General features: G+C 45.7%; 1 protein-coding gene across 2 annotated transcripts; it reads right to left on the bottom strand.

The window, feature by feature from the left end:
* Window positions 1-14010: 14010 nt before the first annotated feature.
* Window positions 14011-70070, bottom strand: LOC309543535 (erythroblast NAD(P)(+)--arginine ADP-ribosyltransferase-like). Of its 2 annotated transcripts, none has more exons than XM_082276008.1 (5): window positions 69976-70070; window positions 65862-65952; window positions 22513-23253; window positions 15824-15862; window positions 14011-14132 (listed from the first exon to the last, which is right to left on the bottom strand). In XM_082276008.1, exons 1-5 carry the CDS (start codon window positions 69976-69978, stop codon window positions 14047-14049), a joined length of 960 nt encoding a protein of 319 aa, XP_082132134.1. In that variant the 5' UTR covers window positions 69979-70070; the 3' UTR covers window positions 14011-14046. The 2 variants fall into 2 exon arrangements, with proteins under 2 accessions (XP_082132134.1, XP_082132133.1); XM_082276007.1 differs by having other exon boundaries at window positions 22513-23257; window positions 65866-65952.
* Window positions 70071-72089: the final 2019 nt, after the last annotated feature.

Genomic DNA, 72089 nt, shown 5'->3' with positions numbered 1-72089 from the left:
GATCTTCATGTATGAATACATAAGGGGGGATATGATCTTCATGTATGAATACATAAGGGGGGATATGATCACCATGTATAAATACATAAGGGGGGATATGATCTTCATGTATGAATACATAAGGGGGGATATGATCACCATGTATAAATACATAAGGGGGGATATGATCTCCATGTATAAATACATAAGGGGGGATATGATCACCATGTATAAATACATAAGGGGGGGATATGATCACCATGTATGAATACATAAGGGGGGATATGATCACCATGTATAAATACATAAGGGGGGATATGATCAACATGTATAAATACATAAGGGGGGATATGATCAACATGTATAAATACATAAGGGGGGATATGATCACCATGTATAAATACATAAGGGGGGATATGATCAACATGTATAAATACATAAGGGGGGGATATGATCTCCATGTATAAATACATAAGGGGGGATATGATCACCATGTATAAATACATAAGGGGGGGATATGATCTCCATGTATGAATACATAAGGGGGGATATGATCACCATGTATAAATACATAAGGGGGGATATGATCACCATGTATAAATACATAAGGGGGGATATGATCACCATGTATAAATACATAAGGGGGGGATATGATCTCCATGTATGAATACATAAGGGGGGATATGATCACCATGTATAAATACATAAGGGGGGATATGATCAACATGTATAAATACATAAGGGGTCCATATAGTGAACTTGGTGTTGAGTTGTTCACTTTAAGGTCAACACAGAGGACAAGGGGGCACTCTTTTCGTCTAGAGGAAAACTGATTTTCTCCACCACTACTCACATCAGAGGACACTGTCCAGGCCTCCCATGTTCTCTACCACCTCGCCTGGGACTTCAGTCCTGCAAAAGGCCTTACAGATCAGCTCTGCAAGAGACTGCCATCCCCCAAGCATGCCAGGCCAAATGCCCTCAACAAGGGGGGTTGGGTCCTTTTGGGCAGGGGGAGCTCTGCCCCCCCACCCCAAAGCACCTTTGGCCTCTTCCCGACAACCTTGGGTGGTGGTTTTGGGCCTCTGCGTGCAGGGGGTATATAGAAATTCTGAAGCCCCCTTTAACAAGGGGGCCCCTCCCTATGTGAATGAGTAGGAGGTTACAGTAGTTATGGTTATGAGTAGTAGATACATTTTACCCCTACTCATTCACCAAAAAAACTGTTAAACTAAATAAAAACACTAGGCGAGTTTTTGACAAATCATTTATTTAAAAAAAAAAAAAAAAAAACAATGTTCCCCGATGTAAATCCATCATCAATGCACCGCCGGACCCAAAAGAGAAAAAAAAGCTTGACGAAGGCTGTCCACTCAATGCCTCCTCCACTGGGTGACAGTTCTTAAATAGGTAAGGGGCGGAGCCACCTTGTGATGTTACCTGGTGGTCCCACCCTCTTGTGACAACACCAACCAATGCATGCTGGGTCATTGATGTCACAAGGGGGCGGTGCCATCAGGTGATGTTGCCAGGTGGCTCTGACCCTTACCTATATAAGAGCTGTAAAATGGCGGAGCCTGCAGTAGGCAGTTAGCCTTAGTTGATGGTGGAGCATTTTAAAAAAAAATGTTCCGGGTTCGGATGTGGGGTGGGGGGGGGGCGGTGTGATTGACGATGGATCTACATCGGGGGAACATTGATTTTTTATTTTTCATAAACGAAATGTCTAAAACTATCTCAGTGCTTTTATTACTTTTTGACACTTTTTTGGTAAATAGGTAGGGGTACCCCCAGTCATTCACATAGGAGGGGCACAGAATCTGAGGGCCCCCTTGTTTGAGGGGGCTTCCAGATTCTAATATGCCCCCTGCCTGCAGACCCAAACAACCACTGCCCAGCAGGCCTTGTCCCCATCAACATGGCATCTGGCCTGGTATTGTTCAGGAGAATGGGCGCTCGCTTGCCACACCCCCCCCCCTCCTTTTCTAGCCTGCCAGGCTGCATGCTCGGATATGGGCCTGGTATGGATGGGGGGAGGGGCGGCACGCCATTTTTTTTCAGATTTTCCTGTTGCCAGTAATGCTATTGTATTTCCGGCAATTTAAATGTAATTTGTTTTTTTTCTTCTTCTTATCATTATTATACAGGATTTATATAGTGCGGACAGTTTATGCAGCAGCTTCTATACATGGTACAAATGCGCCACTTTACAGGCAGACTAACGGGACCGCTCAGGCACTATATTTAAAGGAATTTTTCATTTTTTTTTCACTTTAAGCATCATTAAAATTACTGCTCCTTTAAAAATTATGTTTTTTTTGCATTGATGCATGGCCCCCTAGGGCAGTACTTGAACCCCCATACCCTTATTAATGCCAAAAACTTGCATATAAGCCTTCAAAATTGAGACTTTTGATTTTTCATGTTCAGGTCCCATAGACTTTAATGGGGTTTGATGTCCGGGTTAGAACTTTTGCTATGTTCGGGAGTTCTGGTGCGAAAAGAACCAGGGGGTGTTCGGCCCATCTCTATTTAGGATAACTATTAGGTATCAAGATCTATGTCAAATGTTTTGATTTTTATTGGATATCAGGACATATGAGGTGTAAAAATGTAATTCCTGGACTGGACTGTAAAAAAAAAAAAAAGTATATGCATTAGAATTGTCTTGGTGGAGAATCTACTTGACGGGCCAGAGATCCGGTATTTTCACCTGAAGAGATTCCGGTAACCTTTTCAGAATTTCTAAGTAACAATTGTAGTGCCCTCTAGTGGTAGAAGTGCAGACAGGTTTTGTTGTTGTGTAGGTAAACTTATGCAGGCTTGGCTGGCAACCAAACCTTTCTCTATTTGTTTCCTGGCTTGGGCAGAAGTCCAGGGAGAGCTGGATGATTCACAGGCAGCATCACTGAGACCTTCCCCCTATTTCTAGAATGTGCTGGAAACTTCTAGAAAAATGGGAGGGGAAGTAAGGTGCCTGGAGTATACTAAGAGCCCCAGAGATGTATAGTAAGTAAGTAGAACTACTTCACTACTGTACTTAAGTACGGAAAGGCGGTATCTGTACTTTCCTAGAGTAGAATTTTTTTCTCCTACTTCCACTTTTACTTCACTACATTTTTTCGATGATTTCAATACTTCTACTCTGATATTTTTTTTTTGTGCTGCATAGTTACTCGTTACAATTATAAAAATTACCACTGCCAGAACAGTAGATGGCAGGTTTCATGAAGCTCAAAACATTGTGTATTATCAGCGCATAGGAAAATAAATGCTACTGTATGTATAAATAAAAGCTGCATTTGAAATAATAAAAAACAATATGATGTTCAAACTTTTGACTTCTTTCTTTAATAACTACATAACACAGTACTTGTACTTTTACTTTCAGTACTTAAGTAGCAAAATTTAAAAAAAAAAACTACTTGCAATACTTAAGTACAAAAAATGTTGAATACTTTAGTACTTCTACTCAAGTCACTTTTTGATAGAGCACTTCCACTTCTACTCAAGTCACTTTTTGATCGAGCACTTGTACTTTTACGCAAGTATGGGTTTCGAGTACTTTATACAACTCTGAAGAGCCCTGACCAATTCCCAATTTGGGTTGGCAGGGGGCACGTCCCCTCAAATACTCAGGGTCAGCCCAGCTGGGGAGGAGTTGTGTTCAGGTGGAAGCTGGAGAGGGAAGGTTAGACTGTTGGTGGCATTTGAGGGAGCTCCCCAGTCTTGAGGGGTGGGTGACCTTGGGCCTGGGCTCGGGTGCGGACAGAAACCCTCCTAGAACACACAGAGGTGTCCTGGACAGGAGGCACGGGAGCAAGGAGAGGACAGCGGGAAAACATTGCCGGGCGAGTCTCCAGGAGGAACAGCCATGACGGCTGGTGAGTGACACACAGTCAGGAGGACTGTGGAGGCAAGCCTGAGAGGACTGGGATGGAGCAGTCTGGGATGGGTGCAGAGCCAGTCAGGAGGACTGGGAGGCATGCCTGAGAGGACTGGGATGGAGCAGTCTGGGATGGGTGCAGAGCCAGTCCGGAGGACTGTATTGGCATGGACAGTGGAAAGGGGCAACTGCAACCAGAAGGGCTGGCATTTCCTAAAGACGTGGTACTGGGAGCAGTAGCTATATGTGGGACAACTAGCACTAGGGACTACCAATTTTTGCTAACCCTAAGGCCCCCAGTCTTTGCCTGCAAAGGGCATTTGCTTTTGGTCAGACTGAGTCAGTGTCAGATCCTCATATCAGTGCTAGCTGGTCCTGGGAGTGATAGTCTGTAAACAAGTGTATGTGCTGGAGGAGAAGAGAAGAGGTTGTATATACCGGTGGTGTATATAGTTCAGTCCCTACACATTTCTGCAATCAAGTAGGCATCCCATAAGTACCCAATCCCCATCCAAGTTCAATTCCCCTAAATAAACTAAAACAAACAAACAAAGCTGCTTCTTGTCTCTGAGTGACTGGAAATGTGTGTGCCTGGCTAAGGTACCCTTAATAATTTATTTCCTTCCAAATATGCCTCCCACCTTTTTTACTAGGTGGTACGCATACACCTTTAAGACAGATGATGTCATCGCTGAGCGCCGCAGAGCGGCTATTTCAACCGCCGGCGTTCTCACTCACATCGTTCGTTCAACCTGCCTTGTGTATCCACATGCTTTCAAGCCTGTCTTGCTGTCAGAACCTCCAGCTGGTTGCTTCTACCTGGAGCAGACCGGAACCTCGGTACTGATCCCTGTATCTCGCTACCGGATCTTCCCCTCTCTACTGGACCCCTCTACTACTAACATTTACTAGTGATAAGTACCCCACAGGGGAATCTTCCATAACCTACTTACACTATCTATCATCTGCACTGTTGCATAGATTGCTAGCTCTTGAGCCTTCTACCATCTACTATCTGCACTGTTACATAGATTGCTAGCTCTTGAGTCTACTACCATCTATCATCTGCACTGCTACATAGATTGCTAGTTCTTGAGTCTACTACCATCTATCCTTCCACTGGGTTAGTCTATCCTGTAATTGTCATCTGCTGTCCTTACCACCTGTCACCATACTCGATTACTAACCTATCTGCATTCTACCTAATACCATCTAGTACTCTCCTGAACAAACCTATCAAGTGATTACCATCCTTGTCACTGTCCCTTCAGCACATCACCTTCATACTATCATATACATTCCACCACTCCAGGAACATCTTATTGAGTGTGTGTATATCTGTATGTTGAAGCTGACAGGCCCACAGTGATGAGTCTGGAGAGTTGGATCTGGTTATTCAACACATCTCTACATGACTACTGAGTGGAGATTTTGCAGCTGCATATCCAGCCTACCACAAAAACGCAGGAGCGTTACAGATTGAACGAACCAGAAAAAAAAAATGGATTCAGCAGAATTACCCACTCAAGTGACACAATTAACACAACAAGTAAATGCGTTAATACTTGCTCTTACTGAAGTAAAAGAAGAGAATCAGACTCTGACGCAGCAGGTAACCCGTCTCTCACGGCTTACTACTGTTCAGCCCCCTGAACCTAAAATAAACCCTCCCCTAGTGTTTACAGGTGATCGGAAGAAATTTAGTGAATTCAAAAACGACTACGAGAAAGAAGGGCTGAAAAGATGGGAATGCCATTGTCTAGTCCTTCTCAGATTGCGGCCGTTGACCCTACTCCCATGGAGGTAGGAACTATACGCCCACCTTTATCAACTACTGAACGAAACCTCCCATCTTATGGAAAGATCCTGTCTGTGGTGTCAGATGAGATTGCACCACTATGCTATCAGGATCTGTCCGAAGTATTCCTTGAGAAAAATGCTCAAGTGTTGCCTCCCCATAGGGATTACGATTGCACTATCAATCTACTCCCTAACAGCAAATTACCTTTCGGTCATGTTTATCCCCTTTCACAGGATGAACTTTCGCATTCTCTCAAGGAATACTTGGATGAGAATTTGAAAAAAGGGTTCATCAGACCCTCTACTTCTTCCACAGCTGCAGGACTTTTCTTTGTCCGCAATAAGGATTCCAGTCTCAGGCCTATTATCGATTATAGGCAATTAAACACGATTACGATAAAGGATCGCTATCCTTTGCCGCTCATCCCTGAACTCATTGAACAAGTGCATGGGGCTACTTACTTCTCTAAATTAGACCTGAAAGGGGCATACAACCTAATCCGAATCCGTGACGGAGATGAGTGGAAAACAGCATTCAGAACCAGATACGGATTATTCGAATATCTTGTGATGCCATTCGGGTTGTGTAATGCTCCCGCAGCCTTCCAAAGGTTCATAAACGACATCTTTAGAGACTTACTTGATGTCTGTGTCGTAGTATACCTGGACGATATACTTATCTATTCGCGATCTATGCCTGAACATATAAAACATGTAAGACTTGTGTTATCCAGATTACTCGCACACAATCTATACGTGAAATTAAAAAAATGCCTATTTCATAAGGAAGAAATATTATTCCTAGGATACATCATATCCAAAACTGGAATTAAGATGGATATGAGCAAGATATCCTGTATTCTGGATTGGCCTATACCAACAACTCGTAAGGCATTACAGCGATTCCTTGGATTCTCCAACTTCTATAGGAAGTTCATCAAGAACTTTTCCGCTATTGTGAGACCTCTCACACAACTGACAAGTATAAAGAAACCATTCAAATGGTCAGAAGAAGCGAATCAAGCTTTCTGCTTGTTAAAATCAAGCTTTACCTCTGCTCCCATACTACGCCATCCAGACCCATCCCTCCAATATATTCTGGAGGTAGATGCGTCAAATATGGCAGTAGGAGCAGTTCTCTCCCAACGACCAACAAATACTTCACCACTCCACCCAGTTGCTTTCTTTTCAAAATCACTAAGCAGCCCAGAGGTGAATTATCCAGTAGGTGAAAAGGAGTTGCTTGCCATAAAACTGGCACTGGAGAATTGGCGACATCTACTTGAGGGTACCCGGTTACCAATACTCATATATACAGATCATAAAAACCTCCAATACCTCCAGACTAACAAAACTCTCTCCCACCGGCAGGTACGATGGTCATTATTCTTCCTAAGATTCAACTTCCTAGTGACCTACACGCCTGCAGACAAAAATAAAAAAGCGGATGCGCTATCACGATTAATCGAAGATAACTGCGCCGAAATCCCTTCCATTCCCATAATACCCTATGAACGTATTATTGGTGTTGTCCGTTCCTTGAAGGAAGAGATTTTGCACAGTATAGGACTGGATTCACCTCCACCACAACTAAGTACTGATGCAGAAGGCTTCCTCTATTATAACGACAAACTCTACATACCCCCTACTATGCGCACCAAGATCTTGGAGTTGTCACATGATGTGCCCATGGCAGGACATATGGGTATGACGAAAACCCTTAATTTGCTTACCAGGCAGTTTTGATGGCCTGATATGAAGACGTCTGTACAAAAATTTGTTTCTTCATGTGACATCTGTGCAGGGTCCAAGATTGACACTACAAAACCATCTGGTCTACTCTGCAGTCTACCAATACCCCAGGTTCCATGGGAAGTTGTGTCCTTAGACTTTATAGTAGAACTACCACCTTCTAAGGGATTTAATACCATTCTAGTGTCAGTGGACCACTTGACAAAGATGGCACATTTCATTGCTATCCGTAGACTACCTTCGTCTAAACAAACAGCGGAACTACTGATGAAACATGTGTTCAAGTTGCATGGAATTCCAAAGACTCTTTTGTCCGACCGTGGATCACAGTTCATCTCCAAATTTTGGCAAGCACTTTGTCAAATATTACGGATTGAGCGAAAGCTCACTTCTCCCTACCACCCTCAGACCAACGGACAGACTGAAAGAGTCAACCAGTGCATTGAACAATATCTACGTTGCTATACATCATACCTACAGGATGATTGGGTGGACCTCCTCCCTCTGGCGGAATTTGCTTACAACAATGCAACCCACAGTACTACTAAGCAAAGTCCGTTCTACTTGAATTATGGGTTTCATCCCACTCTTCTTCCACCACGCATCCTGCCATCAAGTAACCCAGTAGCCTCGGATTATCTTACCCAAATAAAAGACTCTCTGGGTTTACTCAATACCACTATATCACACGCTCATAGTCAACAAAAAAGGTACTACGACCTTCGTAGAAGACCTTCTCCTCAGTATGCTATTGGGGACCTTGTTTGGCTATCAACAAGAAACTTAAGATTAAAGATCCCTAGCAAAAAACTTGGACCTCTATTTTTGGGACCCTTCCCAATTAAGAAACTTATTGGAAAAGCTGCAGTACAGCTCACCTTACCAGCAGATCTTAAGATCCATCCCATCTTCCATGTGTCGCTACTGAAGCCCCATGTTCCTAGCCAAGGAATAAGGCCTACCATCTTGCTTCCACCTCCAATACAAGTTGAAGGCGGAGAAGAATATGAGATCAAAGAGATTTTGGATTCTCGCATCCATAGAGGAAGACTCCAGTATCTCATAAGATGGAAGAACTATGGACCCCAAGACGACACCTGGCTAGATACCTCTGATATTCATGCACCTAGGCTTATACGAAGGTTTCACTCGAAATACCCAGAGAAACCAGTGCTATAGGCCTTCCGGAGCCGGCCTTAAGGGGGGGGGGAAACTGTAAGATTCTGGTACCTCTGGTACCCTTAATAATTTATTTCCTTCCAAATATGCGTCCCACCTTTTTTACTAGGTGGTGCGCATACACCTTTAAGACAGATGATGTCATCGCTGAGCGCCCCAGAACGGCTATTTCAACCGCCGGCGTTCTCACTCACATCGTTCGTTCAACCTGCCTTGTGTATCCACATGCTTTCAAGCCTGTCTTGCTGTCAGAACCTCCAGCTGGTTGCTTCTACCTGGAGCAGACCGGAACCTCGCTACTGATCCCTGTATCTCGCTACCGGATCTTCCCCTCTCTACTGGACCCCTCTACTACTAACATTTACTAGTGATAAGTACCCCACAGGGGAATCTTCCATAACCTACTTACACTATCTATCATCTGCACTGTTGCATAGATTGCTAGCTCTTGAGCCTACTACCATCTACTATCTGCACTGTTACATAGATTGCTAGCTCTTGAGCCTACTACCATCTATCATCTGCACTGCTACATAGATTGCTAGTTCTTGAGTCTACTACCATCTATCCTTGCACTGGGTTAGTCTATCCTGTAATTGTCATTTGCTGTCCTTACCACCTGTCACCATACTCAATTACTAACCTATCTGCACTCTACCTAATACCATCTAGTACTCTCCTGAACAAACCTATCAAGTACTTACCATCTCTATCACTGTTCACACCTGTCCCTTCAGCACAACATCTTCATACTGTCATATACATTCCACCACTCCAGGAACATCTTATTGAGTGTGTATATATCTGTATGTTGAAGCTGACAGGCCCACAGTGATGAGTCTGGAGAGTTGGATCTGGTTATTCAACACATCTCTACATGACTACTGAGTGGAGATTTTGCAGCTGCATATCCAGCCTACCACAAAAATGCAGGAGCGTTACACTGTGCAGGTGGGAGACGACCACATTCACCAGCGGCCCCTACGGGGGTAGCGCTACACAATGTTGGTGGACCATTGTACCATTTTCTATGAACTCGCAGTGAACTATCACTTTGTGATAAAAAAACACACCAGCATGAGCATATGAGGTACTGCACCCCGCATGTCCACCAGCATGAGCATATGAGGTATTGCACCCCGCATGTCCACCAGCATGAGCATATGAGGTATTGCACCCCGCATGTCCACCAGCATGAGCATATGAGGTACTGCACCCCGCATGTCCACCAGCATGAGCATATGAGGTATTGCACCCCGCATGTCCACCAGCATGAGCATATGAGGTATTGCACCCCGCATGTCCACCAGCATGAGCATATGAGGTACTGCACCCCGCATGTCCACCAGCATGAGCATATGAGGTACTGCACCCCGCATGTCCACCAGCATGAGCATATGAGGTACTGCACCCCGCATGTCCACCAGCGTGAGCATATGAGGTATTGCACCCCGCATGTCCACCAGCATGAGCATATGAGGTATTGCACCCCGCATGTCCACCAGCATGAGCATATGAGGTACTGCACCCCGCATGTCCACCAGCGTGAGCATATGAGGTATTGCACCCCGCATGTCCACCAGCATGAGCATATGAGGTACTGCACCCCGCATGTCTACCAGCATGAGCATATGAGGTATTGCACCCCGCATGTCCACCAGCATGAGCATATGAGGTATTGCACCCCGCATGTCCACCAGCATGAGCATATGAGGTATTGCACCCCGCATGTCCACCAGCATGAGCACATGAGGTACTGCACCCCGCATGGCCACCAGCATGAGCATATAAGGTACTGCAAACCGCATGTCCACCAGCATGAGCATATGAGGTATTGCACCCGCATGTCCACCAGCATGAGCATATGAGGTATTGCACCCGCATGTCCACCAGCATGAGGATATGAGGTATTGCACCCCGCATGTCCACCAGCATGAGCATATGAGGTATTGCACCCCGCATGTCCACCAGCATGAGCATATGAGGTATTGCACCCCGCATGTCCACCAGCATGAGCATATGAGGTACTGCACTACGCATGTCCACCAGCATGAACATATGAGGTACTGCACCCCGCATGTCCACCAGCATGAGCATATGAGGTATTGCACCCCGCATGTCCACCAGCATGAGCATATAAGGTACTGCACCCCGCATGTCCACCAGCATGAGCATATGAGGTATTGCACCCCGCATGTCCACCAGCATGAGCATATGAGGTATTGCACCCGCATGTCCACCAGCATGAGCATATGAGGTATTGCACCCCGCATGTCCACCAGCATGAGCATATGAGGTACTGCACCCCGCATGTCCACCAGCATGAGCATATGAGGTATTGCACCCCGCATGTCCACCAGCATGAGCATATGAGGTACTGCACCCCGCATGTCCACCAGCGTGAGCATATGAGGTATTGCACCCCGCATGTCCACCAGCATGAGCATATGAGGTACTGCACCCCGCATGTCTACCAGCATGAGCATATGAGGTATTGCACCCCGCATGTCCACCAGCATGAGCATATGAGGTATTGCACCCCGCATGTCCACCAGCATGAGCATATGAGGTATTACACCCCGCATGTCCACCAGCATGAGCATATGAGGTATTGCACCCCGCATGTCCACCAGCATGAGCATATGAGGTACTGCACCCCGCATGTCCACCAGCATGAGCATATGAGGTATTGCACCCCGCATGTCCACCAGCATGAGCATATGAGGTATTGCACCCCGCATGTCCACCAGCATGAGCATATGAGGTATTGCACCCCGCATGTCCACCAGCATGAGCATATGAGGTATTGCACCCCACATGTCCACCAGCATGAGCATATGAGGTATTGCACCCCGCATGTCCACCAGCATGAGCATATGAGGTATTGCACCCCGCATGTCCACCAGCATGAGCATATGAGGTATTGCACCCCACATGTCCACCAGCATGAGCATATGAGGTAATGCACCCCGCATGTCCACCAGCATGAGCATATGAGGTATTGCACCCCGCATGTCCACCAGCATGAGCATATGAGGTATTGCACCCCGCATGTCCACCAGCATGAGCATATGAGGTACTGCACCCCGCATGTCCACCAGCATGAGCATATGAGGTATTGCACCCCGCATGTCCACCAGCATGAGCATATGAGGTATTGCACCCCGCATGTCCACCAGCATGAGCATATGAGGTATTGCACCCCGCATGTCCACCAGCATGAGCATATGAGGTATTGCACCCCACATGTCCACCAGCATGAGCATATGAGGTATTGCACCCCGCATGTCCACCAGCATGAGCATATGAGGTATTGCACCCCGCATGTCCACCAGCATGAGCATATGAGGTATTGCACCCCACATGTCCACCAGCATGAGCATATGAGGTAATGCACCCCGCATGTCCACCAGCATGAGCATATGAGGTATTGCACCCTGCATGTCCACCAGCATGAGCATATGAGGTACTGCACCCCGCATGTCCACCAGCATGAGCATATGAGGTACTGCACCCCGCATGTCCACCAGCATGAGCATATGAGGTACTGCACCCCGCATGTCCACCAGCATGAGCATATGAGGTACTGCACCCCGCATGTCCACCAGCATGAGCATATGAGGTACTGCACCCCGCATGTCCACCAGCATGAGCATATGAGGTATTGCACCCCGCATGTCCACCAGCATGAGCATATAAGGTACTGCACCCCGCATGTCCACCAGCATGAGCATATGAGGTATTGCACCCCGCATCTCCACATTCCGTCCTTTGCATTTTTGGTTGCCCACTTTATGGTTCAACATGGACATCTTCCCACCCCTCCCTGAACCATCTATGCCATTCAAAAACATGTAATTACTTCATGGAATGTTCACCATAAGCCTTCTGTAACAAAACCAACTCGAACTTTTGCCAATTTTAACCCAAAATTTGATGATAATCCATTGCTTCAGATTCCGGTCATCCCACCAACCGCGCAACACACACGTTATTTCTTCTACTACCCTGTAAAGGCCGAGTCCACTGGTCTGCGACCCCGGAGAGTGCGAGTTAAATCTCAGAAAATGCTCAAGTGTGGATGGCTGTGAGACTCCCCACCATAGTGCTACGCCATGGACATTCCAGGAATTACATTGTCACACCTCAGATGTCAGAATGCTTAATAATTGTCAGGATGTATATCAGATGTCGGGATGTATATCAGATGTTGGGATGTATATCAGATGTCGGGATGTATATCAGATGTCGGGATGTATATCAGATGTCGGGATGTATATAAGATGTTAGGATGTATATCAGATGTCGGGATGTATATCAGATGTCAGGATGTATATAAGATGTCGGGATGTATATCAGATGTCGGGATGTATATCAGATGTCGGGATGTATATCAGATGTTGGGATGTATATAAGATGTCGGGATGTATATCAGATGTCGGGATGTATATCAGATGTCAGGATGTATATCAGATGTCGGGATGTATATCAGATGTCGGGATGTATATCAGATGTCGGGATGTATATAAGATGTTGGGATGTATATCAGATGTCGGGATGTATATCAGATGTCGGGATGTATATCAGATGTCGGGATGTATATCAGATGTTGGGATGTATATCAGATGTCGGGATGTATATCAGATGTCGGGATGTATATCAGATGTCGGGATGTATATCAGATGTTGGGATGTATATCAGATGTCGGGATGTATATAAGATGTTGGGATGTATATCAGATGTTGGGATGTATATCAGATGTCGGGATGTATATAAGATGTCGGGATGTATATCAGATGTTGGGATGTATATCAGATGTCGGGATGTATATCAGATGTTGGGATGTATATCAGATGTCGGGATGTATATAAGATGTCGGGATGTATATCAGATGTCGGGATGTATATCAGATGTCGGGATGTATATCAGATGTCGGGATGTATATCAGATGTCGGGATGTATATAAGATGTTGGGATGTATATCAGATGTTGGGATGTATATCAGATGTCGGGATGTATATAAGATGTCGGGATGTATATCAGATGTTGGGATGTATATCAGATGTCGGGATGTATATCAGATGTTGGGATGTATATCAGATGTCGGGATGTATATAAGATGTCGGGATGTATATCAGATGTCGGGATGTATATCAGATGTCGGGATGTATATCAGATGTCGGGATCTATGAAAAGTCTCCACACACCGGATACATTTGTGTATTTCTGGGTCTATAAACCAAAGATGGTGACTGTCCTGAAAGTTGCTCCAACGTTTATTTCCTGGCGGTTTTCTTCCGATTCGTCATGAAATAAACTTTAATGTTTTATGTTCTGCAGACAAATCTATCACACGGGATAACCAAACCATAAATGCCAAATGATTGAATAAGGCTATGTTACTGGAACGACTCAGGTTCCTTCTCCATGGACTTTGTAGAGTCATTGTCTTATACCAGTCCCGGGATTTGTGACAGTACAGCAATCCCACTCATCAGAAGAATATCATGGATCTTCTTCATCCTGACATCGGTGGCTGGAGGAATAAAAGAGAAGTAAATCAGTTTGAATGCTGGACACCTCTGAGAAGACAAAGGGAAGGAAGGGGTAGAAATATTCAGTTGGGGACTGACGCTGGGTCCTGTTCTTTTTCATCTATTTTCAGTATCTCACAAAAGTAAGTACACCCCTCACATTTTTGTAAGTATTTTATTCTATCTTTTCATGTGACAACACTGAAGAAATCAGACTTTGCTACAATGTAAAGTAGTGAGTGTACAGCTTGTATAACAGTGTAAATTTGCTAGACAAGCAGACTAAGGACATGGATTACTGGAACCATCTCCTGTGATCTGACGAGACCAAGATAAACTTATTTGGTGTCAGATGGTGTCAGGCGTGTGTGTCGGCAATCAGGTGAGGAGTACAAAGACAAGTGTGTCTTCCTACAGTCAGGCATGGTGGTGGGAGTGTCATGGTCTGGGGCTGCACTGGGGAGATACAGTTTATTGAGGGAACCATGAATGCCAACATGTACTGTGACATACTGAAGCAGAGCATGATCCCCTCCCTTCAGAGACTGGGGGGCAGGGCAGTATTCCAACATAATGACCCCAAACACCTCCAAGATGACCACTGCCTTGCTGAAGAAGCTGAGGGTAAAGGTGATGGACTGGCCAAGCATGTCTCCAAACCTAAACCCTATTGAGCATCCGTGGGGGATCCTCAAATGGAAGTTGGAGGAGGTCAAGGTCTCTAACATCCACCAGCTCTGTGATGTCATCATGGGGGAGGGGAAGAGGACTCCAGTGGCAACCTGTGAAGCTCTGGTGAACTCCATGCCCAAGAGGGTTAAGGCAGTGCTGGAAAATAATGGCGGCCACACAAAATATTGACACTTTGGGCCCAATTTGGACATTTTTCACTTAGGGGTGTACTCACTTTTGTTGCCAGCGGTTTAGACATTATTGGCTGTGCCTGTGTGTTGAGTTATTTGGAGGGGACAGTAAATTTACACTGTTATACAAGCTGTACACTCACTACTTTACATTGTAGCAAAGTCTCATTTCTTCAGTGTTGTCACATGAAAAGATAGAATAACATGTGACGGGTGTACTTACTTTTCTGAGATACTGTATTAATGGTTTTGTATATTAGATAAAAATTTTACTATTTCTGACGATGTAGAATTTTTGAAAGATAACAGAATATGACATACAGTAATAGAAAGGGTCGTTAATTTAGCTGCACGTTGTCTCAAGTAGAACATTTATGCCCTATAGGAGGAAAAGCATCCCCTCTTTCTATGTCCACTGCTCTTCACTCCTCCACTGATAACTCCAAGACTTCTCTAAGACCCCGTCCTCTGGAATCTTTATCCCTGTCCTGTTTCTTCCAAAATTCTAAATTTTATACAGTTTTTTAAAATTTCCTATCCGTCCCACTCCCCATATTGACCCCATTTGACCACCTCCATACGTCTCCCTTACCTTTCATTACAAATGTTTCCTCACATCTTAGAATGGAAGTCCTCCTCTCCACCTAGGTCATATTTTGTGTCATTTTGTGGGTAAATGTGTTAAAATAATGATAATATCAATAGGCAGGAAATGTGATAGATGTCACTGGATGTATGGTATCAGATGGAAAATTCTGCTCTTAGAAGGGACGGATATCGTGGTCAGCGCATCGTCCGGTCACAAAGTTTTCTCTGAGCAGTTTTCTTACCTGAATTGAAGGGACACCATCTTGATTTACACTTTTTCTCTGAAAAAGACACAATGACACACTAGTACAATGTGGCAGAAAAATACCTTATGGTACAACAGATCTTCTTCCAAATAAGAATACCTATTTATTTGATACAACAAAGGACTTTCTTATGGTTACTGGGTGGTTTACAAGTGAATATCTAAAGCTAACAGCTTTTTTTAATGGAGTGGGGAAAGGTGAGATTCACTGTGGGCTTTCTTTTACCCTCTCTATTTTTCCTGAGGACCATTGTCAAATGATAGAAAGTGATGAGAAAACCAACATTTTTGTTGTCTTTGGAACAAGAGATAGGTGGAACTCTTCCAATGAGAACACTTGTTTTGGTAACGACTGTTTACAAAGATTTTCCACCTCTAGAGAGATTTCCTCTGACTTCATGTTTTATCTCTGATAGCAAAAACCTGACATACTTTAAACAAAGCTAAAAAAAATTCTGGCTCTAGATATTCTCCAAACTCTTAATTTTTCTTTGATAGCTTCACTCATTCTGTGGTTGGAAGGACCCTGGCTTAACCTCAAGAGCTATATATCAGGTAAACATTAGGAATGACAGTTGAGTTGGTCACATCTAGGGGGAGTACAACTGGGGGAGTTGTAAGCTTAATAATAGCATGCAATGCCAAGCTGCGGTTTCCTTCTTGTACAAGAGAGGTATGGACTCCAGAGAGAGAGAGACATCATCTGCACAAATCATTAGTACGACCTCATCTGGAATATGCAGTTCAGTTTTGGGCTCCATTTCTCAAAAAGGATATCAGGAAACTAGAGAAAGTCCAGAGAAGGGCAACCAAACTGATAAAGAGGCATGGAGGAGCTCAGCTAGGAGAAGAGATTAGAGGAACTTAATTAATTTATTCTTTCTGGAGAAGAGGAGATCCAGGGGGGATATGATCACCATGTATAAATACACTGCTCAAAAAAATTAAAGGAACGCCTTTTAATAAGAGTAGAGCATCAAGTCAATTAAACTCCCGGGATATTGCTCTGGTCAGTTAAGTAGCAGAGGGGGTTGTTAATCAGTTTCAGCTGCTTTGGTGTTAATAGTTACATAGTTACATAGTTAGTAAGGTTGAAAAAAGACATCAGTCCATCCAGTTCAACCTATGATGCGTGTGTGTGTTTGCTTTTAACCGTACATTGTATACCCCTGTATGTTGTGGTCTTTAAGGTGTCCATCTACTAGTTTTTTGAAACTATCGATGCTCCCTGCTGATACGACTGCTTGTGGAAGAGAATTCCACATCCTTACCGCTCTTACAGTGAAGAACCCCTTACGCACTTTAAGGTTAAACCGCCTTTCCTCTAGTTTTAGTGAGTGGCCACGTGTCTTATTGTATCTCCTTTCTCTGAATAGTTTGTTCCTTATGCTCGGGTCACCAGTACAGTATTTGTACATTGATATCATATCCCCCCTCAATCGTCTCTTCTCCAGAGAGAATAGGTTCAGTGCTTGTAGTCTTTCCTCATAGCTGATGTCCTCCATTCCCCTAATTATTTTTGTTGCCCTTCTCTGGACTTTCTCCAGTTCCAGCACATCCTTCCTGAGGACCGGTGCCCAGAACTGGACAGCATACTCCAGATGTGGCCAGACCAGAGTCTAGTAGAGTGGAAGAATAATCTCTTTATTTCTGGAGTGAATCCCCTTTTTTATACAACCCAGTATTCTGTTGGCTTTGCTTGCGGCGGCTTGGCATTGCATGCCACTGCCAAGCTTGTTGTCTACCAGTACCCCCAAGTCCTTTTCCATCCTAGACTCACCCAGAGGTTTCCCCCCCTAGTGAGTAGCTTGCTTTCTGGTTTCTGGCCCCCAAGTGCATTACTTTACATTTTTCAACATTAAACCTCATCTGCCATGTAATGGCCCACCCCGTTGTTTTGTTCAGGTCTGCTTGCAAGGTTTCCACATCCTGCATAGAAGATATTGGCATGCCTAGTTTAGTATCATCTGCAAATACTGAGATTGTACTCGATATCCCCTCCTCTAGATCATTTATGAACAAATTAAACAGGATTGGTCCCAGGACAGAACCCTGGGGGACCCCACTTTCCACACCCACCCAATCCGAGTACTCCCCGTTAATCACCACCCTCTGTACTCTCCCCTGGAGCCAGTTCTCTATCCAGGTACTCACCTTATGGTCCATACCTACCTTCCTTAGTTTGTACAGTAATCGTTTGTGGGGAACGGTGTCAAAGGCCTTTGCAAAGTCCAGATACACCACATCCACAGGCTTACCTTTATCTAGGTGGCTGCTCACTTCATCGTAGAAGGTTAATAGATTGGTTTGGCAAGAACGATTTTTCATGAATCCATGCTGATTACTACTTATAATACCGTTTTTATTACTAAAGTCTTGTATGTGGTCCCTTAACATCCCCTCCAAAATTTTGCAGACTACAGATGTTAGGCTGACCGGCCTATAGTTACCCGGGATATATCTCGGCCCCTTCTTAAATATTGGTACCACGTTGGCTTTTTTCCAATCAGCCGGCACCATACCCGTCTGTAAACTATCCTTAAAGATCAAGAATAATGGTCTGGCAATCACCTGGCTGAGCTCATTAAGAACCCTCGGGTGCAAGCCATCCGGTCCCGGGGATTTATTTATGTTAAGTTTCTCTAGTTTAGCTCTAAGTCTATCTTCTGTTAACCATGGCGGCACTTCCTGAGGTGTATTATCGGCCTTACAAGCTGGGTTCGTGTAGCCCCCCGATTCTTTTGTGAAGACTGAAGAAAAGAAATTATTTAACACTTCCGCCTTTTCTCTGTCCTCAGTGGCCATATTTCCTTTATCATCTTTTATGGGGCCAATGTGTTCTGGCCTCGCTTTCTTACTGTTTATATACTTAAAGAACTTCTTGGGGTTCTTTTTACTCTCCTCCGCTATATGTCTCTCGTGTTCTATTTTAGCCGCCCTGATTTCATCTTTACATTTCTTATTACACTCTTTGTAGTGCTTAAATGCTGCCAATGACCCCTCAGTCTTGTATTTTTTGAAGGCCTTTTCTTTAGCACTAATATACATTTTTATGTTGGAGTTTAGCCATCCAGGGTTTAGTTTTGCTCTTTTAAATGTATTTCCCTTTGGAATGCACTGGCCAATCCCCCTGTATAGTATGCTCTTGAAGCACTCCCATTTTTCCTCCGTGTTCTTTGTTCCCAGGGTTCTATCCCAATTGATATTTTCTAGCAGCGAGCGCAGTTTAGGGAAATTGGCTCTTTTGAAATTCAGTGTCCTTATATTACCCCTCTGCTTCCTATTACTGTAATTAATACTGAAACTTATTGACCTATGGTCACTGTTTCCTAAGTTGTCCCGTATTTCTATATCCGTGATCAGGTCTGTATCGTTGGTAATCAGTAATTCAAGTACCGCATTGTTTCTTGTCGGTGCATTCACCATCTGACCCATAAAATTGTCCTGCAAAACATTTAGGAACTGCCGAGCCTTGGCTGAGTGCGCGGTTCCTTCTGCCCAGTCTATATCTGGATAATTAAAGTCCCCCATTATAATGACATTTCCCATCCTTGCTGCCAATCCTATCTGTAAAAGGAGGGCCGCCTCACCCTCCTCCCTCTGGTTGGGGGGCCTATAGCATACGCCCAATATTAACTTCCCCGCCGTGCCATCCCTTTGAAGCTCTACCCATAGGGATTCTGCCTCATCCATAGCTCCATTATTAATATCATCCCTCATATTTACCTGTATGCTGTTCTTAATATACAGACATACCCCTCCCCCTTTTTTACCCTCTCTATCTCTGCGATAAAGGGAATACCCCTGAATGGTCGCCATCCAATCATGAGAGCTGTCAAACCAAGTCTCAGTTATCCCCACAAAATCGAAGTCCTCCTCAAACATCAGCAGCTCCAGTTCTCCCATCTTGTTGGCCAGGCTTCTGGCATTGGTATACAAACCTCGTAATTTTGATCGGATACATTTATCCTCATTTGATGTTTTTAGGCTGCTCTCTTGATTTTTCCCCATACCCACCCTGGGTATAGGAGCTCCGAACACCCTACCGCTAATGCCCCCATTTCTGCCCTCTGAAACTTGCTTTCCACTGGCTAATTCTACATCTGTACCCTCCCCCCCATTCCCTAGTTTAATGAAATTAAGAACAGGTGCACTTGTCTTTAGTAAGGATGGGCTGCACCTTAATGGGGATGGTACAGCTCTTATGGGGAGAAAGATGGCCACCAAGTTGGAGGGGCTTTTAAACTATGAGATGGGGGGGGCTCAGAAGTAGAGTCAGTTAGGAGGCAGCAAAGGACTGAAGGCAGTATGAGAGTCAGCAGCGACAGTAGTTCCATAACGTCAATTGGGGGGTCTGTGCGGGAAAACCTCAGACTAAACAGGAATAAACATAATCAGCATTCACTATCAACTTCCACAAAACTAAGAGGGGTATATGCTAATGCCAGGAGCCTAGCTAATAAAATGGATGAGTTGGAAATGTTAGTACATGAGGAGGACATAGACCTTGTGGGAATAACGGGGACTTGGTTCGACCCCTCACATGACTGGCTGGCCAATATCCAAGGGTATTCGGTGTACCGGAAGGACAGGGTAGGAAAAAGAGGGGGAGGGGTATGTCTCTATGTCAAGAATAATGTAAGGGTGATAGAGAGGAGTGATATTACGGAAGGGATGAGTATGGAGTTAGAATCCGTGTGGGTTGAACTCCATAGGGATGAAAGAAAAGGGAAAAGTAATTGTGGGGGTTTGCTATAGGCCACCCAACCAGGAGGAGGTAGAGCTGGAATTTATATCACTGTTGTTTAAAGTGGAAAAACTGGGATCAGTCATCATATTGGGGGACTTCAATTATCCCGACATTGACTGGGAAGAGGGGACTACACACTCACAGAAGGCCAGTCTATTCATGGAAACCTTACAGGACAACTACATGTCTCAGTTGGTGGATTCTCCTACTAGAGAAAACGCAGTCCTGGATCTATTGATCACTAATGACCCAGACCTAATCTCGGAGGTAGGAGTCCAGGACAACCTGGGCTCTAGCGATCACAGGATGATCACATTTAGCGTAAATAACAATATAACAAGGCAAGTGGGGAACATAAGAACCCTAAAATTCAGAAGGGCAAACTTTCCAAAATTGTGCTCAATGATGGAAAGGGTAAACTGGGACCAAACCCTGGGATCACTGACCACAGAGGAAAAATGGGAATGCTTTAGGAACATATTAAATAAATGCATCTCGCAGTGCATTCCTATGGGAAATAAATTTAGAAGAGACAAAGCCAAACCTGGCTGGCTAAACCGTAATGTAAAAAAAACTTATTAGGGGGAAAAAAATGGCCTTCAAAAAATATAAATCAGATGGCACAGTATCGGCTTTCCAGCAATACAAGGAGGCAAATAAGAAGTGTAAACACGAAATCAAAATGGCTAAAATCAACTTTGAGAGACAAATAGCGGAGGATAGTAAAAAGAACCCAAAGAAATTCTTTAAATATATCAACAGCAAAAAAACTAGGGCAGAGCATATTTAACGATGATGGGGGGATGGTTACAGAGGACACTGAAAAAGCAACCGTGCTGAACGCCTTTTTGTCGTCAGTCTTTACACAGGAAAAGGAGGGGTACACTGACCATGACTGTATGGGGTACACTGACCATGACTGTATGGGGTACACTGACCATGACTGTATGGGGTACACTGACCATGACTGTATGGTTAGTAGTAATACACAGGACTTGCCGCTATGGCTAACAGAGGGTGAAATCAGGAAAAGGCTGGATAAAATTAACACAAATAAATCACCAGGCCCAGACGGCATACATCTGAGAGTACTCAAAGAACTCAGTAAGATTATATTTATATCTAGACCACTGTTCCTGATCTTTGCTGACAGTATTATGACAGGAAATGTACCAGGGGATTGGAGGAAAGAAATTATAGAAATTATAGGCCTGTCAGTCTGACATCGATAGTATCTAAACTTCTGGAGGGGATAATAAGGGACTATAGCGTAGAGTTTGCTAAAGACAACAACATCATCAGCAGTAATCAGCACGGGTTTACAAATGGGCGTTCTTGTCAAACCAATCTCTTAATTCCTTATTATGCAACAGATCTTCTTCCAACAAGGAAGGACTTTCTTATGGTTACTGGATGGTTTACAACTGTAAAGTCAATATATTTTTTCTTAATGGAGAAATACATAAGTAGTCACATAGATACTGTGATAACAACCTCTATTTAGTCGTTCTTCCAATTTCCTATTACAGCTGCTTTGTGGGTTTCCTAAATGATTGTGCAATCCAGTAGGCTCCAGACTAGGACCAACTGCACTCTGCAATGTAACAGATAAGATCACTCAGATCTGTAAAATACACTTGTGCTGAGGGTGTGGCTGTTACTCAGCTCTGCCAGCACACAGCACTGCAGTGTGAGGGCAAGAACTATCAATTTCCTTGTGGAAAAAAATATATTTAAAGGCATTTTCAAGCACAAATCAGAAAAAAATAAAAGTAGAGGTCCTTAAGGAGATAAAAAGGCACCAGGCTTTAAATGTACTTCAAATAAAACATAGAAATGGTTTCATTGTGGTGTGTCAAACCTCTATTATGCAAGCCAACTACATCATATTTTGAAAGATTAAAATATTGGGTTACCTTTTATCAGCTCACAGTTGTAAACGCTTGACTTCTCCAGAGACTTCAAAGTGATAAAGTTCCTGTTTCCCTCCTTGGAGAAATTAGACACTTTAAATTTCTCATAGGGTGGTATAAGTACTTCATCCTCACTTGGAAAAAAAGAAAAATTTCTGATGCTGACTCCATAGCAGGTGTAGATGCTAAAGAAGGTGTCCTCGCCAAACTGAAGAGCATTCTGGTCATTCATGGAGGACGAAGTGAAATGCCCAAACCGGATGGGACTCTGACTCTCTGCCTTAATTCGCACTCCTCTTATCCCTCTGAAGACCTTGTGGCAAGCAGGAGTTTCCACCACATCCAACACTTGAAGAGCTTTGGTCAGGTAATAGTGGAGGACCTTAAAATTGAAGTTTCTCAAGTAATACTCCTTAGACCTTCCAGCCTCTTTCACAGCTACATTGAAGTTCTTGTGAAGAGGTCCGTTAATGGTGTATGCTAGCAAAGCAATGGCATATTCATCCTTGAATCCCTTGGGTAAAAATGTTTGTCTCTTCTTCTCCTTCTCCCATTTAAAGGTTGCTGTGTCCCAGGCATCAGCGAATTCCCTATTTGTGGAATACTCGCTCTGGAAAAGCTGAGGAATTTCAGCCTCCATGATATCTCCACACCCTTTATACTGATCATCATATGAAGAACGTGCCATGTCAAGAAAAGACTCTTTAATTGAAAAAACATCTCGTTTAGAGGTTTGTCTTCCATCCACCTAACCAAAATGTAGAAATATGTTCATTAATAGAAGGTCCTTGCTACATAACATTATGATGCAATAGTCCTTTTTTGTTAAAATATCGGAAATAAGAAGTGACCTATCAGATTCCAGCTTTAAGTTTCCAGGTACATTGATATAATTATATTACTGAGTAATGCAAGGAACAAAAAAATTACCAAAAACAACATTAACAAATGCCTGGCCCTGGACTAGCATGGGATGTACCACCCTCTCGGGGAACTTTACTCACATTATGATAGTAATAATGCAGTTCCTTTACAGTAAGTGAACTCATGACTAGTGTTGAGCGAACACGGACTGTATTATTCGTGTTCGTACCGAATAATTGGATTTTTTGTACCCGAACACGGACACTTTACTGTATGTTCGGGTAAAAATCCGTGTTCGGTCGTTTTATTTCCGGGTTTTGCATGCTTTGGCGCTCTTTTCATGGCGGGCTTTCAACAGCCAATCAACAATCGTTTAACTGGTGTGCCTTAAGCCATCCCAGCCATGCCTGCAAATGTCTCAGTAGCTGTGATTGGCCGTCTGAAGCATGTGACCAAGTCTTCATAAGTTCCAGGCAGCCGCAGCGTCTTCATTCTGCTGCTTAGATCAGGGACAGAGCACACATCAACGTGCTGGCTGCTGATTAGGGAAAGACAGGCAGGAAAAAACCATTTGTGTCCGGATAGAATTGAGGGACAGGTCGGAGTGTTTAGGCAGGGCGAGTTGTAGGCATTTTAGGGATAGAGTCTGCTGAATTATAGGGTCAGTGTCTTCTACAAACTACAATCGATATTTCTGTGTGGGGGGTGGGGTCTGCACTCAATCCTGATCTACGATCTCTTCTCAATCCTGTTAGGGAGAGGCTGCTGCTGAATTTTAGGGTCAGAGTGTTCTACAAACTACAATCGATATTGCTGTGTGGGGTCTGCACTTAGTCCCGATCTACGATCTCTTCTCAATCCTGTTAGGGAGAGGCTGCTGCTGAATTTTAGGGAAACTGTGTTCTACAAACTACAATCAATATTGCTGTGTGGTGTGGGATAGGAGATAGGCAGGTGTCAGTGATCCACATCCATTTTTCTGTGTGTGAGCTGCAGTGAACACAATCTTTTTGGGCTGCAGTGAACACAATCTTTTTGGGGTGCAGTGAACAACGTCCTTTTTGGGGTGCAGTGAACAAAATCTTTTTGGGGTGCAGTGAACAAAATCCTTTTTGGGGTGCAGTGAACAACATCCTTTTTGGGGTGCAGTGAACACAATCTTTTTGGGGTGCAGTGAACAAAATCCTTTGTGGGGTGCAGTGAACACAATCTTTGTGGGGTGCAGTGAACACAATCTTTTTGGGGTGCAGTGAACAACATCCTTTTTGGGGTGCAGTGAACACAATCTTTGTGGGGTGCAGTGAACACAATCTTTTTGGGGTGCAGTGAACAAAATCCTTTTTGGGGTGCAGTGAACACAATCTTTGTGGGGTGCAGTGAACACAATCTTTTTGGGGTGGAGTGAACAAAATCCTTTTTGGGGTGCAGTGAACAACATCCTTTTTGGGGTGCAGTGAACAAAATCCTTTTTGGGGTGCAGTGAACACAATCTTTTTGGGGTGCAGTGAACAAAATCCTTTGTGGGGTGCAGTGAACACAATCTTTGTGGGGTGCAGTGAACACAATCTTTTTGGGGTGCAGTGAACAAAATCCTTTGTGGGGTGCAGTGAACACAATCTTTGTGGGGTACAGTGAACAGAATCTTTGTGGGGTGCAGTGAACACAATCTTTGGGGGGTACAGTGAACACAATCTTTTTGGGGTGCAGTGAACAAAATCCTTTGTGGGGTGCAGTGAACACAATCTTTGGGGGGTACAGTGAACACAATCTTTTTTGGGTGCAGTGAACAAAATCCTTTGTGGGGTGCAGTGAACACAATCTTTGTGGGGTGCAGTGAACACAATCTTTTTGGGGTGCAGTGAACAAAATCCTTTTTGGGGTGCAGTGAACAACATCCTTTTTGGGGTGCAGTGAACACAATCTTTTTGGGGTGCAGTGAACAAAATCTTTTGTGGGGTGCAGTGAACACAATCTTTGTGGGGTACAGTGAACAGAATCTTTGTGGGGTGCAGTGAACACAATCTTTGGGGGGTACAGTGAACACAATCTTTTTGGGGTGCAGTGAACAAAATCCTTTGTGGGGTGCAGTGAACACAATCTTTGGGGGGTACAGTGAACACAATCTTTTTGGGGTGCAGTGAACAAAATCCTTTGTGGGGTGCAGTGAACACAATCTTTGTGGGGTGCAGTGAACACAATCTTTTTGGGGTGCAGTGAACAAAATCCTTTTTGGGGTGCAGTGAACAACATCCTTTTTGGGGTGCAGTGAACACAATCTTTTTGGGGTGCAGTGAACAAAATCCTTTGTGGGGTGCAGTGAACACAATCTTTGTGGGGTACAGGGAACAGAATCTTTTTGGGGTGCAGTGAACAAAATCCTTTTAGGGTGCAGTGAACACAATCTTTGTGGGGTGCAGTGAACAAAATCCTTTTTGAGGTGCAGTGAACACAATCTTTGTGGGGTGCAGTGAACACAATCTTTGTGGGGTACAGTGAACACAATCTCATACTTCTGAAGATTTGAGGGTGCTGCCTGTTCCATACTCCTCCTCCTACTGCTCAACCATCCTTTTAGGGGTACAAACAATAGTAATCGGGGCCTAGTGTGGTGGTGTACGTGCGAGATACATACACTTTCTTTTTGATCATATTTTCTATTCCGCTATTCAATTAAAACCTTTGGGGATCAATTAAATTGCGTGATAGTCTGTGTCGGTACGTGTGAGATCCACCTTTCCAAGTTTTTGGGGTTCATCTCATACTTCTGAAGATTTGAGGGTGCTGCCTGTTCCATACTCCTCCTCCAACTCCTCAACCATCCTTTTAGGGGTACAAACAATAGTAATTGGGGCCTAGTGTGGTGGTGTACGTGCGAGATACATACACTTTTTTTGATCATATTTCCTATTCCGCTATTCAATAAAAACCTTTGAGGATCAATTGAATTGCGGGATAGTCTGTGTCGGTACGTGTGAGATCCACCTTTCCAAGTTTTTGAGGTTCATCTCATACTTCTGAAGATTTGAGGGTGCTGTCTGTTCCATACTCCTCCTACTCCTCATCCATCCTTTTAGGGGTAGAAACAATAGTAATTGGGGCCTAGTGTGGTTTTGTACGTGCGAGATACATACACTTTTTTGGATCATATTTCCTATTCCGCTATTCAATAAAAACCTTTCTAGGGCAAGATCTTAAATTACAGAAATATGAGGAGACCGTCAAATAAGGGCCGTGGCCTGGGTCGTGGTGCTGCTGGTAGAGCTCCTGTTGCAAGGAGAGGACGTGGTCGATCTGTGTCAGCTACACGCACAAGTGAAACACCTTCCTCAAGTGTGAGTAGGCGACAGAACCTGCATCAGTATTTGGTAGGGCATCATACGCCCCTAGAAGTGATGAGGCCAGAACAGTTCCTTCACATTGTCTCCCACCCAGTCTACTGCAGAAAGGTCACAGTTGGCACCTGCAGCCGATGTCCAACCGTCTTTCACCTCACCCCCTTGCAAATCAGGCAAGCAGTCTGAGCCCCAAGCCATACAGCAGTCTCTTCTTCTTTTTGATGACTCTGTCAGCAGGGTTTCCCAGGGCCATCCACCTAGCCCTGCCCCAGAAGTGGAAGAGATTGAGTGCAGCGATGCCCAACCACTTATTTCTCAAGATGAGTACATGCAAGGATCATCGCAGCACGTCTCCGATGATGACGAAACGCAGGTGCCAACTGCTGCGGCGTTCAGCATTGTGGAGACCGACAAGGAGGGCAGGGGTGAAGACTGGGTGGAAGATGATGTGGAGGACGATGAGGTCCTCGACCCCACATGGAATGAACGTCATGCAGGTGACCTGAGTAGTTTGGAGGAAGAGGCGGTGGTCGCACAGAGCCACCAGCACAGCAGAAGAGGGAGCAGGGTGCAGAAGCGGAGCGGCCGTGCCCTAGACACTACGCCCGCTACTGCCCAACGCAGCAAGGGAACGAGCGCACCAAAGTCAGCTCAAAGGAGTTCTCTAGCGTGGAAGTTCTTTAGAAAATGTGCTGATGACAGGACACGAGTGGTTTGCACCCTGTGCAATCAGAGCTTGAAGCGAGGCATAAACCTTCTCAACCTGAGCACAACCTGCATGATCAGGCATCTAAGTGCAAAGCACGAGCTGCAGTGGAGTACACACCTTCAAAACCAAGAAACGTCTCTGGCTCATCCTGCTTCCTCTTCTGCTGCAGTCTCGGCCGCTCCAGCCACATCTGTAGTGATACCGGCACCTGCCACCCCGCAAACAGACGATCTGTCAGCAACACCACCACCTGGGTCACCAACAACCATCTCCACAATGTCCCGTGGAAGCGTTCAGCTTTCCATCTCCCAAACACTTGAGAGGAAGAGGAAGTACCCCCCTACCTACCCGCGATCCCTGGCCCTGAATGCCAGCATTTCAAAATTATTGGCCTTTGAAATGCTGTCATTCCGTCTGGTGGAGATGCACAGTTTTAAAAACCTTATGTCGGTGGCTGTCCCACAGTACGTCGTGCCCAGCCGCCACTACTTTTCCAGGCAAGCCATCCCTTCCCTGCACAACCAAGTGGGGGAAAAAATCAGGTGTGCACTGCGCAACGCCATCTGTGCCAAGGTCCACCTAACTACCGATACGTGGACCAGTAAGCACGGTCAGGGGCGTTATATCTCCCTAACGGCACACTGGGTAAATGCAGTGGCGGATGGGCCTGAGGCGGATAGCAATTTGGCGCATGTCCTTCCACCACAGAGGATTGCAGGGCGCTTCAGTTTGCCTCCTGTTCCTAACTCCTCCTACTCCGCTTCCTCATCCTCATCCGGACAGCGTAACACCTTCACCACCAACTTCAGCACGGCCAGGGGTAAACGACAGCAGGCAGTTTTACAACTTGCCTGTTTGGGGGACAAACCACACACCGCGCAGGAGTTGTGGAGGAGCATGGAACACCAGACAAATGAGTGGTTGCTGCCAGCGAGCCTCAAGCCCGGCCTGGGCGAAATCTCATAGCAGCTCTGGGCCTAGCTGGTTTGACGCACATCCCTTGCCTGGCGCATGTGCTGAATTTGGTGGTGCAGAGGTTCCTTAAAAACTACCCCGATATGTCAGAGCTGCTGCAGAAAGTGCGGGCCGTTTGTGCGCACTTTCGGCGTTCTCACCCTGCTGCTGCTCGCCTGGCAGCGATGCAGCGTAACTTCGGCCTTCCCGCTCACCGCCTCATATGTGACGTGCCCACAAGGTGGAACTCCACCTTGCACATGCTGGAAAGACTGTGCGAGCAGCAGCAGGCCATAGTGGAGTTTCAGCTGCAGCACGCACGCGTGAGTCGCTCTGCGGAACAGCACCACTTCACCACCAATAACTGGGCCTCCATGCGAGACCTGTGTGCCTTGTTGCGCTGTTTTGAGTACTCCACCAACATGGCCAGTGGCAATGACGCCGTTCTCAGCTTAACTATCCCACTTCTATGCCTCCTTGAAAAAACAATTCGGGCGATGATGGAAGAGGATGTGGCACAGGATGAGGAGGAGGATGAAGAGGTAACATTTCCAAGGCTTTCAGGGCAGTCATTCGCAAGGGGCTCCGAGGGTGGGTTCCTGCACACACAAACGCCAGGGACACAATTGTCCAGCAGGGGCACAGTTCTGGAGGATGAGGAGGATGAGGAGGAGGAGGAGCTGGAGGAGGAGATGGAACCATGTTCACAGCAGGGTGGCACCCAGGCCAGCTCATGGCCATCACTGGTGCGTGGCTGGGGGGATACAGAGGACACGGACGATACACCTCCCACAGAGGACAGCCTTTCGTTGCCTCTGGGCAGCCTGGCACACATGAGCGATTACATGCTGCAGTGTCTCCACAACGGCCGCCGAGTTGCCCACATTCTAACTTGTGCTGATTACTGGGTGGCCACGCTGCTGGATCCCCATTACAAGGACAACGTACCGTCCTTAATTCACTCACTGGAGCGCGATCGCAAGATGCGCGAGTACAAGCGCACGCTGGTAGACGCCATGCTGCTGGCATTCCCATCTGACAGCGGGGCCACAGTGGAAGCACAAGGCAGAGGAGGAGGAGGAGGAGGTCGCCAACACAACCAGGGCACCGCCAGCACCTCAGAAGGCAGGGTTAGCATGGCCGAAATGTGGAAAAGCTTTGTCAGCACGCCACAACAAACAGCAGCACCAGCAGCTCAGATGGAACGTCTTAGCAGGAGGCAGCATTTTACCAACATGGTGGAGCAGTATGTGTGCACACGTCTACATGTAGTGAATGAGGGGTCTGCCCCCTTCAACTTCTGGGTCTCCAAATTGGGCACATGGCCTGAGCTTGCCCTTTACGCCTTGGAGGTGCTGGCGTACCCTGCAGCCAGTGTATTATCTGAATGGGTATTTAGCACGGCTGGGGGCGTTATAACAAACAAGCGCAGCCGCCTGTCCAGAGACAACGTGGACAAGCTCATGTTCATTAAAATGAACCAGGCATGGATCCCACGGGACTTTTCCGTACCTTGTGCAGAATAGCAATGGATACCGACCTTACCCACCCATTGTTCCATTTTTGCTCTCACTCTTTTGGGGTGTACCCTCATTTAAAATTTGTGAAAAGAAGCAGTGTTGGCTACCTCATCCTCCTCCTCAGGGCCAGATTAACGTAGGGGCTATTGGAGCTGCAGCTCCAGGCCCCTACCTTTTATATAGGCCCCGGGTTGGCCATATTCACTGTTACCGCTCTTCTGTCACTTGTAAACACAGAAGTCTGGCTTCTATGCTCGCTTCCCCAGGCAGCACCCTCAGAACCTCCCCACACAGCGCGAAGGCCGGACAAGGAGGGACAGTTGCCGATGCATGGATGTGTTTATGGGCTTCAGAGACAGCATCCCATGTTGAATTAGGCATGCATGGCTGCACCCTTCCTCCTCTGGGTGCATGGCAAGGCACGGCCCTTAAGGCCCTTCAAAATCCTCAGCACCAAGCCCATGATGCTCTTAATCCGGCCCTGGTCCTCCTCCACCGCCGCTTCCACCTACACCGCCAATAGGTGTGCACAGCCTATTGCATTAAGGTGTGCACCCCAAAGTTGAAATACACATGCATGTGTTTGCCAGCAGGGAGAGTAATGTATCGGGGCCATGTACCTGTAGGCAAAGAGAAATAGAGCAGAGCAGGTCCGAGGGAGATTTTTCCCATCTCCTCACTGGCAATGCTATGTGCCCTAGGTGCTTAGGGTGTGCCCAGGCACACCCGGCACACCCTGTGCGCATGCCTATGTCACCGCCACATCCACCACCACCTCAACCTCCCTCCTACTCCATATGGGCCTCGTCCTTCAGAGATGAAGAAGAACATTGTTTTATTTTTCTGTTTTTTTTGTTGTTTTAAGTTATTTCCCTATCCACATTTGTTTGCAGAGCACTTGCCATGCTCTTAATTACGTTTTGCTGCCATTTGCAGCACTCTAGCCCTTTCCTTTGGTGTTTTAGAGCCATTTTAGTGCCTTAAAGTTCGGGTCCCCATTGACTTCAATGGGGTTCGGTGTCCGGGAAAAGTTCGGTAAAAGTCCGGGACACGGACCCGGACTTTTTTTTAAAGTTCGGCCGAACCCGTCGAACACGGACATCTAGGTGTCCGCTCAACCCTACTCATGACAGCTTTAAAATCTCCCTGAATTCTCAGCATCATTCCGACATTAGAAGCTCAATTATATTCTCACTGGCTGAAAGCTAAACAGGGAACCTATAATTCTCAAAAGGCAACTCTGATTACGGGTCTTTTAATTAGGAGGGATGGGACAAATGACTGAAATTAGCCTCCAGGCAACTGTATTCGTTTTTGATAAAATACGAGAGGGTTATTGATGCACAAAAAGCTCACCAGACAGCAATCTAAACCCTCCCCTATTATATCCAAGAACAGAACAATGGTATTGTATCCTTGGAGGAGGTCTTCAACTTACAAGCCGACTTCAATGCACTGTTTAGTTGGGGTTTAATGTTAATAAATGTGTCAAAACCTTTGTGAAGAAATAGATATTCAGTATCTCACAAAAGTATGTACACCCTGGGACGGTGGCTGGTATCAGACCCCTGGCCTTCTCATCCAACTCGTGACCAAAGACCAAGCAATCTCACACCCTGCCCTCACTTGCGTAACAATGCCACTCTCAGCTGCACCCAGCACACAGATTGTCCAGCTTGCGGGACCACAATCTAGATGCCAGCAGACTGAGAGTGATTGTCACCGGGCTAATTAAACAATTAACCCTTTCTCTGCCACCACCTCTACGTTATAATGAGCCCAGAGGACGCTCGTAATTTTAGAAATACCAATTATGACTTTAGAATAACTATCTGTAACACACACTGTCACCTCAGACAAGAATGTTCCGATGGGTTATCCTAAACAGTAGCACTCTTTCAGGGGACAGGTTCTTTTGGGTCAGTTTGCGTTTAAGAGCTTAGAGACAAAATGAATACTTTTCAGAATAAGGTTTAATTATAAGAAAGGTGAAGATTGGTGCAGATAAAAATATTTACAGAAAAATGGGTTACAAAGAAATAGAGACACAATACAGCAATTTAGAAAATATGAAGATAAAGAGTGAATATACTTGCATTTAAAAAGTCCTGGTATTATCAGAGTTCCAGAAACTGAACATGCAATCGGCCCTTCTATTAAGCAATGTTATTGCTTGGATGGTAGAATGAGGACTGAGAGCTCCATCAGCTCTTGTCTTTTTCTATGAGTTCAAAAGGGGCGGTGATGGACACCCCTGACCAATTACAACAGAGTGGCAAAAAGGGCTGTCCAGTGGTTTACGACTATTTCAAATGTACTTTTGTAGACAGAGTCATACCACTCTTAATATCTCGACTTATGTAAGGGTTACATTCTTGAAACTGATATTTTATAACTAAGCATGTCATTTGCTTTCAAACAATATCAAAGATGATTATCTTTTATCACAGAGGGAATATCTTATTGCTCGTTCCAATTCCCTGCATGACAGGATGACCATGTGTGGTCTTGTTACGTACAGTATGTTATGCGGCATTCAAATATTTACTTTTTGTTAATATGTTATGTTCAGGTAAACAGTTATGAATTTTGGGGGTAACTGTAGTCATTTTCCTAATGACCATTTTGCTGGGGGATTCCACACAGCCTTTAGTGGCCATATTTTGTGTGGTCACCATTATTTTCCAGCACTGCCTTAACCCTCTTGGGCATGGAGTTCACCAGAGCTTCACAGGTTGCCACTGGAGTCCTCTTCCACTCCTCTATGATGACATCACGGAGCTGGTGGATGTTAGAGACCTTGCACCCCTCCAACTTCCATTTGAGGATGCCCCACAGATGCTCAATAGGGTTTAGGTCTGGAGACATGCTTGGCCAGTCCATCACCTTTACCCTCAGCTTCTTCAGCAAGGCAGTGGTGGTCTTGGAGGTGTGTTTGGGGTAGTTTTTTTATGTTGGAATTGATGATATGATGATGCAGTGTGCGGCGTATGGTCTGAGCACTGACAGGCTGACCCCCCACCCCTTCAACCTCTGAAGCAATGCTGGCAGCACTCATAACTCTATTTCCCAATTGGTCTGCATGGTTGTCATCCCAGAAGGAAGCCTCTGCTAAAGATGATGCACAAGAAAGTCAGCAAACAGTTTGCTGAAAACAAGCAGACTAAGGACATGGATTACTGGAACCATCTCCTGTGGCCTGATGAAACCAAGATGAACTTATTTGGTTCAGATGGTGTCAAGCGTGTTTGGCTGTGCTAGAAAATAATTGTGGCCACAGAAAATATTGACACTTTGTGCCCAATTTGGACATTGTCACATAGGGGTGTACTCACTTTTGTTGCCAGCGGTTTAGACATTAACCACTTTACCAACGGAGGATTTTCCTGCTTTACGTCCAGGCCACTTTTTGCAACTTGGCACTGTGAGACTTTAACTGACAATTGCGCGGTCATGCAACGGTCATGCATTTTGGTGGTATTTGATCACCTCTGCGCTTTTCTTTTTTGTGATAATTAATAAAAAAAACAGCGACAATTTTGAAAAAATAACAATATTTTTCTACTTTGACAGTTAAAAAATATCCAATATATTCAATTTTTGTCATATATTTAGGTCAAAATGTATTTAGCTACATGTCTTTGACAAAAAAATTCTCAATGAGCGTATTTTTAACCGCTTTAAGACCAGAAGATTTTACCCCATTCCTGACTAGGACACATGTTGCGATTCGGCACTGCGTTACTTTAACGGACAATTGCACTGCGATGCTGTACTCAAATTTATGTCCTTTTTTCCCCCACAAATAGAGCTTTCTTTTGATGGTATTTGTTCACCTGTGCAATTTTTACTTTTTGCGCTATAAACAAAAAGAGAGCGACAATTTTGAAAAAATAACAATATTTTTCACATTTTTTTATATGAAATTCCCCCCCAAAAAAAAAGAAAAAATCAAAATTTTCTAACATTTTAGGCCAATTTGTTTTATGCTACATATGTTTGGTGAAAGAAAAAATCGCAATAAGCGTATTTTGATTGGTTTGCGCAAAAGTTATCGCAGCTACTAATTACGGGAAATTTATGTCATTTTTATAGTTTTTTTAACTAGTAATGGCGGCGATCTGCGATTTTTTTTTTGCAGGACTGCGACATTGCGGCGGACAGATCGGACCCCTAACTGACATTTTTTACACTTTTGGGGGCACCAGTGACATTACTGCAATAATCAGTGCTATACATATGCACTGTTAGTGTAATAATGACACTGGCAGGGAAGGGGTTAAATGTGTGCCTCATGCTTACTGACGTGTGTGGGGGGAGGGGGGTTGTGTGACACAGACACAGATTGCAGGTTAAGCTATGCTGAATCCTGGGATCTATCCCTGCCTGTCACTTAGGAGATCCGCCTGCTTTGTTTACACAGTGATCACCGCCTCCCCTCCCCTGGCCTGACTCCTGCTGTGTCTGAATACAGCGGGAGCGAGCCTCCATAGGTCTACGTCGCTGGACGATAACAAGCAGCAATGTGAGCGGTCGGCAAGTGGTTAATGACTGTGTGTTGAGTTATTTTGAGGGGACAGTAAATTTACACTGTTATACAAGCTGTACACTCACTACTTTACATTGTAGCAAAGTCTCATTTCTTCAGTGTTGTCACATGAAAAGATAGAATCAAATATTTACAAAAATTTACCTCATCAGATGTGGCCACTCACCTGGCTGCAGATCACTTGCCCAGTTACCTACCTCATCAAATGTGGCCTCTCACCTGGCTGCAGATCACTTGCCCAGTTACCTACCTCATCAGATGTGGCCTCTCACCTGGCTGCAGATCATCTACCCAGTTACCTACCTCTAACTCATCAAATGTGGCCTCTCACCTGGCTTCAGATCACCTGCCCAGTTACCTACCTCTAACTCAACAGATGTGGCCTCCCACCTGGCTTCAGATCACCTGCCCAGTTACCTACCTCTACCTCATCAGATGTGGCCTCTCAGTTGGCTTCAGATCATCTACCCAGTTACCTACCTCTAACTCAACAGATGTGGCCTCTCACCTGGCTTCAGATCACCTACCCAGTTACCTACCTCTAACTCAACAGATGTGGCCTCTCACCTGTCTGCAGATAACCTGCCCAGTTACCTACCTCATCAAATGTGGCCACTCACCTGGCTGCAGATCACTTGCCCAGTTACATACCTCATCAGATGTGGCCACTCACCTGGCTGCAGATCACTTGCCCAGTTACCTACCTCATCAGATGTGACCTCTCAGTTGGCTTCAGATCATCTACCCAGTTACCTACCTCTAACTCAACAGATGTGGCCTCTCACCTGTCTGCAGATCACTTTCCCAGTTACCTACCTCATCAAATGTGGCCTCTCACCTGTCTGCAGATCACCTGCCCAGTTACCTACCTCAACCTCATCAGATGCGGCCTCTCACCTGACTGCAGATCATCTACCCACTTACCTACCTCTAACTCATCAGATGCGGCCTCTCACCTGGCTGCAGATCATCTACCCAGTTACCTACTTCTAACTCATCAAATGTGACCTCTCACCGGTCTGCAGATAACCTGCCCAGTTACCTACCTCTAACTCAACAGATGTGGCCCCTCACCTGACTGCAGATCATCTACCCAGTTACCTACCTCTAACTCATCAGATGCGGCCTCTCACCTGACTGCAGATCACCTGCCCAGTTACCTACCTCATCAGATGTGGCCACTCACCTGGCTGCAGATCACTTGCCCAGTTATCTACCTCATCAGATGTGGCCTCTCACCTGGCTTCAGATCACCTACCCAGTTACCTACCTCTAACTCAACAGATGTGGCCTCTCACCTGGCTGCAGATCACCTACCCAGTTACCTACCTCTAACTCATCATGTGTGGCCTCTCAGTTGGCTTCAGATCATCTACCCAGTTACCTACCTCTAACTCAACAGATGTGGCCCCTCACCTGACTGCAGATCATCTACCCAGTTACCTACCTCTAACTCATCAGATGCGGCCTCTCACCTGACCGCAGATCACCTGCCCAGTTTCCTACCTCTACCTCATCAGATGCGGCCTCTCCCCTGACTGCAGATCACCTGCCCAGTTACCTACCTCTACCTCATCAGGTGTGGCTTTTCACCTGGCTGCAGATCAACTGCCCAGTTACCTATCTCTACCTTATCAGATGCAGCCTCTCACCTGGCTGCAAATCACCTGCCCAGTTACCTACCCCTACCTCATCAGATGTGACCTCTCACCTGCCTGCAGATCACTTGCCCAGTTACTGTCAGGGCTGGGTTCACAGCAGCTCTCTTCTCTGTGCTCAGGCTGCTAAGCTGTTGGTTAATTGTCAGCACTCATTGTTTCCTCAGTTGCTCACCTGGTTATCATTATCTGCTTGTCAGTCCCACCTACAGCCAGACCCTTCTGGCTATTTAAGCTGCCTTGTTCATTCCTTCCCTGCCTTCGCCTGGTCCATACCTCCCAACTTTCTGTGATGGGAAAGAGGGACACCTATTAGCAAAAGTATGTAGGCATAGGACACACACCCTGTCATGACCCTTAAAGGAGAATTGTACAAAAAAAATGATTGGTTAAACCCACAACTCCTTTATTGGTACCTATTGTAATGTTCCGGTACCTTTGGTACCCTAAATTACACTTTCCACAAGTGTATGCGCCCTACCATTTACTTTTGGAAAGGTGCGCATACACCTTTAAGACTGGAGCTGTCATCACTCAGCGCCGGACTAGATGGCTATTTAAGGCGTTGGTTCTCACTCACATGTGTTCGTTCAAACACCCTTATCTGGATGCTAACCTTGCTTGAAGCTTCCATGCTTGCAAGCTTACTTCGCTGACGGAACCTCGCTGCGCTGATCCCTGTATCCCGCTACTGGATCATCCGCCTCTCCTGAACTACCCTTCGGCTGTATCGCTAATAGTGCTAAGTACCCCGCAGGGGAATTCTCTATAAACTTATACTAAGCTTACACTATCTAGCTCTGCATAGTAGAGACTGTTTATCACATCTGCATAAACTAGATTGCTAGCTCTTGAGACTACTGCTACTTTTCTGCACTGGGTTGATCTCTTTTGTATGTCCACCTGCTATTCTGTCATCTGCTATCATACAACATTGCTAAACCTTCCTGCATCCATCTGCTACTGTCTCACCTTCAAGTGTCTATCACCTACCACCTCCACTCAACCTATCCCTCAACCTTCATCATTGTGTTACCACATGCATAAAGTCACTCTAGGAACCAGCTTGCTAATTGTGTGTATTTACTGGCTGAAATAAGACCTTCCACACATGATGAGTCATTGAGGTTGGGAATGGTATCTCAGCATATCTCTTACATGACTGCTGACGTGAAACTATTTCTGCAGCTGAAAATCCACACCGTATAAAAACGCAGGAGCGTTACAGATTGAACGAACCTACAAATGGATTCAGCAGAAATAACCACTCAGGTGACACAATTAAAACAGCAAGTATCTGCGTTAATACACGCACTTGCTGAATTAAAAGAAGACAATCAGGCTCTGTCGCAGCAGGTAATTAGACTGACACAACTTACCACTGCTCAGTCCCCTGAACCCAAGATAAATCCCCCTTTGGTATTTACAGGCGATCGCAAAAAATTTCACGAATTTAAAAACGCATGTGAGTTACTTTTTTTGCTACGTACCTCGTACCTACCTTACTGATCACATTAAGGTTTGTACTATTATTTCTTACCTATCAAGCGATCCTCGAGCCTGGGCAGATTCTCTTTTTGAGAAAAACGACCAGCTTCTCAACTCCTATGCCTTGTTCCTGGCAGAGCTCTCTAGCCTATATGATGACCCCAATAGGCAGAGTACTGCTGATCTTCAGTTAAGATCCTTGAAACAAGGAAGGAGGCCTGTAGAAGACTTTGTCGCAGAGTTCAAGAGATGGACCCTTGATTCAGAATGGAATGATGCATCTCTGAAAACCCAATTTAGGCTTGGCCTATCAGAAGCCGTTAAGGACGAGCTCGCCCGAGCGGATCTGCCAAAAACCCTGGATGCATTAATACAACTCAGTATTACCATAGATAGAAGACTACGAGAAAGAAAGGCTGAAAAGATGGGAATGCCATTATCCGTTTCCTCTCGGAGTCTGGCCGTTCCTATGGAGGTAGGAACCATACGCCCACCGCTATCAACTATGGAAAAAGCCAAAAGACTAAATGAAAATCTCTGCTTGTACTGTGCATCCCCGGATCACAAGATAAACGTCTGTCCCCTAGTCAACAAAAAGAAGGGTGAGTGTTCACATGTCTCTCTAGGAGGATTGACAACTTCATTCACTAACCCCTACATTTCTGTTTTTTTGACATTACAGTGGGACCAGAACAGGATTACTACTAAGGCCATGATTGACACAGGATCTTGTGGAAATTATATGGATATATGTTTTGCTGCTTTAAATAAAATTCCTATTATTTCTAAACTCAAACCTGTCTCAGTAAGTCTTATTACCGGTGTTCCGTTATCCACTTCTAGTCACTATTAACGAGTCTCATAGGGAGACTTCTACCTTCGATTTAATACCATCACCCCACTTTCCCATTGTGTTGGGACTTCCCTGGTTGCACACACACCAACCAACCATAGATTGGAAGAAACGGTCCTTGACATTCCCTTCTTGTTATTGCGAGGAAACGTGTAACCTCCCGTTTTCCGGGAAGATTCTGTCTGTGGTGACAGATGAGATTGCACCACTATGTTATCAGGATCTTTCTGAGGTTTTTCTTGAGAAAAATGCTCAAGCATTACCTCATCATCGAGACTATGATTGTAGCATTGATCTACTCCCAAATAGCAAATTGCCGTTCGGTCATGTTTATCCTCTTTCACAGGATGAACTTGCCCATCTCAAAACCTATTTGGATGAGAACTTGGAAAAAGGTTTTATTAGACCTTCCACTTCTTCCACAGCAGCAGGACTCTTTTTTGTTCGCAATAAAGATTCAAGTCTCAGACCTATCATCGACTACAGGAAATTGAATGCTATCACAATAAAAGATCGCTATCCTCTACCGCTTATCCCTGAGCTCATTGAGCAGGTGCGTGGAGCTACCTATTTTTCAAAATTAGACCTGAAAGGAGCATACAATCTCATTCGAATCCGTGATGGACACGAGAGGAAGACTGCGTTCAGAACTAGATATGGATTGTTCGAATATCTTGTGATGCCATTCGGCCTATGCAATGCCCCTGCAGATTTCCAATGATTTATAAACGATATTTTTAAAGACTTACTAGATGTCTGTGTTGTGGTATATCTGGACGATATACTTATATATTCACGGACCCTGTCTGAACACATAAGACATGTAAGACTTGTATTATCGAGATTGCTTGCACATAGTGTTGAGCGAACACGGACTGTATTATTCGTGTTCGTACCGAATAATTGGATTTTTGTTACCCGAACACGAACACGGACACTTTACTGTATATTCGGGTAAAAATCCGTGTTCGGTCGTTTTATTTCCGGGTTTTGCATGCTTTGGCGCTCTTTTCATGGCGGGCTTTCAACAGCCAATCAACAATCGTTTAACTGGTGTGCCTTAAGCCATCCCAGCCATGCCTGCAAATGTCTCAGTAGCTGTGATTGGCCGTCTGAAGCATGTGACCAAGTCTTTATAAGTTCGAGGCAGCCGCATCGGCGTCATTATGCTGCTTAGATCAGGGACAGAGCACACATCAACGTGCTGGCTGCTGATTAGGGAAAGATAGGCAGGAAAAAACCATTTGTGTCCGGATAGAATTGAGGGACAGGTCGGAGTGTTTAGGCAGGGCGAGTTGTAGGCATTTTAGGGATAGAGTCTGCTGAATTATAGGGTCAGTGTGTTCTACAAACTACAATCGATATTGCTGTGTGGGGTGGGGTCTGCACTTAGTTCTCCTGATCTACGATCTCTTCTCAATCCTGTTAGGGACAGAGTCTGCTGAATTTTAGGGAAAGTGTGTTCTACAAACTACAATCGATATTGCTGTGTGGTGTGGGATAGGAGATAGGCAGGTGTCAGTGATCCACATCCATTTTTCTCTGTGTGGGCTGCAGTGAACACAATCTTTTTGGGGTGCAGTGAACACAATCCTTTTGGAGTGCAGTGAACAAAATCTTTGTGGGGTGCAGTGAACAAAACCTTTGTGGGGGTACAGTGAACACAATCTTTGTGGGGTGCAGTGAAGACAATCCTTGTGGGGTGCAGTGAAGACAATCCTTGTGGGGTGCAGTGAACAAAATCTTTGGGGGGTACAGTGAACACAATCTTTGTGGGGTGCAGAGAAGACAATCCTTGTGGGGTGCAGTGAACAAAATCTTTGGGGGGGTACAGTGAACACAATCTTTGTGGGGTGCAGTGAACAAAACCTTTGTGGGGTGCAGTGAACACAATCTTTGTGGGGTGCAGTGAAGACAATCCTTGTGGGGTGCAGTGAAGACAATCCTTGTGGGGTGCAGTGAACAAAATCTTTGGGGGGTACAGTGAACACAATCTTTGTGGGGTGCAGTGAACAAAACCTTTGTGGGGTACAGTGAACACAATCTTTGTGGGGTGCAGTGAACAAAACCTTTGTGGGGTACAGTGAACACAATCTTTGTGGGGTGCAGTGAAGACAATCCTTTTGGAGTGCAGTGAACACAATCTTTGTGGGGTACAGTGAACACAATCTTTGTGGGGTGCAGTGAACAAAACCTTTGTGGGGTACAGTGAAAACAATCTTTGTGGGGTGCAGTGAACACAATCTTTGTGGGGTGCAGTGAACAAAACCTTTGTGGGGTGCAGTGAACACAACCTTTGTGGGGTACAGTGAACACAATCTTTGTGGGGTGCAGTGAACAAAACCTTTGTGGGGTACAGTGAACACAATCTTTGTGGGGTACAGTGAACACAATCTTTGTGGGGTGCAGTGAACAAAACCTTTGTGGGGTACAGTGAACACAATCTTTGTGGGGTGCAGTGAACAAAACCTTTGAGGGGTACAGTGAACACAATCTTTGTGGGGTGCAGTGAAGACAATCCTTTTGGAGTGCAGTGAACAAAATCTTTGTGGGGTACAGTGAACACAATCTTTGTGGGGTGCAGTGAACAAAATCTTTGTGGGGTACAGTGAACACAATCTTTGTGGGGTGCAGTGAAGACAATCCTTGTGGGGTGCAGTGAAGACAATCCTTGTGGGGTGCAGTGAAGACAATCCTTGTGGGGTGCAGTGAACAAAATCTTTGGGGGGTACAGTGAACACAATCTTTGTGGGGTGCAGTGAACAAAACCTTTGTGGGGTACAGTGAACACAATCTTTGTGGGGTGCAGTGAACAAAACCTTTGTGGGGTACAGTGAACACAATCTTTGTGGGGTGCAGTGAAGACAATCCTTTTGGAGTGCAGTGAACACAATCTTTGTGGGGTACAGTGAACACAATCTTTGTGGGGTGCAGTGAACAAAACCTTTGTGGGGTACAGTGAACACAATCTTTGTGGGGTGCAGTGAACACAATCTTTGTGGGGTGCAGTGAACAAAACCTTTGTGGGGTACAGTGAACACAATCTTTGTGGGGTGCAGTGAACAAAACCTTTGTGGGGTACAGTGAACACAATATTTGTGGGGTACAGTGAACACAATCTTTGTGGGGTGCAGTGAAAAAAACCTTTGTGGGGTACAGTGAACACAATCTTTGTGGGGTGCAGTGAAGACAATCCTTTTGGAGTGCAGTGAACAAAATCTTTGTGGGGTACAGTGAACACAATCTTTGTGGGGTGCAGTGAACAAAATCTTTGTGGGGTACAGTGAACACAATCTTTGTGGGGTACAGTGAAGACAATCCTTGTGGGGTGCAGTGAAGACAATCCTTGTGGGGTGCAGTGAACAAAATCTTTGGGGGGTACAGTGAACACAATCTTTGTGGGGTGCAGTGAACACAATCTTTGTGGGGTGCAGTGAAGACAATCCTTTTGGAGTGCAGTGAACACAATCTTTGTGGGGTACAGTGAACAAAACCTTTGTGGGGTACAGTGAACACAATCTTTGTGGGGTGCAGAGAAGACAATCCTTTTGGGGTGCAGTGAACACAATCTTTGTGGGGTGCAGTGAACACAATCTTTGTGGGGTACAGTGAACACAATCTTTGTGGGGTGCAGTGAAGACAATCCTTGTGGGGTGCAGTGAAGACAATCCTTGTGGGGTGCAGTGAACAAAATCTTTGGGGGGTACAGTGAACACAATCTTTGTGGGGTGCAGTGAAGAAAACCTTTGTGGGGTACAGTGAACACAATCTTTGTGGGGTGCAGTGAAGACAATCCTTTTGGAGTGCAGTGAACACAATCTTTGTGGGGTACAGTGAACACAATCTTTGTGGGGTGCAGTGAACAAAACCTTTGTGGGGTGCAGTGAACAAAACCTTTGTGGGGTACAGTGAACACAATCTTTGTGGGGTGCAGTGAACACAATCTTTGTGGGGTGCAGTGAACACAACCTTTGTGGGGTACAGTGAACACAATCTTTGTGGGGTGCAGTGAACAAAACCTTTGTGGGGTACAGTGAACACAATCTTTGTGGGGTACAGTGAACACAATCTTTGTGGGGTGCAGTGAACAAAACCTTTGTGGGGTACAGTGAACACAATCTTTGTGGGGTGCAGAGAAGACAATCCTTTTGGGGTGCAGTGAACACAATCTTTGTGGGGTGCAGTGAACACAATCTTTGTGGGGTGCAGTGAACAAAACCTTTGTGGGGTGCAGTGAACACAATCTTTGTGGGGTGCAGTGAAGACAATCCTTGTGGGGTGCAGTGAAGACAATCCTTGTGGGGTGCAGTGAAGACAAACAATCCTTGTGGGGTGCAGTGAACAAAATCTTTGGGGGGTACAGTGAACACAATCTTTGTGGGGTGCAGTGAACAAAACCTTTGTGGGGTACAGTGAACACAATCTTTGTGGGGTGCAGTGAACAAAACCTTTGTGGGGTACAGTGAACACAATCTTTGTGGGGTGCAGTGAAGACAATCCTTTTGGAGTGCAGTGAACACAATCTTTGTGGGGTACAGTGAACAAAACCTTTGTGGGGTACAGTGAACACAATCTTTGTGGGGTGCAGAGAAGACAATCCTTTTGGGGTGCAGTGAACACAATCTTTGTGGGGTACAGTGAACACAATCTTTGTGGGGTGCAGTGAACACAATCTTTGTGGGGTACAGTGAACACAATCTTTGTGGGGTGCAGTGAACAAAACCTTTGTGGGGTACAGTGAACACAATCTTTGTGGGGTGCAGTGAACAAAACCTTTGTGGGGTACAGTGAACACAATCTTTGTGGGGTACAGTGAACACAATCTTTGTGGGGTACAGTGAACACAATCTCATACTTCTGAAGCTTTGAGGGTGCTGCCTGTTCTATACTCCTCCTCCTCCTCCTCATCCATCCTTTTAGGTGTACAAACAATAGTAATTGGGGCCTAGTGTGGTTGTGTACGTGTGAAAAACATACACTTTTTTTTGATCATATTTCCTATTCCGCTATTCAATAAAAACCTTTGGGGCTCAATTAAATTGCGGAATAGTCTGTGTCGGTACGTGTGAGATCCACCTTTCCAAGTTTTTGGGGTTCATCTCATACTTCTGAAGCTTTGAGGGTGCTGCCTGTTCTATACTCCTCCTCCTCCTCATCCATCCTTTTAGGTGTACAAACAATAGTAATTGGGGCCTAGTGTGCTTCTGTACGTGTGAAAAACATACACTTTTTTTGATCATATTTCCTATTCCGTTATTCAATAAAAACCTTTGGGGCTCAATTAAATTGCGGAATAGTCTGTGTCGGTACGTGTGAGATCCACCTTTCCAAGTTTTTGGGGTTCATCTCATACTTCTGAAGCTTTGAGGGTGCTGCCTGTTCTATACTCCTCCTCCTCCTCTTCCTCATCCATCCTTTTAGGTGTACAAACAATAGTAATTGGGGCCTAGTGTGCTTATGTACGTGTGAAAAACATACACTATTTTTTGATCATATTTCCTATTCCGCTATTCAATAAAAACCTTTGGGGCTCAATTAAATTGCGGAATAGTCTGTGTCGGTACGTGTGAGATCCACCTTTCCAAGTTTTTGGGGTTCATCTCATACTTCTGAAGCTTTGAGGGTGCTGCCTGTTCTATACTCCTCCTCCTCCTCCTCATCCATCCTTTTAGGTGTACAAACAATAGTAATTGGGGCCTAGTGTGCTTCTGTACGTGTGAAAAACATACACTTTTTTTTTATCATATTTCCTATTCCGCTATTCAATAAAAACCTTTGGGGCTCAATTAAATTGCGGAATAGTCTGTGTCGGTACGTGTGAGATCCACCTTTCCAAGTTTTTGGGGTTCATCTCATACTTCTGAAGCTTTGAGGGTGCTGCCTGTTCTATACTCCTCCTCCTCCTCCTCCTCCTCATCCATCCTTTTAGGTGTACAAACAATAGTAATTGGGGCCTAGTGTGCTTCTGTACGTGTGAAAAACATACACTTTTTTTTTATCATATTTCCTATTCCGCTATTCAATAAAAACCTTTGGGGCTCAATTAAATTGCGGAATAGTCTGTGTCGGTACGTGTGAGATCCACCTTTCCAAGTTTTTGGGGTTCATCTCATACTTCTGAAGATTTGAGGGTACTGCCTGTTCCATACTCCTCTTCCTCATCCTCCCTTTAGGGTAGGAAAAAATTTAATCGGGCCTAGTCTGTGTTTGTACGTGTGAGATACACAGTTTTTTATCCTATTCCGCTATTCAATACACACCCTTTTGGTGTAAAAAACATTAAATTGCGGCATAGTTTGCATATTTGACTGTGAGATACACCCGTGCGATACTGTTGTTCTTTTGTTCCGCTATTCAATAAAGACCTTTCTAGGGCAAGATCTCAAATTTCAGAAATATGAGGAGAGCGTCAAATAGGGGCCGTGGCCTGGGTCGTGGTGGTGCTGCTGCTAGAGCTCCTGTTGCAAGGAGAGGACGTGGTCGATCTGTGCCAGCTACACGCACAAGTGAAACACCTTCCTCAAGTGTGAGTTGGCAACAGAACCTGCATCAGTATTTGGTAGGGCATCATACGCCTCTAGAAGTGATGAGGCCAGAACACAGAGAGGCGATAGTAGATTGGTTTGCTGCTGACAGTGCCTCCAGTTCCTTCACATTGTCTCCCACCCAGTCTACTGCAGAAAGGTCAGAGTTGGCACCTGCAGCCAATGTCCAACCGTCTTTCACCTCACCCCCTTGCAAATCAGGCAAGCAGTCTGAGCCCCAAGCCATAGAGCAGTCTCTTATTCTTTTTGAGGACTCTGTCAGCAGGGTTTCCCAGGGCCATCCACCTAGCCCTGCCCCAGAAGTGGAAGAGATTGAGTGCAGCGATGCCCAACCACTTATTTCTCAAGATGAGTACATGGAAGGACCATCACAGCACGTCTCCGATGATGACGAAACGCAGGTGCCAACTGCTGCGGCGTTCAGCATTGTGGAGACCGACAGGGAGGGCAGAGGTGAAGACTGGGTGGAAGATGATGTGGAGGACGATGAGGTCCTCGACCCCACATGGAATGAAGGTCATGCAGGTGACCTGAGTAGTTTGGAGGAAGAGGCGGTGGTCGCACAGAGCCACCAGCACAGCAGAAGAGGGAGCAGGGTGCAGAAGCGGAGCGGCCGTGCCCTAGACACTACGCCTGCTACTGCCCAACGCAGCAAGGGAACGAGCGCACCAAAGTCAGCTCAAAAGAGTTCTCTAGCGTGGAAGTTCTTTAGAAAATGTGCTGATGACAGGACACGAGTGGTTTGCACCCTGTGCAATCAGAGCCTGAAGCGAGGCATAAACCTTCTCAACCTGAGCACAACCTGCATGATCAGGCATCTAAGTGCAAAGCACGAGCTGCAGTGGAGTACACACCTTCAAAACCAAGAAACGTCTCTGGCTCATCCTGCTTCCTCTTCTGCTGCAGTCTCGGCCGCTCCAGCCACCTCTGTAGTCATACCGGCACCTGCCACCCCGCAAACAGACGATCTGTCAGCAACACCACCACCTGGGTCACCAACAACCATCTCCACAATGTCCCGTGGAAGTGTTCAGCTTTCCATCTCCCAAACACTTGAGAGGAAGAGGAAGTACCCCCCTACCCACCCGCGATCCCTGGCCCTGAATGCCAGCATTTCACAATTATTGGCCTTTGAAATGCTGTCATTCCGTCTGGTGGAGACGCCCAGTTTTAAAAAGCTTATGTCGGTGGCTGTCCCACAGTACGTCGTGCCCAGCCGCCACTACTTTTCCAGGCAAGCCATCCCTTCCCTGCACAACCAAGTGGGGGAAAAAATCAGGTGTGCACTGCGCAACGCCATCTGTGCCAAGGTCCACCTAACTACCGATACGTGGACCAGTAAGCACGGTCAGGGGCGTTATATCTTCCTAACGGCACACTGGGTAAATGCAGTGGCGGATGGGCCTGAGGCGGATAGCAATTTGGCACATGTCCTTCCACCACCGAGGATTGCAGGGCGCTTCAGTTTGCCTCCTGTTCCTAACTCATCCTACTCCGCTACCTCATCCTCTACCGCCTCCTCATCCGGACAGCGTAATACCTTCACCACCAACTTCAGCACGGCCAGGGCTAAACGACAGCAGGCAGTTTTACAACTTGCCTGTTTGGGGGACAAACCACACACTGCGCAGGAGTTGTGGAGGAGCATGGAACAGCAGACAAATGAGTGGTTGCTGCCAGCGAGCCTCAAGCCCGGCCTGGTGGTGTGCGATAACGGGCGAAATCTCATAGTAGCTCTGGGCCTAGCCGGTTTGACGCACATCCCTTGCCTGGCGCATGTGCTGAATTTGGTGGTGCAGAGGTTCCTTAAAAACTACCCCGATATGTCAGAGCTGCTGCAGAAAGTGCGGGCCGTCTGTGCGCACTTTCGGCGTTCTCACCCTGCTGCTGCTCGCCTGGCAGGGCTGCAGCGTAACTTCGGCCTTCCCGCTCACCGCCTCATATGTGACGTGCCCACAAGGTGGAACTCCACCTTGCACATGCTGCAAAGACTGTGCGAGCAGCAGCAGGCCATAGTGGAGTTTCAGCTGCAGCACGCACGCGTGTGTCGCTCTGCGGAACAGCACCACTTCACCACCAATAACTGGGCCTCCATGCGATACCTGTGTGCCTTGTTGCGCTGTTTTGAGTACTCCACCAACATGGCCAGTGGCAATGACGCCGTTCTCAGCTTAACTATCCCACTTCTATTGGATATGGAAAGGTTGGGAGACAAGGATTTCGGGCACTAAATTTTCATAAAATTGCTTTTTATTAAACAAACATTTTAAAAACATCTAATGATACAAGCAGATGAAAGAAATCTACATTGAACATGAGACCAGAAAACGGTCGACAGTATCAGATATAATCTTGCATGAGGTGCTAGACCTTCATATAGTATAGGAACAGTTGTGTACAGAACAAGTTGTATTATGCATACATCCAATGTAATATACTTCAAAGCAGACAGAAGCTGCCGGCGGACACCTCGATGCTCAGGGTGCCAGTCAGCAGGGTCGGCCGAAGTTTACAGTAAATATATGGTATACATTACTCATGACAGTTTGCTCAACATGTTTCGCCTTCTCGGTGAAAGCTTCGTCTGGAGCTTAATAATTGTTTTGTCTGTGTAAAAACATAAGTAATTTTAAGGAAACAGAATATATTATTTACTACATATTCCATAAATGAGAATAATGCATTTTATATGTGATATACAATGTCAATGTAAAAGAAAAGGCATTTCACACATATGGTATTACTGTTCTAGCCATCAGGGGGGAGGGGGCTCGGTGGGTAGGCAAGAGGATAGCCATTGGGACACATGTGGGGACACACACCGTATGAAATAGATAACACTATTTTTTAGGCATCAGTATATATAAATGATAAAGAAAACATATCTGTATAGGATATGGACATACCTGTACAGTGTATATTCTGAACTTTTTTGGTACTGTAACGAGGAGGACTAAAAGACGGTCACTGAGCTCATAAATGGGGGAGCCGATGTTCACAAGGAGTGTAAATACAAACGCTCCTGTGTGTTTGTATCTGGGTTGGATATAGAAAGTGCGCTAATTATAATATGTCAAACCATTATCGGTAGAAAATAGCCACACCCGGTGCATGTTGATACACAGATAGGTGAGGATAGAGTTGTTTGTATATAAAAAGGAAGAAACCCATTGAAGAAAGATGCATGGACATATACCAATCACAGGGGGGGAGCTTCTACTTTATGTCATCATATACCGCAATAGTTAGAGGTTTTTATGAGAAGAGTTCCAAAAGAGTAATTGCCCAGGTATAGGTCGCTTGTATGGTCCCAAGTCTCCATACAAGCAAAAACATAGGATACATTGATTCCCTCATATGAGGTGCAACATTATTCAGCCTTGAGTGTATAGTGGATTAGAAGAATTGCTTCTAGTACCGCATTACTTTCAATGAGCCCAGCGGTGGTAGTCCATGCATGTTTCAAGATAGTTGGAAAATCACCAATAGTTACATACGAGTGTATTGGGGGCTCACTAATAATTAAACATGCTCACCGATCCTGCAGAGTACTTTGTTAAGATAGAGGTAAATTAAACCTGCCTTGTAAGTGGCAGACACTGTTGAATTGAGAAAGGATTAAAGACAAAGTTGTAAGTAAAATGGTGTGCATAATCCAAAAGATAGCGAAGATATAAGTTTGTCGGCTTACCCTGTTGAGCCAAATTCCGTCATAGATGTCCTCCCCGGATGGGGAACCGCCGCCATACTCGGACGCTTGTATGGCGCCCTTTTATGGCGTGGGTCCCGGGCGGTTCGTCAGAACGACGTCGCCACCCCGGCCACACCCCCCGGAAATGACGATGCGGCGTAGACGGAAGTGACTCCGCTACGGCCACTCGTAACGCTCCGAGAGGTTAGGTCAGACTCTCAGAGCTGACAGGCTCCAGAAAGTCTGATCTGGTGCCACAGGAAACGATGCTCCTGGGAGCGGAAGTCCACTGTGGCTTACCAGGCCGCACATATATCACCGGATTGGCTGAAAACTCTAGCGTCCCACAGCGCCCCCAGAGGTTACTAGCATGGCACACTTAGATACAAAGCATCTGCAAACACATAATAACAAGAATACATTAATCTGAGTAGTAATTACAGAAAAAAAATTTTTATATACATCAATAGTTAACAAAGAGTGATGAAAACAAGAAGAACCAAGAATATAATAATATATTATATTCTAAAAGAAGAGAAAAGAGAAAAAAGGATAAACAGAATATGTTAATAAGGGAAAAAAAAAAAAAAAAAAAAGAAAAATAGTAATAATGGTGTATCTAGCACCCAGTCAATTTGGTGCTTAAAAAATGGAAGGATTAGAGCTGTTAGGCCCAAAAATTGAAGACACTACCCTCAATAGCTTTTAAACATATGAAGAGCTGAGTTTGGAAATTATGATTCTCATACATATCGAAGGGGCATAGGGTCAGCACATGGACATTCATTGGGTTTCATATGATGCGATAGTAATTCTTCTAATGATTAGTAAAAGACAATTAGGGGTAAAAAGACACAAAGGGGGGGGGGGCCGGGGCTAAAAAAGAAAAAGAAACAGGGGGTGGAAAGATGGTCACGCCAGGCAAGCCGACACCCATCCCACCCTCCACAGATGACAAATAGTAACGACGGCGGAAAAGAGTTTTATCTTAAATCATTAAGAAGTGCATAATTTACAAAAATGATTTATAAGATTGGGTTTCATTCAAACCCGGTCTAACGGTGGCATTGAGACGTTCAATCCAGATGGTTTCCCTCTGGAGAATTCTTTTGTCCCAGTTGCCCCCTCGTGGGTCCTGGGGAATCACATCCAGGACATAAAAGCGTGCTTTTTTTGGGTTGAATCTGTGGTAGAGGGCTAAGTGCCTGCTCACGGGCGTGACCATCTTTCCTCCCTCTGATATGTATATATGGTCATTTATCCTCTGACGGAGCTCTCTAATTGTTTTCCCAACATAGAACATGCCACATGTACAGTGCATGAGATACACCAACCCACGAGTGTCACAGTTGGCACGAAAGGTAGGGGAAAAATCTTCCCCATTGGGTAGAACAAAATGGGAACCCTCCTTAACCCATGGACACATGGCACAACCACGGCATCTATACGTACCCCTATTAGTTGTTTTGGAATTTTTTATGGGTTGGTAGTGGCTAGCTGTTAATTGATCTCGTAATGATCTAGTACGTTTAAATACAATTTGTGGGTATGGTCCCACATATTTGCTCGTGATTGGATCATGACTGAGTAAATGCCAGTGTCGTTCAAGGATGGTTCGGAGTATATTCTGGTGGCTTGAAAACTTCGTTATGAGTTTCACCGTGGGTAGTGTATCTCGATCTTTAACTCTAAAAATCAGACTATTCCGATCTTGTGAGAAGGCTCTATTGTATGCTGTACGTAAAAGGCGTTTACTGTAGCCACGGGCTTTTAAGCGTTCACGTAGTGAGTTGGCTTGAGTTTTAAAATCTTTATCGGTTGTGCAATTACGCCGAAGGCGTGCGTATTGGGCATAGGGAATACTGCGTATTAGTGCCGCTGGATGGGCACTTGACGCATGCAATATTACATTACCCGATGTTGGTTTACGGTAAAGGTTCGTGGTCAGTTGGCCATTTTCATGCTTCAATACCGTTAGATCAAGGAAATTAACTTTTGAAACGTCTACAGTACATGTGAATTTTAAATTGAAATTATTAATGTTTAACGCCTGAACAAAATCATCAAATAACTGTCTAGAGCCTGTCCAAACTATAAATTCATCTGCTTGTATCATTAGATGTTTTTAAAATGTTTGTTTAATAAAAAGCAATTTTATGAAAATTTAGTGCCCGAAATCCTTGTCTCCCAACCTTTCCATATCCAATAATTCAAATGTAGGATAGGGCCCTCTTCAGATGATATATATAATGACCCAGACTGCTGCTGTCTGGTGAGTCATGTGTTTTTGGAAATATCCCACTTCTATGCCTCCTTGAAAAAACAATTCGGGCGATGATGGAAGAGGATGTGGCACAGGATGAGGAGGAGGAGGAGGAGGATGAAGAGGTAACATTTCAAAGGCTTTCAGGGCAGTCATTCGCAAAGGGGCTCCGAGGGTGGGTTCCTGCACACACAAACGCCAGGGACACAATTGTCCAGCAGGGGCACAGTTCTGGAGGATGAGGAGGATGAGGAGGAGGAGGAGCTGGAGGAGCTGGAGGAGGAGATGGAACCATGTTCACAGCAGGGTGGCACCCAGGCCAGCTCATGGCCATCACTGGTGCGTGGCTGGGGGGATACAGAGGACACGGACGATACACCTCCCACAGAGGACAGCCTTTCGTCGCCTCTGGGCAGCCTGGCACACATGAGCGATTACATGCTGCAGTGTCTCCACAACGACCGCCGAGTTGCCCACATTCTAACTTGTGCTGATTACTGGGTGGCCACGCTGCTGGATCCCCGTTACAAGGACAACGTACCGTCCTTAATTCACTCACTGGAGCGCGATCGCAAGATGCGCGAGTACAAGCGCACGCTGGTAGACGCAATGCTGCTGGCATTCCCATCTGACAGCGGGGCCACAGTGGAAGCACAAGGCAGAGGAGGAGGAGGAGGAGGTCGCCAACTCAACCAGGGCACCGCCAGCACCTTAGAAGGCAGGGTTAGCATGGCCGAAATGTGGAAAAGCTTTGTCAGCACGCCACAACAAACAGCAGCACCAGCAGCTCAGATGGAACGTCTTAGCAGGAGGCAGCATTTTACCAACATGGTGGAGCAGTATGTGTACACACGCCTACATGTAGTGAATGAGGGGTCTGCCCCCTTCAACTTCTGGGTCTCCAAATTGGGCACATGGCCTGAGCTTGCCCTTTACGCCTTGGAGGTGCTGGCGTGCCCTGCAGCCAGTGTATTATCTGAACGGGTATTTAGCACGGCTGGGGGTGTTATAACAGACAAGCGCAGCCGCCTGTCCAGAGACAATGTGGACAAGCTCACGTTCATTAAAATGAATAAGGCATGGATCCCACGGGACTTTTCCGTACCTTGTGCAGAATAGCAATGGATACCGACCTTACCCAGCCATTGTTCCATTTTTGCTCTTTCTCACTCTTTTGGGGTGTACCCTCATTTAAAATTTGTGAAAAGAAGCAGTGTTGGCTACCTCGTCCTCCTCCTCAGGGCCAGATTAACGTAGGGGCTATTGGAGCTGCAGCTCCATGCAGGCCCCTACCTTTTATATAGGCCCCGGGTTGGCCATATTCACTGTGACCGCTCTTCTGTCACTTGTAAACACAGAAGTCTGGCTTCTATGCTCGCTTCCCCAGGCAGCACCCTCAGAACCTCCCCACACAGCGCGAAGGCCGGACAAGGAGGGACAGTTGCCGATGCATGGATGTGTTTATGGGCTTCAGAGACAGCATCCCATGTTGAATTAGGCATGCATGGCTGCACCCTTCCTCCTCTGGGTGCATGCCAAGGCACGGCCCTTAAGGCCCTTCAAAATCCTCAGCTCTAAATCCGGCCCTGGTCCTCCTCCACCGCCGCTTCCACCTACACCGCCCATAGGTGTGCGCAGCCTATTGCATTAGGGTGTGCACCCCAAAGTTGAAATACACATGCATGTGTTTGCCTACATGTACATGGCCCCGATACATTACTCTCCCTGCTGGCAAAGAGAAATAGAGCAGAGCAGGTGCGAGGGAGATCTTTCCCATCTCCTCACTGGCAAACAGAGCGATAATGCTATGTGCCCTAGGTGATTAGGGTGTGCCCAGGTACACCAGGCACACCCTGTGCGCACGCCTATGACACCGCCACATCCACCACCACCTCAACCTCCCTCCTACTCCATATGGGCCTCGTCCTTCAGAGATGAAGAACATTGTTTTATTTTTCTGTTTTTTTTTGTTGTTTTAAGTTATTTCCCTATCCACATTTGTTTGCAGAGCACTTGCCATGCTCTTAACTACGTTTTGCTGCCATTTTCAGCACTCTAGCCCTTTCCATTGGTGTTTTAGAGCCATTTTAGTGCCTTAAAGTTCGGGTCCCCATTGACTTCAATGGGGTTCGGTGCTCGGGAAAAGTTCGGTAAAAGTCCGGGACACGGACCCGGACTTTTTTTTAAAGTTCGGCCAAACCCGTCGAACACGGACATCTAGGTGTCCGCTCAACCCTACTTGCACATAATCTTTATGTGAAGCTGAAGAAATGCTTGTTCCATAAAGATGAGGTACTCTTTCTAGGCTACATCATATCCAAAACGGGAATCGAGATGGACATGAGTAAAATATCCTGCATTCAGGATTGGCCTACACCAACTACACGCAAGGCGCTACAGCGATTTCTGGGATTTTCAAATTTCTACAGGAAGTTCATAAAAAACGTTTCTGCTATTGTGAGACCCCTTACACAGCTCACTAGCATAAAAATACCATTTAAATGGTCAGAAGAAGCAAATAAGGCTTTCCACTTGTTAAAGACAAGGTTTACTTCCGCTCCCATATTACGCCATCCAGACCCATCCCTCCAATACATTCTGGAGGTAGATGCGTCAAACCTGGCAGTAGGAGCAATACTCTCCCAACGACCTACCCCCACTTCACCACTTCATCCAGTCGCCTTTTTTTCTAAATCCCTGAGCAGTCCCGAGATAAATTACCCCGTGGGTGAGAAGGAACTGCTTGCTATAAAATTGGCTCTGGAGAATTGGCGACATTTACTCGAAGGCACCCAATTACCAATAATTATATACACGGACCATAAAAACCTCCAATATCTTCAGACTAGTAAAACTCTCTCGCATCGACAGGTACGATGGTCACTATTCTTTCTAAGGTTTAACTTCCTAGTGACCTACACACCTGCAGATAAGAACAAAAAGGCGGATGCACTATCACGACTAACTGAAGAAAACTACTTTGAAATTCCTTCCGTTCCTATAATACCTCACAAACGCATTATTGGAGTTGTCCGTTCCTTGAAGGAAGAGGTTCTGCATGGTATAAGGTTGGATTCACCCCCACCACAACTAACTACCGATGCAGAAGGCTTCCTCTACTACAACGACAAACTTTACATACCACCTACCCTACGCACCAAGATCTTGGAATTATCGCATGATGTGCCTATGGCAGGACATATGGGTATGACAAAGACTTTCAATTTGATTTCTCGGCAATTCTGGGGGCCTGACATGAAAACATTTATACAAAAATTCGTCTCTTCATGCAATGTCTGTGCCAGGTCCAAAATTGACACTACGAGACCATCCGGTCTACTATGCAGTCTACCAATACCCCAAACTCCATGGGAGGTTCTGTCATTGGACTTCATCGTAGAATTGCCTCCTTCCAAAGGATTTAATACCATCTTGGTGTCAGTGGACCATCTGACAAAGATGGCACATTTCATTGCTATTCGCAGACTACCTTCGTCCAAACAAACGGCAGAACTCCTGATGAAACATGTCTTCAGATTACATGGTATCCCAAAAACTCTTCTGTCTGACCGTGGATCCCAATTTATTTCTAAATTCTGGCAAGAACTATGTCACATACTACGGATTGAGCGGAAGCTCACTTCTCCTTACCATCCGCAGACCAACGGACAGACTGAAAGAGTCAACCAATGCATCGAGCAGTATTTACGTTGTTACACTTCTTACCAACAGGATGATTGGTTGGATCTTCTCCCCCTGGCAGAATTTGCCTACAACAACGCAACTCACAGTACAACCAAGCAGAGTCCGTTCTACTTGAACTATGGGTTCCATCCCTCTATTCTCCCTCCACGCATCCTTCCTTCAAATAACCCAGTAGCCTCAGACTATCTTTCCCAAATAAAGGATTCTCTGGGTTTACTAAATACTACCATTGCACACGCTCAAAGTCAACAAAAGAAGTACTATGATCTTCATAGAAGACCTTCTCCACAGTATACTATCGGGGACCTCGTTTGGCTCTCAACAAAAAACTTGAGACTGAAGATCCCTAGCAAAAAGCTTGGACCTCTGTTCTTGGGACCTTTCCCAATCAAGAAACTTATTGGAAAAGCTGCAGTGCAGCTTACATTGCCAATGGACCTAAAAATCCATCCCATTTTCCATGTGTCGCTACTAAAACCCCATGTTCCGGACCAAGGAATAAGGCCTAATATTCCACCTCCCCCTCCTGTACAAGTTGAAGGTGGAGAAGAATACGAGATAAAAGAGATTCTGGATTCTCGTATCTACAGAAGAAGACTTCAGTACTTGGTTAGATGGAAGAACTATGGGCCCCAAGACGACACCTGGCTAAACACCTCTGACATACATGCCCCTAGATTAATCCGCAATTTTCATGCGAGATACCCAGACAAACCAGCTCCAGAGGCCTTCAGGAGCAGGCCTTAAGGGGGGGGTATTGTAATGTTCCGGTACCTTTGGTACCCTAAATTACACTTTCCACAAGTGTATGCGCCCTACCATTTACTTTTGGAAAGGTGCGCATACACCTTTAAGACTGGAGCTGTCATCACTCAGCGCCGGACTAGATGGCTATTTAAGGCGTCGGTTCTCACTCACATGTGTTCGTTCAAACACCCTTATCTGGATGCTAACCTTGCTTGAAGCTTCCATGCTTGCAAGCTTACTTCGCTGACGGAACCTCGCTGCACTGATCCCTGTATCCCGCTACTGGATCATCCGCCTCTCCTGAACCACCCTTCGGCTGTATCGCTAATAGTGCTAAGTACCCCGCAGGGGAATTCTCTATAAACTTATACTAAGCTTACACTATCTAGCTCTGCATAGTAGAGACTGTTTATCACATCTGCATAAACTAGATTGCTAGCTCTTGAGACTGCTGCTACTTTTCTGCACTGGGTTGATCTCTTTTGTATGTCCACCTGCTATTCTATCATCTGCTATCATACAACATTGCTAAACCTTCCTGCATCCATCTGCTACTGTCTCACCTTCAAGTGTCTATCACCTACCACCTCCACTCAACCTATCCCTCAACCTTCATCATTGTGTTACCACATGCATAAAGTCACTCTAGGAACCAGCTTGCTAATTGTGTGTATTTACTGGCTGAAATAAGACCTTCCACACATGATGAGTCATTGAGGTTGGGAATGGTATCTCAGCATATCTCTTACATGACTGCTGACGTGGAACTATTTCTGCAGCTGAAAATCCACACCGTATAAAAACGCAGGAGCGTTACACCTATACAAATGCAGCAATTTAGAAATTTGATGAAAGGTTTAGCACTGGAAAACACTTTTTGATAGATAAGTGTTATATTTTATATACACATCTTCATTGATCAGACCAAAATGAGGGACAAATGAGGAGGAAAGAGGGACAGAGGGACTTTGTTCCAAATCAGGGACAGTCCCTCGAAATCCGGGACAGTTTGGAGCTATGACCTGGTCAACATTTGTAGAATTTCTCTGCTGTGTTCCTGTGAAACACTTTGCCCAGCTGACGTCCCTTCTGGTTCCTGATCCTGTTCCTCTGCCTCTGACTATGCTGATTTCTGGTTTCCTGATCACTGGCTAATCTGACTTTCCATTTTGGCTTCTGACCCCTGGCCTATGATTTGACTGCGTTTACTGTTCTGTACCATTTCTGGTTTCCTGATTTTTATTGCATTTTCTGTCACAGTGGGATTCATAGTTCCTGACAGTTACCTACCGCTGCCTCATCAGATGTGGCCTCTCACCCGGAGAGATCACCTGCCCAGTTACCTACTTCTATCTTGTCAGTTGTGGCCTCTCACCTGGCTGCAGATCACCTGCCCTGTTACCTACATCTGCCTTTTCAGATGTGGCCTCTCACCTGTCTACAGATCACCTGCCCAGTTACCTACCGCTACCTAATCAGATGTGGCCTCTCACCTGGTTGCAAATCTCCTGCCCAGTTACCTACCTCTACCTCATCAGATGTTGCGTGTCACCTGGCTGCAGATCACCTGTCCGGTTACTTCCCTCTACCTCATCAGATGTGACCTCCCACCTGGCTGCAGATTACTTGCCTGGTTACCTACCTTTACCTCATCAAATGCAGCCTATCACCTGCCTGCAGATCACTTGCCGACTTACCTACCTCTTCCTCATCAGATGTGGCCTCTCACCCGGCTGCACATCACCTGCCCTGTTACCTACCTCTACTTGATCAGATGTGGTCTCTTACCTGGCTGCAGATCACCTGCCAAATTACCTACCTCTACCTCATCAGATGTGGCCTCTCACCCAGCTGCAGATCAGCTGCCCGGTTACCTATCTCTACCTTATTAGATGTGACCTCTCACCCGGCTGCAGATCACTTGCCCAGTCACCTGCCCCTAGCTCATTAGATGTAGACTCTCACCCGGCTGCAGATCACCTACCTACCTCTACCTCATCAGATGTGGCCTCTCACCTGGCTGCAGATCACCTGTCCAGTTACCTAACTCTATCTCATCAGATGTGACCTCTCACCTGGCTTCAGATCACCTGCCTGGTTACCTACCTCTACCTCATAAGATGTGGCCTCTCACCTGGCTGCAGATCACCTACCTACCTCTATCTCATCAGATGTGGTGTGTCATCTGGCTGCAGATCGATTGCCTGTTACCTAATTCTACCTCATCAGATGTGGCCTCTCACCTGGCTGCATGGCTGCAGATCACCTGCCAAATTATCTACCTCTACCTCTACCTCAGATGTGGCCTCTTACCTGGCTACAGATAACCTGCCCACTTACCTACCTCTACCTCATCAGATGCAGCCTCTCACCTGACTGCAGATCACTTGCCCAGTTACCTACCTCTAACTCAACAGATGTGGCCTCTCACCTGCTAAAGATCACCTGCCTGGTTACCTACCTCTACCTCATCATATGTGGCCTCTCACCTGGCTACTAATCACCTGCCCAGGTACCTACCTCAACCTCATTATATGTGGCCGCACACCTTCCTGCAGATCACCTGCCAAATTACTTACCTATACCTCATCAGATCTGGCCTCTCACCTGGCTGCAGATCGCCTGCTGAGTTACTTCATCAGATGTGGCCTCTCTCCTGGCTGCAGATCACCTACCTACCTCTACCTCATCATATGTGGCCTCTCACCTGGCTGCAGATAACCTGCTTGGTTACCTACCTCTACCTCATAAGATGTGGCCTCTCACCTGATGGCAGATCACCTACCTACCTCTACCTCATCAGATGTGGCCTCTCACTCACCTGACTGCAGATAGCCTAACTACCTCTTCCTCATATGATTGGCCTCTCACCGGGCTGCAGATCACCTGCCTGGTTATCTATCTCTACCTCATCAGATGTGGCCTCTCACCTGGCTGCAGATCACTTGCCTGGTTACCTGCCTCTACCTCATCAGAAGTGGCCTCTCACCTCGCTGCAGATCACTTACCTACCTCTACCTCATCAGATGTGGCGTCTCACCTGGCTGCAGATCACTTGCCTGGTTACCTCATCAGATGTGGCCTCTCACCTCGCTGCAGATCACCTACCTACCTCTACCTCATCAGATGTGGCCTCTCACCTGGCTGCAGATCACTTGCCTGGTTACCTGCCTCTACCTCATCAGATGTGGCCTCTCACCTCGCTGCAGATCACTTACCTACCTCTACCTCATCAGATTTGGCGTCTCACCTGGCTGCAGATCACTTGCCTGGTTACCTCATCAGATGTGGCCTATCACCCGGCTGCAGATAACCTACCTACCTCTACCTCATCAGATGTGGCCTATCACCCGGCTGCCTGGTTACCTAATCAGATGTGGCCTCTCACCCGGCTGCAGATCACCTGCCCGGTTACCTACCTCTACCTCATCAGATGTGGCCTCTCACCTGGCTGCAGATAACCTACCTACCTCTACCTCATCAGATGTGGCATCTCACCTGGCTGCACATCACCTGCCTGGTTACCTACCTCTACCTCATCAGATGTGGCCTATCACCCGGCTGCCTGGTTACCTCATCAGATTTGGCGTCTCACCAGGCTGCAGATCACTTGCCTGGTCTCACCTGGCTGCAGATCACCTGCCTGGTTACCTGCCTGTCGTGGCATACCTATCTCGCATTTTCTGGATACCTTATTGGCCTTTACAGGATGCCTTGACTGGCATTTAGAATGGTTATCTTAAACAAAATGTCTTTCGAGTTAATCTTATTTTACTTTGATTTCTTTACATGTGTCACTGAGCTTGCAAAGGCTAAGAATATATCAGATGACCGAAACAGTGGAAATTCCCTATCTCTCAGAATATCAACTCTGTCTGGACAGCTGACCACAAAGCCAATAATATCTTCTAAAAAGCCCCTTTGGAACTTTTATTGTGTGTCACCAAGAAATTTCCCTTTATGACAGAGAATCACGATCTAGATTGACATAATGCTTACTATAATTAGTTGTTAACTTTGATTGGATAAAGATGTTTAATAACAAACCCATTTCTTGTACGTCCGATTGTAATGACAAACCCATTTCTGAGTATATTTAAACTCCAGCAATGTTGTAATAAATCAGGTCACTATGATTCAGCCATCTTGAGTCTTGTCTGATCTCATTATATATATAGCTATATATTGTCTGATTTGGTATCACTGACTAACAGGTAACAGGTATTTTGTACCTGAGGAAAAATTCCACAACAATTTGGCGAGCTTGAGCCCAGGAGAGGTGACGTCATCTGCGGACGGAGTGAGACATCTGGACTGCATTGGATACACTGAAAATATCTGGCCAGGTAAGCCCATTGTCTGCTTACAATGTTTTTCAGTCCATCCAATGACGTCCAGGTAACTCTGTTTTATTTTTGACGTAATACCCTCTTAAAGAACCTAAACCCTTAGTCGGTGTATATATTGCTAATAACATTTGTTGTTTGTTGCGAAAGGTGAGGTTGGGTCAACCCTCACCACTGTGGGTGTCTTGGACACGCAGGAACGTGACCCCCAGTTGTGTTCTGGTAAAGCGGTCTCATTTCGGAGTGTCCATTTGAGACGTAGCAAGCATTGAATGTATATGACTGTTTTAGCCTGACATTTCATATACATGTAAAGGTTTCTATCTCTATGTTATAGTATATATGTAAACATATGCATATGGTAATAGGCTGATTTTAAGTTAGAAGTTATCCTGACATTGTGTATCGGCTGTTTGAGGCCGAAGTCCAGGTCAGGGAACTTGGGAGTTAACCTGACATTGTGTATCGGCTGGCAAGGGCCGAAGTCCAGGTCCGGGTACTTGGGAGTTAACCTGACATTGTGTATCGGCTGGCAAGGGCCGAAGTCCAGGTCATGGTACTTGGGAGTTAACCTGACATTGTGTATCGGCTGGCAAGGGCCGAAGTCCAGGTCCGGGTACTTGGGAGTTAACCTGACATTGTGTATCGGCTGGCAAGGGCCGAAGTCCAGGTCAGGGTACTTGGGGGTTAACCTGACATTGTGTATCGGCTGAGCAAGGGCCGAAGTCCAGGTCCGGGTACTTGGGAGTTATAGGTAGTTATTCTATTTCTTGGATAACAGTGAAATGGGAAACTGGGTTTCTGTAGATACCTACCAGGGGTCGATGGGAAAGGTCATTAGGACCATGGCCTTAGAGTGTATGGGTAACAGGGTTACCAGATAAATGGGGCAGACCAGGGAGTTTGCATTCGAAGATTAAATCCTCTGGGAGCATAGTCTTTGGGCTACACAGCCAATTAAAGTGTTCTGTAGTTGGACAGCTAATAATCCTAGTTGTAGGATAAGATAAGATAGGATATGGCAGATTTTTGTAAAGTGTATGAAACAGATTTGGCAAGAACAAACCTAAAATCAGTTGCAGAAATATGGAAGCAGGAGAGTATGAAGTTGAATGAGTATTGATATATTATAAATGAGTTGGTGTGTGTTGAATTGTTTCATGAGAAAACACAGCAAATCTTGTATTCATAAGAAGAATGTAAGGATGATCGTTGCCCTTTAATTCAAAAGCCTGTTGTTTATTTTGAGACAGATTGTATGAAGCTGTGTCTTTAATATAAAAAGAGGAAGTAGCCGAAGAGGTTCCTTCTCCGTGAGCTCAGAGAAAGAGGGAAAAAAAAAAGGTTGTTTCTTTATATGATAAATGAACGGCATATGATATTTTTGGGGTTATTTTGTATTAAATTAAACTAAGATGAAAAATAATAGGTTGCCCTTTAAACCAGGAATCTTTGTTTAGACATTAAGGGTTACCACAATTAACATTGCCATTGAACCCTATTGGCACTGAGCCAAAAGTTTTAAAATAGAATAACGTTTTATATTATTATGGTATATTAAGTGGTATTTCAGGGGCACCCTCTGTAACCAAAGGGGAACCTCTGATAAGATTTTTGAAATTCGGGACAAAGTTCTTAGAGGTTTTTTTGTTTGAAAGATAAAAGTACATTACTTCCTGTCATTATGGGTGTATAAAAAGTGACCTACTACAAATAGTGTAAAGACAGGACATTAGAGCAAAGAATTGCAACCACCCCCTCTACCCCAGAAGATGGACAGTAGATAAGGTATTCAGCTAACCTGTGTCCGCATGTCCCCATCAGAAGCGTCCGAAAGGTTTACAGTAGGAATAACAGTAGCAGGGGTGAGAGTGGTTTCCTGCCTGGCTTCAAAGGAAAAGGGGAAGTCATTTAAAAAAAAAAAAAAAAAAAAGTAATGTTTGTGTTGAGTTAAAATTTCAGTGTTCAGTTTCAGATGAAGTGCCCATTAATCCAGTATGTAGCATATGTCTCTTGCCAGCTTGACCCAGTGATAAAAGGATCCTCAGCTGTGTGCGGGCCACAGCCTGCAAAAGAGCTGCTGGGTAAAACAGGTGCAATGTATTTAAGCCAGTTTATCTCCAGTACAGGAGCAGACACTAGAGGGGGGAGGGGAAAAAATGTTTGTTAAATATCCCCCATGACTGTTTTTGAGCTGATGATGGCAGAATCTGAATTGTTGAGCCCTGCCAAAAAGGCTCCTCTCTGGAGCCCTGATGAGACCCTTTATGTAGATGGATCATGTTTATAAACAGAGGAGGGTAAGCCTGTAACTGGGTATGCAGTAGTAACAGCAATAAATAAACAAAAGGAATGCAGAGGCATTAAATCTAAAGTTCTAAGCACAAGCAGCTGATGGTTTTGGCAAAGGCCTGTGAATTTTAAAGAGTTAACATTCACATTGACATGATTTTGGTCATATTTTTGAAAGCTTGTAGCTTTTTGACCTCAGCTGATAAGCCAAGAAAAAGCATGCAGATATAATAGAGACTGTTCTTAGTCTTCCAGTGTTTCACCAAGGTGGCCATTTATTAAAAAACCAAGGCACATGCAAGAGAGGACACAGAAGAAGCTGCAGGAAACGCAAGGGCCGACAGAGCAGCGAAGAAGGCTGCACTGGAACAGGTCCCTATCCGGGTACTGACACTCGTAGGAAAGCAACCAACTCCTGTAAGTATGGCAATCTTGATATCATTGCAGAAAAAGCCCCCTCACAGGAGCGTGAGAAATGGCGGAAGAAAGGTGCAACACAGGATGTAACTGGTTGCTGGAGGATGGAGGAGCATTTCTGTCTGATCTCAGGCCCTATACCCGAGGGTGGCAGCCGCAGCTCACGGATCGTGTCATATCTCAAAGACTCTAATGACCACCTTGGTAATACAACACTGGTTAGCACCAGGTTTTCCTGGAGTAGCTGCAAAATATACTGCTTCTTGTCTTACCTGTGCTAGGTACAATGTTGGTAGAGCTGTAAGCACCCCATAAAAGCACCGCCTAAGTCAGACTGTCCTTTCCAAGGAGTTCAAATAGATTACATTGATTTCCCACAGTCTGGTCCCTATGCACATGTTTTAGTTTGTATAGACATTTTTCAGGATGGCCTGAGGCCTGGCCAGTCTCTAGGGGTAAAGTACAAACCACAGGAAAAAGGCCTTTGCCCCAGGTAATGTGCAGGTATAGAATCCCAGAAACTATGGAAAGTGACAGGGGTACTCACTTTAAAGGAAGGGTTCTACAAGAGATCCTATCCTCACTAAATATTGAGAAAGCCTTTCACACTCCATATCACTCACAGAGTAGCGGAAAGGTACAAAAGGTTGTATGGAAAAAAAAAACACAAGTTGAGTAAAATAATAGCAGAAACAGGTAGATTGTTTTATGTTTTTTCCTTTGTCAGGAACACTCCCAAGAGAGGTGTGGGTACCTGAAGCATGTCTCTATTTATCACAGCAATTGCAAGCTGCACACTCAGATCTCACTAGATGTGTTGCAGCACTTTAAAAGCAATTGACAAAAATGCATAATAGTGTGTTTTCATTCCTACCAGATCCAAATGAGGATACTAAGTCATAAAGTAAGGGATACATGGATTCACGCCAGTCATTGAAAAAAGGTGGTACAATGATTTTCTTTAAATTTTTGATATGTATGGAAATGTTGGGTATAATGAAGGGGCAGGACAATAAAAGAGACAGACAACCTAAGGCCCAATGTACTGTTAAGTTTAAATACCAGGTAGCCAGGAAGTCAGGGTACTCAGGGTGCTAGATATGTCCACAATTACACCCAGAGTCCCAGACTATACCTGTGCTAGTAAACCCACTTGCATTAGAGGATCTAAATCAGACAGAGTTTTCAAAATCCTATAGAAACATTACCAGTGCACAAAAGGACATGTTAATTCCCCCAAAAGTCGCAGGTTTCAAGAATCCTACAGTGTGTATAGAGTTCTATGGAAATAAAACTGATGTAGGGAGGATGGACTGTTCACAAGCACTGATAAACATATCCTGCCCACAGCTGACTGTGAACAGCCCATGAAATGAAACATGCATGCATTACAGAAATGAAACTGTTAAACATAAAATATGAGCCATATTGAATGACAATATGGACATCTCTCACCTAGGAGAAGCCCTCAGGTTTCTGTTGTTCAGACAGAAACTGGGGTATTATGCAGAAAAGTTATTAATACCCATTTTCACTCCAGGGTGGTCACATTCAGGGTTGGGAATCTATTGTGTCTGTGGCAATCAGTGTGTCACAGTAACAGGTACTACAACCTCTTTATTTCCAATGGTGTCCGCCCATCCAAATGAACACAGTCTTTTGGAGGTTTTGCCTTATCTCCTAAAATAATGAAAGTGGTGTATTTATATTGATGTTTATGATAATTATGATCTCTAGTTATCTGTTGAATTAAAATAATTATGAGTTTGGTTGATAAGGTTACCAAGGCCAAGGAGACAACCTATTTCAACTCTATACGGAAATAAGAAGGGATTGATGATGCTGAGTATGCTGCAATGAGAAATCTGTCACCTCAAACCCCCCATGTATGAAGTAATCTCCGCCTCAGAACCTTACCAAGACTCGGACACCCCCCACTGAGGTTTGCCCTCTGGGCCAGTGTTCCAAGCGTAAGGGGCTGCTCCCTTGGATGAATCTGATAAGCGGAATAGGTAGTTAGTTAGCCTGATCAATAAATTCTCAAGAGGAGGGAGATGTCGTAGCATACCTATCTCGCATTTTCTGGATACCTTATTGGCCTTTACAGGATGCCTTGACTGGCATTTAGAATGGTTATCTTAAACAAAATGTCTTTCAAATTAATCTCATTTTACTTTGATTTCTTTACATGTGTCACTGAGCTTGCAAAGGCTAAGAATATATCAGATGATCGAAACAGTGGAAATTCCCTATCTCTCAGAATATCAACTCTGTCTGGACAGCTGACCACAAAGCCAATAATATCTTCTAAAAAGACCCTTTGGAACTTTTATTGTGTGTCACCAAGAAATTTCCCTTTATGACAGAGAATCACGATCTAGATTGACATAATGCTTACTATAATTAGTTGTTAACTTTGATTGGATAAAGATGTTAAAAACAACCCATTTCACTGTACGTCAGATTGTAATGACAAACCCATATTTGAGTATATTTAAACTCCAGCAATGTTGTAATAAATCAGGTCACTATGATTCAGCCATCTTGAGTCTTGTCTGATCTCATTATATATAGCTATATATTGTCTGATTTGGTATCACTGACAAACAGGTAACAGGTTGCGCTATTCTTTTTTAATATACATGTTGCTTGGTCCATAGCTGCACCGGCTTTAGATATACATGTTCATGGTTTGCTCCCCCAATTTTTTGCTTGTTTATTATGTATTCGGTCTGACCAGACTTATGAGGTTGAGCATCCCATCCCCCACACACACCTGTACTCTATTGGTGTCCTCTATCAAGTAGATATAGGAGGAGTCCCCTGCAGTGCATTAGCACATCTTCCCAGCAAGGAGTGTTATCTCCAAGGGTAAGAGAGGCTGGATTCACCCCTTTTTTATGGATAGTGTAGGACCCACTGATAATGGGGTACTTTGACGCAGTGGTGGGCTTGAGCACGATATGGCCATATGGTGGGACTAAACCCCCATTTTTATTTATGGATTGTCTCCATAGTTAATAGTCATTTCTTTTGCATGGTTGCGCTATTCTTTTTTAATAAACAGGTATTTTGTACCTGAGGAAAAATTCCACAACACTGCCTCTACCTCATCAGATTTGGCGTCTCACCAGGCTGCAGATCACATGCCTGGTCTCACCTGGCTGCAGATCACCTGCCTGGTTACCTGCCTCTACCTCATCAGATGTGGCCTCTTTGAGCATGCTCAGGGAGGATCTTCTCTGTCCTTTTGTGGGAAAAGAAGTTAAAGGGACACTCTGCTACACCACATTTTATGTTTGAATACATTTAGAGTGTTTATTTGATCTCTTTGTATCATAGCGGCGGTTACACATGGAGCTGTGTACTATACAGACAATGTTCTCCAATCCTTATCCACGTGTGGGATTGGTGACTTACCTGTATGAGAAGGATGAAGGTGACTACAAACATCAGGATGACATTATAGGCGGGACAGCTTGAAGAGCCGACTGCCATCTTTATACCCTGGAAAATAGGGACACAGGTGACACCCTTAACCTAAAGAAGTCCTCCAGATTAAATCACAATACATAAGCAGTTATCAGTATTACTTTCATCAGAAGGGGGCAGCCAATGGCAGTGCCTTCCACCCTGACAAGCTCTGTGCCGGGGCTCCTCTCTTCGGACACATCGGTGCCATCGGTAAAGGAAAACACCAGATGTGATTGAGTTCTTCTTACTGATCAGGACATAATCTATAATTCCTGCACTAGGTGTGTTATCTACTATACACAGGAAAGCAGCACTCCGAATATCTCAATACAAGATAAAGAAAATAAATATAAAATAGAAGCGCTTTCCCTTTAAATCAGTGACAACTAATTATAAATTAAAACAAAAAAAAAAACAATACAATTTCACAGCTTGATTTCAGTGCAACCTCTACAATAAAAGGTGCATATCCCTTTAAATCTGAAATGAAATATATGATATCCATCTTATAGTGTGTGTATGGGTTAGGCTGCCAGAGGGTGATGCCATTTACACCATCAGGAGTTCATTAAAAGGTACTCACAAGTATCTGAGAGACTGGAGTCGTATAGTACCGCCGCACTCCAGTGGGCAGGCTTAATGAGGTCACTGGCCAGGCGGAGCTTAGGACTAATGACATCACACCATGTTGCTCCCTGTGTTCCTTCTATTTGGGAGCTATATGGCTTTTCCGGATGATGGTAAATGACTTTTGCTGCACTGTGGCCCAGGGAGTCGATCGCTCTTTATATGCTGCAGATCTCTTATAATTTGAAGATCTTATTCATACAGTAGGGAGTTTGGGGACTTTGCTGGTGTTGCACACTAAAACCAGGAGTTTGGACACTTGGCCGGTATGGCACACTGAAGTCGGGAGTTTACAAACTTTGGTGGTGTGGCACGCTGAAGCCAGGAGTTTGGGCACTTTGTGTCACGGTTCTCGTCGTGACATACAGACGACCAAGCGTGGCCGCCGTTAAGTACCTAACAGGGGATTTGAACCTGGGTACTTTGAGGTTCTGGGTCTGTAATCCTGCCTCTGAGCCACACTTCAGCTGGTACGGATCCAGTCTTGTTTATCTGACATTGCTTGCAGCACTAGGGGGCTGGACTTTACCTAAGAATGCTCCTGTCTCTCATTGTCCACCTGAAGCTAATTGCTCATTTAAGCAAGGTATAAAACCCTGCCTCTCCCTGAGAGCCGTGTCAGTTCATTGTTCCTGGTTTAGCTCCTGTGTTCTTGTCTCCTGAGCTTGTTTTCCAGAATGACTCGGGCTTTTGACCTTGCCTCCACTCCGTGTTTATCCTGACTTGTAGCATCCTTTGACTACGGTTATTCATGGACTATCCTTCCATTTTTATTCCTGCTTATACTGCTAATTGGAGCACTTTTCCTGCCAAGCCCCTGTGCACAGATTCACAGCCCAGGTGGCTTCCTTACCTGGTCACCTTGGACTTTGGATATCTGCAAGGGTGAGCATACATCGCTGCGCTACAGACTCCAACCAAGGTAAGCCCTGACAATTTGCTGGTGGCACACTGAAGCCAGGAGTTTTGGCAGTTTGGTGGTGTGGCACACTGAAGTCGGGAGTTTGGGAACTTTGGTGGTGTAGCACACTGAAGCTGAGAGTTTTGGCACTTTGCTTGTGTGGCGCACTGAAGCCAGGTGTTGGGGCACTTTGGTGGTGTGGCACACTAAAGCCAGGTTTTTTGGCACTTTGCTTGTGTGGCGCACTGAAGCCAGGAGTTTTGGCACTTTGCTTGTGTGGCGCACTGAAGCGTGGAGTTGGGGCACTTTGGTGGTGTGGCACACTGAAGACAGGAGTTTGGGCACTTGGTGGTATGGCACACTGAAGCCGGGAGTTTTGGCATTTGGTGGTGTGGCACACTGAAGCCGGGAGTTTTGGCATTTGGTGACATGGCACACTGAAGCCGGGAGTCTTGGCATTTGGTGGCGTGGCACACTGAAGACAGGAGTTTGGGCACTTGGTGGTATGGCACACTGAAGCCGGGAGTTTTGGCATTTGGTGGTGTGGCACACTGAAGCCGGGAGTTTTGGCATTTGGTGGCATGGCACACTGAAGCCCGGAGTTCGGGCACTTGGTGGTATGGCACACTGAAGCCGGGAGTTTTGGCATTTGGTGGCGTGGCACACTGAAGCCGGGGGTTTGGGCACTTGGTGGTATGGCACACTGAAGTCTGGAGTTTTGGCATTTGGTGACATGGCACACTGAAGCCGGGAGTTCAGGCACTTGGTGGTGTGGCACACTGAAGCCGGGAGTTTTGGCATTTGGTGGCGTGGCACACTGAAGTCCGGAGTTCGGGCACTTGGTGGTATGGCACACTGAAGCCGGCACTTAAATGGACTGGACTTTTGGCACAGTATTTCATTTATGAACATTTTTACTTATGTTTAAAGGGATATGCAGCTTCTAATGCCCGGAAATCAATCACTTGCTACTTTCCACCTCTCAGGTTCTCTGATAATGAAGGAGCCTACACAAAGCTGTGTGAGAAGTTGGGATCTCGGAAATGTTCCCCTATTTCCATTTCACAATAAAACGTTGTCCGTATGTATGTCACTCCCTATGCGATCTGAGACCTCACCTCACTCTTATTAGTAATTTGCACCAAAACTGACCAATTCGTTGACCCATTTTTTCTGATGCAGCACCGCCGAGAACACCGTCTGTGACAAGTGACATCAGCAGACACATTCCAGGTGTTGTTCTGAGACAATTCTCCATGCACAGTTTATGGAAGAAGTCTGATGATATACTGAGGTAATTACATATCAGCACACAATACCCTGCAGGCAGGGACGGTGCTTCCACTAGGCAAACTAGGCAACCGCCTAGGGCGCATTGCAACCTAGGGGCGCAGCCATGAGTTGGCACTCTCTGTCCATCATGAATGATCCTTGTGAGTGGGGGAGGAAGAATGGACAGAGGAAGATGCCAGGTGTCTGGGGCAGTGGCTGAACTACCAGGCCCTGGCTTTCCACCACTATTGGGGGGGGGGGGCAAGAGGCAAGAAGGGAGCCCACAGTAGTGCTGCCTGCATGATGATCCTCTTTGGCTGGAGCTGAATAGTGAAAACTCTGGGCAGGAAGTGACACTCTGCACTGAGCTGGTGGGCAGCCATTCATTTCCCTGGGTCGGTATTAAGCAGGGAGCGGAGGAGAGCTGACCCTGACCCCAAGCTTAGCACTGGAGGGTGGCACCTTTACTGGAGCAGAAATGACGAGGCACCGGAATGGTCTGAGAAGGTTGGGGATTAGGGACGTGCAGAGTTCTCTGACTGCTGCTTCTCCCTTCACCAGGAGGCGGTTGGAGCTGTGGTGAGCACTGTGGTCCAGAAGAGGAGCATCCTGGGAGAAGGAATCAGCAGGATCACAGTGAAGGAGGGCAGAGTGTGAGCCACTCTCTTCATACCGCCCAGTGAGTGTCCCCAGAACAGGGCATCAGGGTCCCCAGGTGTGACATGGAAAAACATCAGGGACTCTGGTTATGACATGGAGGAACATCAAGTGCCCCTGGTGTGACATGGAGGATCATTGGGGTCCCTTGGTGTGGCATAGAGGGACATTAGGGTCCCCAGGTGTGACATGGAGGAATATGGGGGTCACTGGGTATGACAGCATAACATAGAGGAGCCATCAGATCAGGGTCACTGGGTATGACATAGAGGAGTTTTTAACCCCTTCCCTTTTTATTTTTTTGGGGGCAGGGGGGGGGGGGCGCAAGTAGCTGGTCTTGCCTAGGGTGTAAAATAGTCTAGCACTGGCCCTGCCTGCAGGTGCTACTGATTGAAGTCCTAGAGAACATCATACCCCCCACTGACTCTCCCTTCAAGCCTGATTGGGAGGAATACGAGAGTGAATGGCGTCCTTCTATATTTGTCTGGGGTCATTCACTATAAATCTCCCTGTAATGCCAGCAGTGTCCTCGGTGAAGGGTGACAGTGCAGTCTGTGTATTGCAGGATACATGGATTGCTGGGACATGTAGTTACTCACCATCCTGAAGAGCGTCCTCTACAGTAGAAGAAGTGTTGTTGGGTCTGTAGTCTGGTCCTGGCTGCACAGATATGACGCCTGTCCTTATTATAGACTGACATAGACAACTGCGAAATGTCAGCAGCGCTTGTTTACCGCCAGCTGCCAGTATTATGGGGGATCCCAGCGTGAGCAGGATATCCCATTACACATTTACATTAGACGCCATTCAGGTTTATTCACAAACTGATTAAAGTCAATCCTAACTGGATGAAAGATTGCTGACAATTTACTAAAACTGGAGAGTGCAAAATCTGCAGCTCTGCATAGGAACCAATCAGCTTCCAGGATCTTTAGTCAAAGCTTCAATGAACAAGCTGAAGTTAAATTCTGATTGGCTACCATACAGAACTGCACCAGATTCTGCACTCACCAGTTTTAATAAATCTCCCCCATTGTTTGTTCTGGGCTCTGTACATGACAAATAATTGCCACAAATACTATTTTCACCCTTTGTGACAACTCAGTGCTGCTGATCTCCAGAGGCCTCTTTGCTGCCACTCCCTGTCTGCAGATGTAGCACCCTCCTAGGTAGGTGCTAGGAAAAGCATATATGTGGCCCTGTCTGCTTATCAGGGGGGCCTGCTCAATCAGTTAGTCTGTCATGTGTTTCCAGGTATGGTCTGTTGAGTCTGAGGAGTCTCCCCACTCTATCCAATAAGGGCTCTTGTTGGACAGTGAAAGAAACCTGGCCAGTAGCACACCAGGGTTTATAGCTGTCTCAGTGGGCGGAGTTTGCCGCAATGCACCCTGGGATTGGGTATAAGCCTGAGGGGAGCATGTGACAGAGCATCTTTGGCGGGAAGCAAAGTACCAGGAGGAGGCTGATGGCTGTCTCTCCTCCTGTCAGAGCAAGTGAAGGTGTCCTGGGCAGTTGGCCTAGAGGACCAGAGGTTGAGCTGGGCTGCAGGAAGGATCCAGAGTGTTGCTGAGTCTGCTGACCGAGTGGAGCTGCTGGGCAGAAGTTTCCAGGAAAAACCGTGTTGTGAGTACTCGTAACTGCCCAGGGGTCTGCCTAGGAGAAGGGGCCACTCCAGAAGGTCAAAGGGATCTGGGAGCCAGCTAACCGGTAGTTATGGCATTGAAAGGGGGTTCCAGTGTTTAAGCCCTGAAGATAAGGGAGTGAAAGGGGGCGCCGGAGTGGGCCCTGAAGATAAGGGAGTGAAAGGGGGCGCCGGAGTGGGCCCTGACGATAAGGGAGTGAAAGGGGGCGCAGGCATGGGCCCTGAAGATAAGGGAGTCAAAGGGGGCGCCGGAGTGGGCCCTGAAGATAAGGGAGTGAAAGGGGGCGCCGGAGTGGGCCCTGACGAAAAGGGAGTGAAAGGGGGCGCAGGCATGGGCCCTGAAGATAAGGGAGTGAAAGGGGGCGCCGGAGTGGGCCCTGAAGATAAGTGAGTGAAATGGGGCGCAGGCATTGGCCCTGAAGATAAGGGAGTGAAAGGGGGTGAAGGCACGGGCCCTGAAGATAAGGGAGTAAAAGGGGGCGCCGGAGTGGGCCCTGAAGATAAGTGAGTGAAAGGGGTGCCGGTGTAACGTGAGAATTACCTACCCCGTGAGAAAAACCTACCTACGTCACTACCTGCCAGGAACAGCTGAGCAGCGCAGCAGTGCGCATGCTCACAGCCCCGGATACCTAATGGAAGAGCTGAGGATCAGACTAGTGCGCATGCGCACTAGTCTGAATTAATCTCTGTGTCCGTGAAAAAAAGCTACCGACGCGGCGGTGACATAAAACAGCTGTGCTGCACTATGAGTCATCTCCGCTCCTGTCCCGGTCACTTCCCTCATCTCGGCTAATAAATATAAAAGCGGCTAGCGGCTCCGAGATTTATCTTTTCATACAGCCGCCGCCGCTTTTATATTTATTAGCCGAGATGAGGGAAGTGACCGGGACAGGAGCGGAGATGACTCATATTGCAGCACAGCTGTTTTAATGTAACTGCTCGCGTTACACACACTGCTGTCAACCGGAAGTGACGAGAGTAGGTTTTTCTCACGGGTAGGTAATTCTCACGGAACACCGGCATGGGCCCTGAAGATAAGGGAGTGAAAGGGGGTGCAGGCACGGGCCCTTA

This window comes from Pelophylax lessonae (genome assembly GCF_965119305.1).
Source record: "Pelophylax lessonae genome assembly, contig: HAP1_SCAFFOLD_172, whole genome shotgun sequence".
In the NCBI taxonomy this organism is placed as follows: domain Eukaryota; kingdom Metazoa; phylum Chordata; class Amphibia; order Anura; family Ranidae; genus Pelophylax; species Pelophylax lessonae.
The sequence above is the reverse complement of the archived record's forward strand: the minus strand, read 5'-3'. Positions and strand labels throughout refer to the sequence as shown.

Coding starts and splice junctions, on each gene's coding strand:
- LOC309543535 (XM_082276008.1), bottom strand. Junction 23,254..65,861: donor CATCCTTCTCATACAGGTAA/GTCACCAATCCC, acceptor TTGGTTAGGTGG/ATGGAAGACAAACCTCTAAA. Junction 14,133..15,823: donor ATGGTGTCCCTTCAATTCAG/GTAAGAAAACTG, acceptor TTATTCCTCCAG/CCACCGATGTCAGGATGAAG.